This window comes from Miscanthus floridulus, chromosome 7 (assembly GCF_019320115.1).
Source record: "Miscanthus floridulus cultivar M001 chromosome 7, ASM1932011v1, whole genome shotgun sequence".
Lineage (NCBI taxonomy): Eukaryota > Viridiplantae > Streptophyta > Magnoliopsida > Poales > Poaceae > Miscanthus > Miscanthus floridulus.
The window spans coordinates 91,471,226-91,537,550 of record NC_089586.1 but is presented as its reverse complement, the minus strand read 5'-3'; the positions used below and the strand labels follow the sequence as shown (position 1 = coordinate 91,537,550).

At 46.3% G+C, this 66,325-nt stretch overlaps 2 protein-coding genes and 1 pseudogene across 3 annotated transcripts; all 3 read left to right on the top strand.

Moving 5' to 3' along the window:
* The first annotated feature begins 38,464 nt into the window (after window positions 1-38,464).
* Window positions 38,465-39,079, top strand: LOC136465847 (uncharacterized). The gene has a single exon (XM_066464425.1). It carries the CDS (start codon window positions 38,465-38,467, stop codon window positions 39,077-39,079), a length of 615 nt encoding a protein of 204 aa, XP_066320522.1.
* Window positions 39,080-43,290: 4,211 nt separating this feature from the next.
* On the top strand, window positions 43,291-56,783 carry LOC136465846 (CLIP-associated protein-like; annotated as a pseudogene).
* Window positions 56,784-62,028: 5,245 nt separating this feature from the next.
* On the top strand, window positions 62,029-66,002 carry LOC136467298 (uncharacterized). 2 transcript variants are annotated; one of them, XM_066465943.1, is made up of 8 exons: window positions 62,029-62,212; window positions 62,609-62,716; window positions 63,035-63,160; window positions 63,280-63,414; window positions 63,503-63,619; window positions 64,173-64,278; window positions 64,357-64,414; window positions 64,515-66,002. In XM_066465943.1, exons 1-8 carry the CDS (start codon window positions 62,068-62,070, stop codon window positions 65,817-65,819), a joined length of 2,100 nt encoding a protein of 699 aa, XP_066322040.1. In that variant the 5' UTR covers window positions 62,029-62,067; the 3' UTR covers window positions 65,820-66,002. The 2 variants fall into 2 exon arrangements, with proteins under 2 accessions (XP_066322040.1, XP_066322041.1); XM_066465944.1 differs by lacking the exon at window positions 62,609-62,716.
* The last annotated feature ends 323 nt before the right edge of the window (window positions 66,003-66,325 follow it).

Genomic DNA, 66,325 nt, shown 5'->3' with positions numbered 1-66,325 from the left:
TTTTCGCGTACGCCCGAGACGGACGCGCGCGTAGAGGTTAAGAAGCCGGTAGAAGCAAATGTTTTATGCCTCTTCTTACCTTTCCAAAGGGGTCAGCTGCTCATCTTCTTGCTTGAGCTCATGGCCATCCGTCCATGGCCGACCTGGCACCAAGCTGGTATGTGGGAGGGAGGGGGGCGCAGGTGTCTGGCATGCCAGCGGCAGTGCTGGGCGATGGCTGCGCGAGGGTCAGTGGCTACCGAAGGGGCGGCGGTGGCGGCGCGACAACCAAGAGAGAGAGACTACGAGACTTGGAAGAGAACCCGATGAAAACGAGAAGACAAACGAGTGGACGAGAATGGCTCTGAACTTGGGTCAAATAACCATAGATAGTAGGCCCCACATGTAAGTGAGAGCGCGAGGGGATAGAAGACCAATGTCATCACGGTGCTAGAGCCTAGAGGATTCCGTATGTACTTTCATTTAAATTAAACATGCACTTGTGGCATGTTAATCGACAAACATAGAATTCTAAAAAAATACCTGTCAAAATAGTAATCACACATCTTTATTTGTTAATCAAAGTTTTACGTTGTAATGACAAATATTTGAATAATAAAACAAGTGTTCATCTCTTTTAATCATATCTCATGTTTTGGGAATCCTGTGTTATAATTCCTATGTTCCAAATACCCCAACCTATATTTTCTCTGTTTTCCATAGCACCTACGTCCTATTCCAGCGTTTTTTTCTTCTTTCCTCTGTCTTCCATTTTTTTGGGTTTGATGATGCAGAAGCTAACAAGCAAATTCAGATATCAAGATGAATGAGCAAATATTTTGCCCTGATTTTTGGCCTACCAGAATGGACAGACGGAAATGCGAGCCCCAATATTCGAGGCAACATTTGCTACTTGTCAGTTAACTAGCAAGGGATTTATAAACAATTTCAATACTCCAAAACTATTGACCGTTGAAGAATAAATGCAGAATACAAGACATGTAAGCAATTCAAGAACCGTGATTCCGAAGGCAAACCATATGAAGAACCGACTGTTACTCGCAAAAAGACAGAAAGATGGAAGCAGAGCAACGATATGTCGGTCTGTGGCACCTGGCACGGTGACTACTGCACTCCTCGCTGCCGAGCTCCACGTGCCGGCGGTGTGGATGGAAGCAGGACAACTGGGATGGGATCGCGGAGCCACGTAGGAAAGGGCCACGGCTATTAAAAAAAAAAACTACCTGAACCTGATCGGATTTAGGTCCGGGCGTCCTTTTCCGATTCGAGTACATGGATTGCTATATACCAGCGCTTGCCCACGATTCAAATTTCTCAACATATCTCGCTTCTCGCCTCGTTACTTCGATTTCTGATCCGGTCGAGGTGTCGAGCGCTGTGATCTGGAGGCGTGGTGCCGATGAGAACCAACAAGAGGATGAAGACCGAGGCACTCATCAGCACATGGGCAGAGCTGCCGGATGAGATCATGATGGAGGTCTTGCTGCGGCTGCCGGTCAAGTCCACCCTCCGCTTCCGCGCCGTGTGCCGCGCCTGGGCCGCGACCCTTTCCTCCGACGAATTCCGCGCCCTCCACATGGCGAGGGCAGAGGCAGGCGCGGCTTCGGCTCAGCCCAGGCTGCTGGTCGTCGCGCCCACGTCCGCGGCGTGCGAGGCCACGGCGGTGTACTCCTGCTCGCCGCCAGAGCCCGGCGTGAGCCTCCTGCTCACGCTCGGCGACTTGAGGGGCGACTTCGTGGACGGCATAGCCGCCCCGTGCCGCGGCCTCGTCCTCCTGTACGACGCGGTGGCGCCGGCATACTACGTCGTCAACGCGGCCACCAGGGCGGTCACGCGGCTGCCCCCTGGTCAGGACGTGGTCAACTCCAGCGCTGGCCTTGGCTATGACGCCCAGACGAACAAGCACAAGGTGATGAGGCTACTCAGAATGGGCAAAGATATCACGTGTGAAGTGTACACGCTCGGCGGCGTGCATGGCGATCGCTGGATGCTGGCCGCAGGAAGAGTGCCTTCGAGCCTCTCCACCACTGCTCAATGTGCCATCTACGCCGCTGAGTCCGGTAATCTCCCGCCGGTGTTCGCGAATGGTTCGCTGCTCTGGCTGATCTACGGAAGGTTTTCGCTCCAAAATTCAGCAGTTGCCGCCATCACATTTTCAGTCACCGAGGAGACCTTTGGTTGGGTCCAGGCACCTCCATGCGGTACGTTATTAGGAGTGCAGTTGGTGGAGCTTGACGGCTGCTTGTGCATGGTTAGAGACCTTCGCCACGGCTCTCCTGACTGCAATAGCGCAGTGGAGATTTGGAAGCTGCAGGACTACACCAGTGGCATTTGGTCGTTGGATACTCGCGTTGATCTGTCACATGCCGGAGTAAGTTTGCTTACGCCGAAGGTTATCAGAGTCCTTGGTGCCACTGGTGATGGCAGATCAGTGAAGAAGATAGTCATTGCAACATCTAACCACACCGTTCACGCCTATGACACCATGTCAAAGAATGTAGAAACCATCCTCTCAGTGGCAGACGACACAGAAATAAGCTATCCAAGCGACCGCACTGCCATACGTATTTGTTTATTTAAAGAAACTTTTGCTCCTGTCCACAAAACACAAGAAGAGATATCTTTTTCATCTCCTTTGGCCAAGGCGACTAGGGAGATCCTGCTCCGTCTCCCTCCTAGATCCATTGTACAGTTCAAGCGTGTCTGCAGCCAGTGGCGCAGATTGATCGAGGATAAGGGTTTTATCCATTCCTACTTTGCACATAAGAGCTTGGAAAACAGAGCAAAGATCATGATTGTGGGTAAGGGCACCGGCAGAAGAAAGTTCTTCCGTTTTGCTCCCTTGGAAAACTGGCGTTCAGATGCTGCTGACGAAGACGCATGGCTCGACTCAAAGGTGGTTTGTTCCAAGCCTTGTCATGGCCTGAACTTGCTAATCACTGCAGAAATGGATTATCTCTACAACCCATGCACGGGTTACTGCAGGACCAATGCCTATCCAGGGTCACTTCCCTGTCCACCATGGGAGACACCTACTGATGGTGGGATATTACAGGACCACGCCTTTGCTATAGGCAATAAGAATGTTGGCTTGGGGTTCAACCCATTTAATCAGGAGCATGTTTCTGTGATAATGCTCTACCAATATAAGGACTTCAAATCCCGTGAATATCGCTTGACATGCTCAGTTTGGCATTGTAGGGCTGGGTTCTTTCAAGAGGGTTTGGTCCCATGGCTTCCTGTGAATAACATGCCACCAGCTTATGTGGATGGGATGTTGTTCTGGATGAGTGACCCTATGTTGGGCCCAATAAGTGAGTATGCCATTTTGTGTTTTGACATTGCCACGGAGAAATTTGATGTCGCTTCTTGCCCACCGGAAATTAATACTGCAAACTGGAGCATCCATAGCACATGGAATTTGTTTGTGGCAGAGCTCAGAGGAAAGCTATGTGTTGTTCTTGCAGACTTGAAGAGAGATGAATTAGTGATATGGGAGTTGGAAAATGGCGAGTGGGATGAAATATACACGGTACGGTTGGAAGCGTCGCCTAACTATTCCCTTCGTTCGAATGTTGTAGTGCCGTTGGCAGTTGATCCAATGGATGGCAGCATCTTGCTAAGCACCGGCAGGAAGATGGGATTCTATGATCCAGTGAACGAGACTGTTGAGGAATTGTATGACGTTGATGAGATTTTGCGTACATATAAAATGACAGGAGCCTATTCTCAAGGAGCTCCATGCCAGGAGCAAGCTATGCCTCTTGTTCCCATGCTTTACGAGGGAAGTATAGTTAGTTATCCCCGTATGCGCAAGGATAAAATTCTGCACTGATAACTAGGCGCTCTGTGGTCAGGACTATCAGCTGTTTATATTAGCTCATTACAGCCCTTCACATTGAAGGTGTGAAGTATAATAATGTACTACATAATAGCAGTTCTAGGTTTTATTATTAATTTGATGTATTATTTTTAGGCATTCTGATGTGCTAGTATTGTTTTTTTTTGGACCAGATTCCATTAGAGACAAACAAAAGCTCCAGTTAGCTGGAGTGAGTAGCAGAGTTACAAGCGAGAAGGTAGCCGCGCCAGTCGTTCAGACTGTTTACAAGGTTGCCGTGTTTAAGGCGTTTTCGCCAGATTACAAAATCATCACAGATACGATTAATGATCAGCCGGCTATCGGCCCTCTCACCCCTGAAGATTTCTCCATTCCTGGCATCCCATAGCCGCCAGAGTATAGTTAACAAGACAAAAGGCCAAAGCTTCACATCCAAACTTGGGTGTGTGTGTGTGTGTGTGGGGGGGGGGGGGGGGGGGGGGGGGGGGGTGTTGGGGGTTGACAAAGCTCCAGATATCTTCATCAGACAGGAACGAAGCGCCATCAAAACCAAGCTTCCGCCAGACCTCTGAGCTTGCTGTACACATGAAGAACGCGTGGTGCCTGTCCTCAACGGTGTTGGCGCATCTCTGGCACTGATCGCTGTCCAGGACATGTTTGGCATGTAGGTTTGATCTTGTGCTCAACCTGTCTTTGAATTGAAGTACTGCCAGGCAAACACCTTCACCTTATTTGGGACCCGAGTCGCCCAAATACGTCGACCATGCGTGTCTGGCGTGCCCTGCGTTCGGTCGAGACCAGCATAAGCATCTTTTGAGGTGTACGACTTCCCACTCAATTTCATCAGTCTGATGTCCGGACCTTCCCTGAGGCTGATTTCCTGCAAGCTAGACAAAAGGTTAGCTAGCTGGGCACTAGCAGCGTTGGTCAGCCTTGGCCTGAGGCACAATTCAAACCAGTTCTGGAAAACATTTTGCACCGAATCATTAGGCCGAATAGTGTGAGAGAAGAGGGCAGCATGGGAAGAACAGATGGGGCTGTCAGGAAGCCAATGATCAAACCAAAAAGAGGTGGATGAGCCGTCACGAATATTAACATAGGTAATGGACCGAAAGGTGTTGAGCTCATCGTTGATGATCCTCCAGAGATAACCGTGGGTACCGTCGAAGGCCGCTGCATCGCGAAGAATCCACTCTTTCCAGGCAACCGGCTCGCCAGAGAATAGTTTGTTGATGAACTTCATGAGCAAGCATCGGTTTTGAAGATGTAAGTCTTTTACTCCGAGGCCACCAGCCTCTTTGCTGGCCTGAACGTTCTCCCAGGCAACCAGGCATTTGGAGCCATGGCAGACATGAGGCATCATTACCCGTCCAGAAAAAAGCTCTGCGTCGTCGATCAATGGCCTTGATCACAGTTTTGGGGATGTTATTTGCAGACATGTAATGTAGAGGGACAGAGCTAAGGACATCAGTGGAGAGGGTAAGACGACCAGCTCTGTTGAGCAGTGAGGCACGCCAACCAGCGAGATGCTTATCACAAGAAGAATTTAAAGGCAGGCAATCAGCCACAGTGATTTTATGTGGGGATAAGGGGAGGCCAAGGTAAGTTTGAGGAAATGAGGAGACCGTAGTACCGAATATGTTGGCAAGAGATAGAGCCGTGTTAGGCTGGTACACCGATAGGGAGGAAGGTGGTCTTGTGTGGTAGTTGATAGAAAGGCCGGTTGCCTCCTCAAAGATCTCCAGGATTTGCTTGGTTTGAATGATGGCTTCAGGGGAGCATTTAAGAAAGATGAGAGTATCGTCAGCGTACTGAGCACGGTTCAGGGAGCATCACAGATGAGAGGGTGCCCGATGGCATTAGCAAGGAGGGGGTGATGGAGGAGCCGGCAAAGGACGTCAGCAACAATGATGAAGAGGTAAGGTATGGAGAAAGGGGGTCTCCCTGCCGAAGACCATTACGGCAATTAATCCATCTGCCCGGGATGCCGTTGAGGAGCACAGCAGTTTTACCAGTGCGTCACACTATGGATGCATTTAAATAATTTGAATCTTTGCCTGCTGTAGCATTGCTGTAATGAACAGGTACAGGCTAGATTCCACCTGAAATATCAACTTTGATTGGACATAAGTTCACTATGATTGTAACATACGGCTACTCTTCTCCTACATCAAGGAGAAACATGTTTACTAGCGCAGCAGATTGCGCGCAAGGAGCTTCTCAGTTTTGGACAGAGATATCACATCGTGTCCTTGCTGACAGAAGTCGTAGACACAAACCTCCACCGGATCAACCTTAGGGTCCATAATCTGGTGAATTGGTGCAAAGTAATACTGAAGGTGATTCTCTGTCCTCTTTGCCATCCATAACATTTGTCCATAAGGAAATGAACATGGCTGCCACAAGAAAAGATCTGAACCTTCGAGCTTCACTTCAGGCAATTTCTCTCTCCGATATTGCAACCTTTTGCCTTTCTCAGCTTCAGCAGAGTCACAAGCGCAGCTACAACACTCACATACCACGGATTGCAGCACTTGAGCCTATAGAAGGCCGTCTCCTCGCGGCAGACCTCACACCTGTAGAAGGGTGGAGGGTGAGGGTATCCGTAACCACCTCTGGGTCCTAGAGTGGCGAGATAGGTTTCGCCCTCCCATGTTGAGACAAGTTTGGGGCGTCCAATATGTGTCTGAAATGGAAACCAACAAATTATTCTCTAACTTCGACCAAGTTTTTAGAAAAAAATATATAAACATCTATGGTTTAAACAAATGCTTTAATAAAATTTATTTCATGAAGAAATGACTGGAACTAATTTAATGTTCTAGATGTTTGTGCATTTTTGTATAAACCTAGTCAAAGTTAAATAAGTTTGACATACGAAAAACTAAAAGTGAACTATGAATTGGAATGGAGGGAGTAGTAGAGAGAAAAAGAATTTAACAGAATGGTAATCAAGAGTTATAGACATTAGTACATTACATACATACATATATATATATCAAGTACACTTACTGGAAAGAAGATCAGATAATATACATGTATGCACAAGGAATGCATACAAATTTCCATTTCAATCAGAATAGATCTTAATAAACTACCTCATAATGCAAATATTTTAAGATTTAAAAACAATAATCTTCACTGACCTGGAGCAATCTTGACTCACTGGTAGCATCTAATGCACCTGCATGTTAAAGGTAAACTATCTGAAGAGCAAGCTCAGCACATAAAAGGTACTTGATTAATTCTGTCAACTACATAATTGATATTGGGTTTATGGAGCATGCATTTGCAAGAAAAAATAGCTACCTCTCCTATCCAGCACAGAAGGACGCCTGGGTAAATGAAATCTGACAGGTTCGCGTGGCGACATAGCAAGAGGCTTCTTGAATTGTGTACTACGATTGCCACCCTCAAATGCATCAACGAGCTCAAGTTTCGAATCACTAGCTGCAACATATATGATTCTCGCAATTTCAGATTTTACTGAAGATATGATGAATTTCATGAGATCCAGTCCGAGTCCAATACCTGAGGATATACGAGATGACACAGTGTCAGTCTGCCAATATCGATGATCAGAAACCTCATTCTTCTTTCCGCTGACCTGAGGATCTCTCCAATCAGTGTCAGCACCTATTGCACATATGTTGATGAGAAACATGTGATGAGAAACTCTGACACATCAATCTAGCTGGATTTGCAAGAACAATATATCGATGATCTGTGATTGGAGGAGACAAGTGAGAAGACTACCTCCCCTTTGCAGCTGGGAAGGTTGCCTGGTTTTCTGCAGTCTGATGTTTTCCAGTATAGCAGAACTCTTTGCAGAATCTATTCTGGCTGGCAACCTCCTCTGCTCTTTGTCCTGCGACAGTAGATTTGATCTAACTATTCACTTTGTGCTCCAACGGACAGAGAAAATAACAAAAGTGCATACAAAAAACGTGGGAGCTGCATGTAACAATTGAATGGAATCAGCTAAATAATCCAGTATTTGGTTTGATGACGCAGAAGTTAACAGACCGATTCAGATATCAAGATTGGTGACCAAATGTTGCACTGACTTTCTGGCCTTCTAGAATCGACAGACAGAGATGTGTGAACAAGCCCAAATCTTCGGGGCAACATTTCCTACTTGTTGTTGGCCCCTGGATCTCCGGCACGGGTGAACCGATCACTCACCGGCGTTGCCGACCATACACTATGGTTGGAGGTAGAAGAAGGGAGGGAGAACAGAGCACACACACAGCACAAACACCAGCGTTGACCGGAGCTCTGCAGAGGAGATGGCAAACCTGAACTCGCTCTCTTTACTGAGTTGCAGTAGAAAAACATATATACAACTCTACCCATCTAATCCTAGTACACAGACATATCAGGCTGTCATGCTGCTACAGTGACCAGATCTGACAGCAGGACTGACTTTGGCGTCTGCCCCTGCTGTGGCTACAGTGTGGCAGGTGAGCCTTTCGGCGCTTACCCCTGCAGCGGCTACAGTGCACAATAGGGAAGCCCTTTCGGCGCCTGCCCCTGCCGAGCCGTACAGAGTAGCGCAGCAGATTACTTAACAATTCTTCCCCTAATCCTGCTGATAACTCTAGAACCTCCTCCATGCCGATCATCTTCTTCAGCTCCGTGAACCGAAGACGGCCGAGCGGTTTGGTGAGGACGTCCGCGAGTTGCCGACAATTTTCGATGAACTCGATGACGATCTGTCCTCCATCGACACAGTCCCTGAGGAAGTGGAACTTGATGTCGATGTGCTTGCTCCGGTCGTGGAGAACTGGATTCTTCGCGAGGGCGATGGTAGGCTGGTTGTCCACCATCAGTGCTGGTGGGTGAGCTTCCACACCGGTCAGCTCGCCCAGCAGCCGGCGCAGCCACACAGCTTGGCACGCCGCTGTGGCCGTCACCACGTACTCTACCTCGCACGTGGACAACGCCACCACCTTCTGTTTCAGCGACAGTCATGAGATTAGAGCCGACCCGAGAAAGATGAGCACACCAGAGGTGCTCTGCCATCCGTCGATGTCCCCCGCCATGTCTGCATCGCTGAACATAGTGAGCTGCATCCTACTTCCGCCGGTCTTGGAGAAGACAATCATCTAATCCACCGTCCCCTTGACGTAGCGCAACAGCCGCTTCACCGCAGCCCAGTGATCCTCTTGGGGATCCTACATGAAGTGGCTGACGTAGCCCACGACAAACGCAATGTCCGGCCTCGTGTGGACTAGCTAGCGCAGACCGCCGACGATGCTCTGGTAGAGTGTTGCATCTACCTTCGCCGCGGTACTGGCTTTCGTCAGCTTCAGCCGCTCCTCCATCGGAGTCACGTACGACTTGCACTCAGCTATGCCGCTCCACTCCAACAGCTTCGAGGCGTACGCGCTCTGACCGAGCATGAGCGCCTCCTTCCCCTATCTCACCTCGATGCTGAGGTAGTAGGAGAGCGCGCCGAGATCGCTCATTCGAAAATAAATTGCCATCTCGCGTTTGAAGCTGTCGATGTCCTCCGCACGCGCGTCGGTGACGATCAAGTCATCCACATACACGTCGACGACGACCTCCTTCTTCCCTGTCGTCGCGTGTAGAGCGCGTGCTCGGTTGCGCACTGCGTGAACCCAAGCTCACCCAGCGTGGCGTCAAGCTTGGCGTTCCACGCTCGTGGGGCTTGTCGCAGCCCGTAGAGCGCCTTGCACAGTCGGAGCACCCTGTGCCCCGCTCCCTTGATGGCAAAACCCGGAGGTTGCCTGACGAAGACCGTCTCGGCTAGATCGCCGTTGAGAAAGGCCGATTTTACGTCCAGGTGATTGACGCGCCAGTCCTTCGATGTTGCCAGAGCCAGCAGCAGTCAGATAGACTCCATGCGCGCTACCGGTGCAAAGACTTCCTCGAAGTCGATGCCCTCGCGCTGGACAAAGCCTCGGACGACGAGGCGCGCCATGTGCTTGACAATGGCGCAGCGCTCGTCCCACTTGACCTTGTACATCCACTTCAGGCCGATCGAACGACATCCAGGAGGTGGATTGACGAGTTCTCAAGTCTTGTTTTCTTCGATCGCTTTCATCTCCTCCAGCATCGCCCGTCGTGAATTTGCATCGTGCTCGGCCAGCGTGAACGTGGGTGGTTCCTCTGCACTACAGAGAAGCAGCTCTGGGTCATTGAGCAGCCGACCCGCCAGGCCTGAGGACCCTGTGCCGCCAACGATGTCGTCCAGCCTGTGGAACTGCACCTTCTCACCATCGTGGAAGGCATCCGCGAACTCAATGATGTTGTTTGGAGGTGAGGTGAACTTGATCGGCGTCGATGGAGTCATCTATTCCACTGGAGTGGTCAGCACAACACCTAGATTGCTCGGAACCCCGGCTGCAGTGCTCGGTACTACTTCTGCACCGTTCGTCACCACTCTTGGAGTGGTTGGCACCACTGCAGGAGTGCTCGGCACTAGTCTAGGAGTGGTCGGCACCACTACAGGACCGCTCGGCACCACTCCTGGAGTGCTCGGCACCCCTCCCGGAGTGCTCGGCACCGCCCTAGGAGTGCTCGGCTCTGTCGTTGGAGTGGTCGGCACCACCGTAGAACCGCTCGGTACCACTCCTGGAGTGCTCGGCACCCCTCCCGGAGTGCTCGGCACCGCCCCAGGAGTGCTCGGCTCTGTCGCTGGAGTGGTCGGCACCTCCTCGCTAGTGTCTCCACCACCGTGGATAACCAAGTGCTCGACGACGAAGGTGCTGGTGAAGCCGCTAGCTTCCCTCGTGCCCGGACAGTCCCAGTCCCAGGCCGCCTTCTCGTCGAACACGACGTTGCGTGAGAAAACCACCTTACCTCCGCGTGGGTCATAGAGCTTGTACGCCTTGGTACCTTCCACATAGTCCTAGAGCACCATCGGTGTGCTCCTGTCCTCCAGCTTGGTGAGGACCGGTGATGAGGACATCAACACCGATGACGCATCCGCGCCGACACCAGTACCTATCGCTGGTCCTCTTACTCATGCTCGTGCTCGTAAAATTAATCATCAAGTGAGTTGCCTCTTGAGCTCCTGTCCATCTTGTTTAGATCTTGGAAACGCGTGCACTCTTGTTTTGATTAGGAATCAAGGAGAAGACCAAAAGGGAGAAGGATTCGCGATGGCTGGATTCGGACTACAGAAAGGCACCAACTTGTGACCATCACCACGGTTGCATACGGAGTCAGATTTGGGCGCTTAAGGACTTGTTGGAAAGCTTATCAAGTCTACTTTCATATGGAACCAGTTCCACGTCCATATCTATTCGGCAGCATCGGTAATTATTGAATTACCGTCGAGAGGTCTTTATGTCCAGGGTGCTGCGTCACCTTATTTTAGTCCGATGGGCTGTGTATCGTCTTAGGGTCCATTAGGGACGTGTCTTAGGGTTGGAGTATGACCTAAACACCTTGTTGGTCGTCCACCCCATGTTATATACCCTTTGGCCGCCGCCAAGACACTCGGGTTTTGTTTAGATCAAGTTTAGCCTTTGCTACTTGCTTGTAGGCGCGCATGCTGATCCAGCCACCCGTCTCCTTGTCTTCGGAACCCCACTCATAATAAGATTCAGTTTGAGGTTTTCAATTTCATCTTGCAAATTCAGTGCTTGTTTCCTTGTTCTTGCTAGTTCTTCGATTGCTTGCAGGACGGGAGCCCTAGTGGCTGGTTGACGCGCTCCACAAGATCGAGACGGCCTTTGGACGTGGTGTATCGGTTGCTAAGGTGCAGTCTTGGAAGGCTGTAGTCGGGTCGTGAACGTCATCTCCATCCACCAAATTGAGTTATCTCACGCCTCTCATCGAAAGATCGTCCACAAACCCTAGCGGGTTCTTATTAATTGGTAATCAGAGCAAGGTTTATCGGTGAGAGACTTGCAATTCTTCGCTGTTTTTATTTTTCCTACAGTCCAGAAAAGCCAAAAAAATAGTAGATTAGTTTCCTACAATCCTATAAACCTTTGGGCCATGGCTAGTGCTACCTAGTTAGGGCTTGTTGAGTCATCGGTTGCATCGGTTGTGTCAAGTTGCTGGTCTTAGTTTTAGTCCTTTAGAGTTTCGAGTTCTTGTCACGTTCTAGTCACAACCGTGCACGTTTGAGTGGCTGTCTGAACCACTTAAGTCATACCATATTCCAAATCTGAGCAGGTTTAGTGATCCATTGTTTCTGAATCTAAGTAGATTTCGGTGATTCATTGTTTCCGAATCTGAGTAGGTTTCGGTGATCTAGTTATTTCCGAATCTAAGTTGTTTGCTGTGTGCAAGTCCAAGTTTGAGTTGCTGACCAAATGACTCAAGTCATACCATACTTCGAGTGATCTTACTCTAGAGAGAGAGAGAGAGAGAAAGTGTGAGTGGTGAGTTGCTCATTTGTCATCTCTCTATTCATATAATCAGTTTTGAGTGTCCCCTGCAAAAAAAAGAAAGAAAAAGGAAAAAGAAAAAAAACCAAAAGAAAAAGAAAGAGAAAGAAAAAAAGGGGTTGTTTTGTGATTGTTTGTTCGCTTCAGGTGGTGCGTTGTGCCTTCGTTTGTGTCCAGGCTCGCGTCTCTAGCACGGTCTAGGCTAGGACCAGCACAGTACCACCGGTTGAATGATTATTCAGCTTGCTTTTTATAACTAACGTGGTGCTAGTTGTTCCTTTGTTTTCAGCCCACCTATAGCTCCACATATTTTACAGCTTGACAGATCTTGTGCTGCGGCACCGATACACTTCATCCATTGCTGCAGACTTGTTGGTAGACGACCCCTACTGTCGAGCAAAGTAAGAATTGGTAAGAACTTGTGTAACAAGTTGAGAGCGAGCGACTTGCTGTCGCTACTTCCTAGTAGTTGTAGGGCTTTTATCTCTTCACTTGTTTTCGTGTTGTCTTTGCCTTTGAACCATGACAGGGTCAGGTGATGATAAAACTATTCCACATTCACCTCGCACTAAGGGCATCATCCAACATTTTGAAAGGAAAGTGAAGCTGCACACCGAGGGCCTTGATAGCGACTTGCAGGTGACAAATGAAAAGCTTGGGCAGTTGGAGGCAACGCAAATTGCCACCAATAACAAGCTCACAAGTTTGGAGGAATCTGTTGCTAGTGTGGACAAAAGCCTTGTCGCTCTTCTAAGGCGTTTTGATGCCTTGCACAATGATGATAAAGAGAAGTATAAAGAAGAAAAGGAGGCAGGTCATGAGGATGGGGGTGATGACATTGACTACACTGGTGATACTGAACATGATGATCGAGACACTCGTGAACGCCGTCGTCTACGTCACAACCGTAGAGGTATGGGTGGCAACCGCCGATGCGAGGTACACAATAATGACGATGCCTTCAGTAAGATTAAATTTAAGATACCTCCTTTTGATGGTAAATATGACCCTGATGCATATATTACTTGGAAGATTGTTGTTGATCAAAAGTTTGCATGCCATGACTTTCCTAAGACTACACGTGTTAGGGCTGCTACTAGTGAGTTTACAGATTTTGCTTCTGTTTGGTGGATAGAATATGGCAAGAAAAATCCTAATAAACTACCTAAAACTTGGGATGCGCTGAAACGAGCCATGAGAGCTAGATTTGTTCCATCTTATTATGCTCGTGATATGATAAATAAGTTGCAGCAATTGAGACAAGGTGCTAAAAGTGTAGAAGAATATTATCAGGAATTATAAACGGGTATGTTGCGTTGTAATTTAGAGGAGGATGAGGAACCTGTTATGGCTAGATTTTTGGGCGGGTTAAATCGGGAAATTCAGGACATCCTCGCTTACAAAGAATACAATAGCGTAAACCATTTGTTTCATCTTGCTTGTAAAGCTGAAAGGGAAGTGCAGGGACGACATGCTAGCGCAAGGACTAATGCTTCTGCAGGGAAAGCTAGTTCATGGCAGCAACGCACGGCTACAACTCCATCTCCATGTACTCCTACGCCATCATCCAGTGACAAGACTCGAGTTGCTCCCATAAATTCAGTTGCGAAGACAATACAAAAGCCTGCTGCAAGTACTTCATCCGTGGCATCGACGGGTAGAACAAGCAACATACAATGTCACCGGTGCTAGGGATATAGGCATGTGATGCGTGACTGTCCAAACAAGCGTGTCATGATTGTCAAAGATGATGGTGAGTGTTTATCTGCTAGTGATTTTGATGAAGATACACTTGCATTGCTTGCGGCTGGCCATGCAGGTAGTGAAGAACAAATAGAAGAACATGTTAATGCAGATGACGCGAACCACTATGAGAGCTTGATCGTACAGCGAGTGCTTAGTGCACAAATGGAGAAGGCGGAGCAAAATCAGCGACACACCTTATTTCAAACAAAGTGTGTCATCAAAGACCGTTCGTGCCGCATGATCATTGATGGGGTAGCTGCAACAACTTGGCAAGCAACGACATGGTACAGAAGCTTGCACTCACCACCAAACCACACCCGCATCCCTACTACATCCAATGGCTGAACAATAGTGGTAAGGCCAAGGTAACTAGACTTGTGCGAATTAATTTTGCCATCGGGACATATAAAGATATTGTTGAATGTGATGTTGTGCCTATGCAAGCTTGCAATATTCTGCTAGGTAGACCTTGGCAATTTGATAGGGATTCTATGCATCACGGTAGATCAAATCAATATTCTTTTCTATACCATGATCGAAAAATTGTGTTGCATCCTATGTCTCCTGAAGCTATTATGCAAACTGATGTTGCTAGGGCTGCTAAATCGAAGAGCGAGAGCAATAAAAATGACAAATCTGTAATTGAAGACAAAGATGAGACAAAACTGAAAGGACGATGTATGCTTGCCATAAAATCTGATATTAATGAGTTCAATGCATCCACCTCTGTTGCTTATGCTTTGGTATGCAAGGATGCTTTGATTTCAAATGAGGATATGCAACGTTCTTTGCCTCCTGCTGTTGCTAACGTTTTGCAGGAGTATTCTGATGTGTTCCCAAGTGAGATACCAGCGGGGCTGCCACCAATACAAGGGATTGAGCACCAAATTGATCTTATTCCTGGTGCATCTTTGCCAAACCGTGCGCCATACAGGACAAATCCAGAAGAAACAAAGGAAATTCAGCGACAAGTGCAAGAACTACTAGACAAAGGTTATGTGCGTGAATCTCTTAGTCCTTGTGCTGTTCCAGTAATTTTAGTGCCTAAGAAAGATGGAACCTGGCGTATGTGTATTGATTGTAGGGCTATTAATAATATCACCATTCGATATCGACACCCTATTCCATGATTAGATGATATGCTTGATGAATTGAGTGGTGCTGTTCTGTTTTCAAAAGTTGATTTGCGTAGTGGGTACCACCAGATTCGTATGAAATTGGGAGATGAATGGAAAACGGCTTTCAAAACTAAGTTCGGTTTGTATGAGTGGTTAGTAATGCCTTTTGGGTTAACTAATGCACCTAGTTCTTTCATGAGATTAATGAATGAGGTTTTGCGAGCTTTCATTGGAAAATTAGTTATCGTCTACTTTGATGATATACTGATTTACAGCAAATCCATGGATGAACACCTTGATCACTTGCGTGCTGTTTTTAATGCTCTACGTGATGCACGTTTATTTGGTAACCTTGAGAAGTGCACTTTTTGCACCGATCGAGTAGCGTTTCTTGTCTATGTTGTTACTCCATAGAGAATTGAGGTTGATAAATCCAAGATTGAAGCTATACAAGGATGGCATGTACCCATGACGATCACACAAGTGCGGAGTTTTCTAGGACTTGCTGGTTTCTATCGCCGATTTGTGAAAGATTTCAGCACCATTGCTGCACCGTTACATGAACTTACAAAGAAGGGAGTGTCCTTTTCTTGGGGCAAAGCACAAGAGCATTCTTTCCACATGCTAAAAGATAAGTTAACACATGCACCTCTGCTCCAACTTCCTAATTTTAATAAGACTTTTGAACTTGAATGTGATGCTAGTGGAATTGGAATGGGTGGTGTTTTATTGCAAGAAGGAAAACCCGTTGCATATTTTAGTGAGAAACTAAGTGGACCTATGCTGAATTATTCTACTTATGACAAAGAATTGTATACACTTGTGCGAACGTTGGAAACATGGCAACATTATTTGTGGCTTAAAGAATTTGTTATACATTCTGATCATGAATTGTTGAAGCATATTCGTAGTCAAGGAAAACTGAATCGTAGACATGCTAAGTGGGTTGAATTTATTGAATCTTTCCCTTATGTAATTAAACACAAGAAAGGAAAAGAGAATGTCATTGCTAATGCTTTGTCTAGGAGATATACTTTGTTGACACAACTTGACTATAAGATCTTTGGTTTGGAAACAATTAAAGAACAATATGTGCATGATGATGATTTTAAGGATGTCTTACTGCAATGTAAAGATGGAAAAGCGTGGAATAAATTTGTTGTGAATGATGGCTTTGTGTTTAGAGCTAACAAGCTATGCATTCCAGCTAGCTCCGTTCGTTTGTTGTTGTTACAGGAAGCGCACGGAGGTGGTTTGATGGGATATTTTGGAGCAAAGAAGACGGAGGACATCCTTGCTGATCATTTCTTTTGGCCAAAGATGCGGAGAGATGTGGAGAGATTTGTCTCTCGCTGCACGACATGTCAAAAGGCTAAGTCACGCTTAAATGCACATGGTTTGTATATGCCTCTACCTGTTCCTAATGCTCCTTGGGAAGATATTTCTATGGATTTTGTGTTGGGATTACCAAAGACTAGGAAGGGCCGTGACAGTGTTTTTGTGGTTGTGGATAGATTTTCGAAAATGGCACACTTTATACCTTGTCATAAAACTGATGATGCCACACATATTGCTGATTTGTTCTTTCGCGAAGTTGTTCGTTTGCATGGTGTGCCAAACACAATTGTTTCTGATCGAGATGTTAAATTTCTTAGCCATTTTTGGAGAACTTTATGGGCTAAATTGGGGACTAAACTTTTATTTTCTACCACTTGTCATCCCCAAACTGATGGTCAAACTGAAGTTGTGAATAGAACTTTATCAACTATGTTAAGGGCTGTTTTAAAGAAAAATATTAAGATGTGGGAAGATTGTTTGCCTCATATTGAGTTTGCTTATAATCGTTCAATGCATTCTACAACAAAGATGTGTCCATTTGAGATTGTTTATGGCTTGTTACCACGTGCTCCTATTGATTTAATGCCTTTGCCAACTTCAGAAAAATTAAATTTTGATGCTAAACAACGAGCTGAATTAATGTTGAAACTACATGAAACAACTAAACAAAACATAGAGCGTATGAATGCTAAATATAAGTTGCTGGTGATAAAGGTCGAAAAGCAATAAATTTTGAACCTGGAGATTTGGTTTGGTTGCATTTGAGAAAGAAGAGGTTTCCTGCATTGAGAAAGTCTAAATTGATGCCTAGAGCTGATGGACCATTTAGGGTATTACAACAGATTAATGAGAATGCATATAAACTTGATCTTCCAGCAGATTTTGGGGTTAGTCCCACATTTAACATTGCAGATTTAAAGCCATATTTGGGTGAGGAAGATGAGCTTGAGTCGAGGACGACTCAAATGCAAGAAGGGGAGGATGATGAGGACATCAACACCGACGACGCATCCACGCCGACACCAGTACCTATCGCTGGTCCTCTTACTCGTGCTCGTGCTCGTAAAATTAATCATCAAGTGAGTTGCCTCTTGAGCTCCTGTCCATCTTGTTTAGATCTTGGAAACGCGTGCACTCTTGTTTTGATTAGGAACCAAGGAGAAGACCGAAAGGGAGAAGGATTCACGATGGCTGGATATGGACTGCAGAAAGGCACCAACTTGTGACCATCACCACGGTTGCATACGGAGTCGGATTCGGGCGCTTTAGGACTTGTTGGAAAGCTTATCAAGTCTACTTTCATATGGAACCAGTTCCACGTCCATATCTGTTCGGCAGCATCGGCAATTATTCAATTACCGTCGAGAGGTCTTTATGTCCAGGGTGCTACGTCACCTTATTTTAGTCCGATGGGCTGTGTATCGTCTTAGGGTCCATTAGGGACGTGTCTTAGGGTTGGAGTATGACCCAAACACCTTGTTGGTCGTCCACCCCATGTTATATACCCTTTGGCCGCCGCCAAGACACTCGGGTTTTGTTTAGATCAAGTTTAGCCTTTGCTACTTGCTTGTAGGCGCGCGTGTTGATCCAGCCGCCCGTCTCCTTGTCTTCGGAACCCCACTCATAATAAGATTCAATTTGAGGTTTTCAATTTCATCTTGCAAATTCAGTGCTTGTTTCCTTGTTCTTGCTAGTTCTTCGATTGCTTGCAGGACGGGAGCCCTAGTGGCTGGTTGACGTGCTCCACAAGATCATGACGGCCTTTGGAGGTGGTGTATCGGTTGCTAAGGCGCAGTCTTGGAAGGCTGTAGTCGGGTCGTGAACGTCATCTCCATCCACCAAATCGAGCTATCTCACGCCTCTCATCGAAAGATCGTTCACAAACCCTAGCGGGTTCTTATTAACCGGCTTCGTGTTCCTGACGTGGCTGATGCAGCCGAATGTCCGGAGGAATGACAGACTCGGCTTGTGCCCATACCAAGCTTCACACGACGTCTTGCCCTTCAGGGCCTTGGTGGCCACACGGTTGAGGATGAACACCGCTGTGGTCACCGCCTCACCCCAGAACCTTGTCGGCATGCCTTTGGCCTTCATCATGGAACGAGCCATGCTGACCACCATCTGGTTCTGGTGCTCCACGACGCCATTCTGCTGTGGTGAGTATGGCGTGGTGTGGTGTCGCACCACACCCTGACCCACGCAGTACGCGGTGAACTCCACCGAAGTGAATTTGCTGCCGCGATCAGTCCGTCGCACGCACAACTTCTTGCCGCTCTCCGCCTCCGCGCGCACCTGGAACTTCTTGATCGCCTTCGCTGCCTCGTCCTTGCCCGTCAGGAGTAGCAGCCACATATAGTGATTGCAATCATCCACGAGCAGGAGGAAGTACCGCCGATCACCGTTTGTGGCTTGCGTGATTGGCCTGCAGAGATCGTCGTGGACGAGCTTGAAAGCATCCGCCGCACAATACTTGGCCGCCTTTAGGATCGGTAGCCTCCTCTGCTTCCTGGCTAGGCAGCTGTCACACAGCTCGCCTGTGTGCGACGTCGTCATCTGGAGAGTGGCCTCATCATCCTCATCAGCCTACGCTAAATGAGCCTTAGCCTTCCTCTCCTGCTTGTGATTTGGGCACTCCTTTGTCCAATGGCCTGTCTTCCCACAGCGCCGGCAGGCGTTGGGGTCGACCTTCTTCTTCTCTGAAAAAGCCTTGTCGCGGCGCTTGCCATCGCCACCACGACTGGAGGAGGCTTCCCCGGAGTTCCTACGGGCAGCCCACTCCTCTGTCAGCAGCAGCTTACCGCTCGTTGCTGTGGTCTGCTCCATGCGCTTGTCCACCACCCACAGATGGTTTGTCACATCCTTAATGGTGAGTGTGGACAAGTCCAACATCGTCTCTATGGATAGAGCAATCTGGATGTACTTCGCCGGCACGGATTGGAGGTACTTGGAGACCGCTTCTTCTTTGTCGATGGTGACACCGTGGCTCCTCAGGTTGCTGATGAGCGTTTGCAGGCGGAGAGAGAAGTCCTCCACCGACTCACCATCCTTGAACTTAAGGTTGACGTACTCCTACTTTAGCAGCTGGGTCGTCGCCTTCTTTGCGCGGTCAAAACCGACGCGCATTGCCGCAATGGCCTTCCACGCCTCCTTAGCAGAGCTCTTCGCCCCAATGGCTCCCTATACTCTGCTAGCACAACAACGAGGATGGTTTCCAACGCTAACATGTCGTCTTTTTTGTTGTCAGTGTCCTTGTCAATGGCATTCCAGAGCCGTCGGACTCTGAGCTTGATCTTCATGGTCACCATCCACTCGCCATAGTTGGTGCAAGTCAGCGTCGGCCAACTGGTGCCGCTGACCTCCCGCACCATGCGCACGACAACCTCCTGTCATGGCTAGGCAGCCACAGTAGCGCCGCTGCTGTCGTCTATTTCCAAACCGTCCATCATCGCCAGTGGTTAATCCAGCGACGGCGCTTGTACGGCTTTGATACCACTTGTTGGCCCCTGGATCTCCGACACGGGTGAGCCGACCATTCACCGGCGTTGCCGATCAAACACTATGGCTAGATATAGAAAAAGTGAGGAAGAACAGAGCACATATACAGCACAAACACCGGTGTTGGCCAAAGCTATGCAGAGGAGATATCAAAACTGAACTTGCTCTATTTACCGAGTTGCAGTGGAAAAATATATATGCAACTCTACCCATCTAATCCTAGTACACAGACATGTCAGGCTGCCATGCTGCTACAATGACTATATGTGACAGCAGGGCTGACTTTGACGCCTGCCCCTGCTGTGACTACAGTGCGGCAGGTGAGCCTTTCGGCGCTTGCCCCTGCAACGGCTACCTTGCATAGCAGGGGAGCTCTTTCGGCGTCTACCCCTGCCGCGCCGTGCAGAGGAGAGTAACAGATTAACACTTGTCAGTTAACTACAACGGGATTTACAAACAGTTTCAAACTCCAAAATTATTAACCGATGAAGAATTTATGCAGAACATGACAAATGTAAGCAATTCAAGAACCGTAATTCCGTAAAGGCAAACCATATCAAGAACGAGCTCCACTCGCAAAAGGGGAGCAAAGAAGATGGGGCGAAGGACGAGGAGACAATTGCAACCTCGCTGCCATGAGGCTTGTGGTTTCTGTAGCGCCCTTGGCGTCCACCCATGGCGGAGACTTTGTGCAGCATCTCCGTGTTCCTCCCCGCGGAACCCTCCACATCGGGATCCGGCTTGGGATCGATGGCGTCGCACGCGGCGCCCCGCGAGCTCGAGACCTGTGAGGCGCGGGAGGAGGCGGTGAGCTCGCCGATGCAGGGTGTTCACAAAAAAAGTTCAATACTCCAAAATTCTTGACCGATGAAGAATCAATTCAGAACACAAGACAAGACAAACAATTCAGGAACTATGATTCTGTGAAGGCAAACCATATCAAGAACCAACTCGACCCGCCAAGGACAGCAAAGAAGAAGGAAGCAAACCAGTAAATGGGCGACGGATGAGGAGGCACCCTCGCCGCCGTGCGGTTTGCGGTATTCGTCGCCGCGGCGAATGCACGGGGACGGCGAGGCAGACTGGTGGAGGGTAAGCGACGCTGCGCCGTAGGAGGAGGTCGGGCGGCTTCCGTAGCGCCCTCGGCGTCCACCAGTAGTGGACATCTCGTGCAGAGTCTTCGTGTTCCTCCTTGCGGAGCCCTCGACGTTAGGCTCCGTCTTGGGGTTGGTGGCGTCGAATGCGGTGGTCCGTGAGGGCGACACCTTGGAGCGGCCTGGGGATGAGGCCTCCCTGGCTGCTGTGGGCTCGCCGGTGCAGGGGATCGGGAGGAGGTGGCTAGCGCTGGGCATGCTCGTGCTGCCGCAGGACGAGACGCCTAGCCGGATGGTGACCATCTTCTTGGCTTCTTGTTCTGCTCCTGCCATTTCCGACTTCGAGTCTTTGCCGTTGTCATTGCGTTCAAAAAAAAGTCTTTGCCATTGTCTTGGTTAGTTGCAGAGCATAGGCGAGGAGGGGAAGATTGGCAGGATGTGTCCGGGCTTTATATGTTGTGAATATAGGATTGCTGGACTGGGCCTCGCAGCTGTTGGGCCACGGTATGGCCTTGCTGCACTCTTTACAGATCAGGCCAGGTCAGTACTTAGTATTTCTCAAAAAAAACTTAGTAGTACTTTTTGTAAAAAAAAACAACAACTCAGGTCAGGGACACAGACACCTGACCATGGTTCTCTTGTCTCTTCAGGGTGCCGGCAAAATGCATTCTGGTCAGATTCATAAGGAAAATCTCAGTTTTTTTCTTGGGTAAACTTAGGGTCCTCAATTCTGCTTCAAATCACCACATATTCTGACCACTGAAGAAATTATGCTGTGCCCCCTGCCCTCGCTCAAATGTGAAATTATTCTGAGCATTTCAATACACCAGATTTTGAGTAAATTTGAGTATCAAGAGATATGGCTACTTTCGGGTCGAAATAGAAGCTTCTGAGCACCATGGACTTTGCTTGTTGCATAATAGTTGAGCTTGAGCACCTTTCCATTGGTCTGTTGATGCCTCAAATGTTAGAATTGATCTCATCCGTCTTGACCCAACGGTCGAGACGAACCCCTTGACCGCGTCCTGATCGGGGACGTCCAGCCATCTAGTGGTTGGTGGGCCCCCGTCGCACAGTGCATATAAAGAGGAGGTGGGGCAAACGGCTCTTGACACGAGGTTCACCACCGCCACAGCCCCACTGTGCTAACCCTAATCCGATCTAGAGGGTGGCACTGCCAGCGGCGGGAAGCACCACCGGACCACCGTAGCTCCACCGCGCCGGGACTCCGCCACCTCTACACCGTCACTGCCACACCGCCACTGACACCGACGCCATGGACTCCTCGAGCTCGTCCACCAAGCCCGACGGTCTGTACCTCTCCCTTTTCTCCTCTCTCTCTCTGGATCTATGTGTTCGAATAGAAGTCAAAATACCCACTGATCTACTCCTAGTCGATCCAAAAGAGTTAACAATGGTATCAGAGCTAGTTGCAAGGTGTAGATCACGGCACTGGGCAAAGAAAAGAAAAGAACGGAGCTAGATCCGATTCGAATCGAAAGAAAAGAAATACAAAGGGTTCATAGAACCCTAAACCCTAATCGGGTGAAGAAACGGGGAAAGAAGGGGTTTTGATTTCGAAAAGTATCCGAACCCTAACCCTAACCCGCGTGGGGAAGAAGAACAGTCTCTAACCCTAACTGGGTGAAGACGGAAGGGGCTCGGCTTCAAGACCGCTTGATCCGAACCCTAAACCCGTGACCAGATCTCGGGGCAAAGAAAAGAAGAAAGAAAAGAAAGAGAAACGAACTTCGGTTCAGAGAAAATGAAACCCTAACCCTAAATGAACATAGAGAGATGGACGGAGGGTAGGGACCTACCTGGTTCTCTCATCGCCGTCACAACCGCCATCGTGCGGGGAGAAAGAGGCCCGACGGCGCTGCCGATCTCCTGTGCGAGCTCACCGCCGGTCCAAATCAGGGAGCCGCACCGCTGCTGTCTTGTGCTCGCGCGCGCGCGAACTCGAACCAAAGGGCGTCGGTCGCAAGGCCATTCGACGGGGCCGCGCGCAGCCGCACGCGTGCACCGGTGAAGGGCCTCACGGCGGCGCCATCCTCTCCCGCCGAACGCTTCTTTCCTGGCACCGGTACGTCGAGCTCCCTTACGGCGCCTTACCGGTGGCGTGAGAAGAGCGGAGGGAGAGAAAGGAAGAGAAAGGATAGAGAAGGGGAGCCGATCGGATCTTGCACCGGCGGCGCAGCCGGCGGTGGCGAGAGGATGGCGCAGTGCGAGAAAGACGGGGAAAAGACCTGAATGAGGACTAGGGTTTGGGGAGGCGTCGGCTGCTCTGAGTTTTGTTCGCCCGATCTGTAAGCAGAGCCGTCGGATCGCTATCAATGGCCAGAGATGAATGGGTTGTCTTTTGGCCTAGGTGGGAAGACGAATTCCCGGCCTAGGCCTAGGTTGCGGCCTGGGCACGGGGGAGAGCAGCGCACGCGGCTGGGCTGCTGGGCCGCACGCGCGGGTAGGCCTTCGGGCCGAGCAGGCTTCAGGCCGGCCGAATTACTGCTGCTGCAGGCTGGGCCAGAATAAATAGTAAATGATGTTTTGAAGTCTATTTATTTTCAGAAGCATATTTGAATGAATTTTGATCAATTTGAAGGTTTAAATTTCTGGTAAAATTGCACCAACGTGTTAGATTTTCCAGAGAGTAGAAAAGTACAGTAAAATGCTTCTGAAAAGTATATAAAGATATTTTGTCAAGTTTTCGCTGCAAAGTTAAAGATGTTGTCTTCTTATTAAATTCGAACCAACGGGAGAATTTAATTTGAAGAGCAGTTATAGTTATTCGGTAAATGATGAAAAGTTTATCCTCCAGTTAAAATTGGAACCAACTAAAAAAAATTAATTGGAGGAATAGTCGGTTGATAGTTAAGATAAATTATAATATTGTTATTTTCTGACCAACGTTGATGATAACAATATTATAAGTTTATTTATGAGTTCAAGTTTAAAGTTAAATTATGGTATTGTTATTTTCTGACCAACGTTGATGATAACAATATTATAATTTTATGAGTTTTATGATTAAAGTTTAAATCTCTGATGAATTTTGCATCAAAGTGACCAATTTTCAGAGAATAGATAAAGATCAAGGAATGCTCTTAAACTAGAGAAATGTATTTTCATGTTTCCGCTGCAATGAAGTTGATTGTCTTCTAATTAAATTTGAACCAACGGGATAATTTAATTTTAAGGAGCAGTTCTATGTTTTCAAGATTATTGAATTTCTATACGTTAATTCCATTTCTGCCCAACGGTGATGTAGAATTAATGTAGAAGAATGATGTTTTATTCTATTTCTGCCCAACGGTGATATAGAATAGAACATAAAGTTTTCAAAGTTTAATGAGCATTATTGTTGAATATTTTTCAGACAAAAGACCTCCAAGCTTTCATTCTTGAAGGCAGAAAGAGAAATGAGCTGGGTACTTGTGACTCAGATGATGAAATGCCTAAGGGCAAGTTATGTATGAAAGAATGTCATTGGTTAAGGGACTGTGTTCTCTTTAAAGAATGGCTTCAAAAGAAAAGAATTCTAGGATATTGATCCAAGAAAAGAGATAGATCAATAAGAGTCTTCATTGAGAAATGTCTTTTATGTACTCTCTGTGGAGAAGAATTTATTTTCAGTTTCACTTATGAGAGTTGTAAAAGTCATATACATGTTTAATTTGACTAACATTGGATTAAACATGTGTGTTAAAAGAATATTCGGATTTATTTCTGAATTTGATGATTGAACACGAGCCAATCCTGGCAATTATGTTCGTTCAAAGGAATATCTCGCATGGCGGGAAAAAGTTTATGATAGTACCCGCATGGCGGGAAAAGTTTGAGAAAATACCCGCATGGCGGGGTAAAGTTGGCATAGTACATATGTTAACCAATCCTGCATGGTGGGAGAGTTTGGCATAGTACTTATCCCGCATGGCGGGAGAAGGATGTGATGACTCATGTGCTCAAAGTGTATCCCGCACATGGAGAGAAGTTTGAGGTAGCTTTTATGCTATCCTAGTGTTGACCGTACACTCTGATTGTGTCATGGTCATTAAGTACTCAATGAGTTTAAGACCAAAAGAAAGTTGCATGTGAACCAAAAGATAAGAATGATATGCAACCATGACTTGCAGAAGTATTGATAATAATAGACTATGTTGAGTTTTGAAGTGTAATGAGAAAAATGTACTCCCATACGAATTTTGTTTGCGTGATGTAATCATGTGGATGAAGTAAGTAATCAAAGTTTCCTCATTCACAAGAGTTCTGAATGTTTCGAAATTGTGGTAAAAAAGTTCATACCACATTTCGAGGGGGAGAAATGTAAGATTAATTAAGAAAGACAATTAAGAAAGATACTTCCCCATACTTTAGATAATGCAATGCATACTATGCATTGAAGGTAAAAGTGATCTATAAAAGATGATTGCGATCGTTGAGGGAGTAAGACGGTCATAATAACGATACCCCTAAAGTAAAGAAATAGCTAAATTTCTGGACCTTTTTATAGTTCCAATAGGAAGATAGCATAGTCGGCTAGTATTTATACTTGACGAGTTCAGAGTTATCAAGGCGGTGCTAAACGCACCATATGAGTTTTTTAGCAGATTAAACCCAAAATAAGAAATTTGAAGATACACCATCTTTACAAAAGATGGAGTAATCTGGGGGAACATGGTATGTAGATACCTAAGGCTTGAATAGAAGTGGGATTACATATCCACTACAGTGTTTTTTTAGAGCAACAAATTGCTTAATACATGTTGATGTTGTATGGGTATACAACACCTGATGTTAGCTCTTAAAGAAGATGAATAAGTAAATAAGAATCTTATAATATAGGAGGCTATAGAACAATTGCCTTTTGGCAATGAAGAGTAACAATAGCCCCATATGAAAAAAGTGCCACGAGGCCCTAGAAGGTGTCAAAGAATAAGAAAATCAGATATTTCTGGTGACTAAGAAGTCAATGTTAAGAAAGAAATTCAAATAGAGGATAATTTCACCTCATTTGAAAAAGCCATGAGAGGCGTTCACTCGTCTAAATGGCAAGAAGCAAAGGAAGATGAAATGAAATCGATAAATACCAACGATGTTTGGGACTTAGAAGTAATTCCCAATGGAACCAACACAGTAGGCTATAATGGGTCTACAAGACAAATGTGACTCCAAAGGAAATATAAAAAGCTATAAAGTGCCACTTGTGGCGAAATGATTTACACAAAGAGAAGGAATATAGTATAATAAGCTTGCAAGGATTCTTTTATAATCATAATGGTATTAGTGGCACATTACAATTTACAGTTACATCAGAAGGATGTAAAGACACATTCCTCAACGAGGATTTGTATGGAAACGTTTACATGGCATAACTCAAAAGGTTTTGTCGTGGAAGAAAAAGAACGTAAAGGGATGTTGCCTAAAGAAATCCATTTATGGATTAAAGCAAGCTTCAAGATAGTGGTTCTTGAAGTTTGACAGTACAATAAGAAAGTTTGGGTTTTAAAGAGAATGTAGAGGACAATTGTATTTATGCAAAGTTTAAACATAGGAAATTTATTTTCCTAATCCTACATGTGGGTAGCGCCTTACTCGCTAGTAGTGGTGTTAATCTACTGTTGGAGAAGAAGCAGTTCTTGTCCTCAAGTTTCAATGAGAATGGTCTTGGTAAAGCATCATTCATTCCAGGAATTGGAACTTACCGAGATAAAAGGAAAAGGGGTATTAGAACTATCTCAAGTGTATACTTAGAGAAGATTCTAAAGAAATAAAGTATATATGTGAATAAACCTGCGCCTGTTCCTATAGTCAAGGGTAATAGTTTTTGGAACTTTCAGTGTTCCAAGAATAAATGTGAGATCGATCAAATGGACGTCCTATATGCTTTAGCTGTTGGAAGCTTACTGAATGCTTATAAGCAAGAACTTACCCTTACACAGTTTATGTATTCGGGATGTTTTTGGCAGAAGTCCAGTCCAGATATAGATCACTGGAATGGAGTTGAGAATGTTTTGCAATTGTGCAAAGATTTATAGGCCTCATGGTGAGTAAGAAAGAATAAGTACTCTCAAATAGTTGTGGATACAAAAGTTAAATTTTGGCGAGATGTTTAGTGAAACCCACATAGTAGCTAACACTCGCGGTTGGAGTTTTATTGTGGAAAAGCTCCAAAGAAACAGTTGTGGTGTCATCAAAGATGCATACCCATGGTATAGCTTGTTATGAGGCTTAAGGACAGGCGAAATAGTTAAAGGAACTTACACTCGGAATTGATAATGGTATACGACAGCAATAACCATTTAAGAAGTTCGCTCCAATAACAATGGGTCAAGTGTGCTGCCAAACACATTGACGTTAAAGTTATATGTTGTGAAGGAGAGTCTGGAATCATACTAAAAGTATTGAGCATATAAGTAACAAGCAAGTGCTTGCGGATCCGCGTACAAAAGGCTTACCACCCAGTGTGTTTGGAGAACACACAGTCGACATGGGTTTATGGTATAGCCTATGATTTTCGGACAATAAAGGGCCCAAAAGTTAAAGAATCTGTTTCAGAACAGACACGTGTATTGTAGCTGTTAAGTCTATCGACGATTGACCGTGACGATGAAGCATGCTCTATGCACTAATCCGTGATGGAACAAATAAAAGTGAAAGGGATTAAAGTCAAAGTTTAAAGTTAAAGTATGAGTTGAGATCAAAGGGGAGAATGTTAGAATTGATCTCATCCGTCTTGACCCAACGGTCGAGACGGACCCCTTGACCGCGTCCTGATCGGGAACGTCCAGCCATCTAGTGGTTGGTGGGCCCCCATCGCACAGTGCATATAAAGAGGAGGTGGGGCAAACGGCTCTTGACATGAGGTTCACCGCCGCCACAGCCCCACTGTCCTAACCCTAATCCGATCCAGAGGGTGGCACTGCCAGCGGCGGGAAGCACCACCGGACCACCGTAGCTCCACCGCGCCGGGACTCCGCCACCTCTACACCGTCACTGCCACACCGCCACTGACACCGACGCCATGGACTCCTCGAGCTCGTCCACCAAGCCCGATGGTCTGTACCTCTCCCTTTTCTCCTCTCTCTCTCTGGATCTATGTGTTCGAATGGAAGTCAAAATACCCACTGATCTACTCCTAGTCGATCCAAAAGAGTTAACATCAAGCAGTCAAGCATCGCACACCTTGCACCAGCACTCGGCCCCGATGCCATCAGAACTTCCCTCGCAATCCAGAAGCTCCAGTCTGACCAATCGCTTGTAGCCTGGGCTAGGATGGCGAGTCCAGTGTCGGTGACACCGCCGTCCTGGCAGTTGCCGTCGAGCGAGGAGACACAGCAACAATGCGGATGATCTGGATGTGCGTGAAGCAGGACTGCAGGAGGCTGTTTGGAGGACTGGAGGCTTGGAGGGCGAGGTCGGTGTAGCGTGGAGCTAAAGCTCCTCGACGTCAGGCCATAAGCCCGCTGGATTCCGCGGCGGTGGGGCCGATAGGCGACGAAGGTAGGGGAAGCTGGCAGCAACAGCAGGAGGAGGCGATGCTGCGGCCGTGAGGCGGGGCATCGGGAGGCAAGCGAGGTCGGGGAATGCTAGGGTTTGGTCGGGCAGCGGCGGCACGGGCGCCATGCCGCGTGGAGACTAGCGGCGCTGGTAGTGGTTGGTAGTGAGACCATCTACAGCAACATCACCCAAAATACAACACTCATTCGATATTTGGGTAGCGCTACAGGGAAATGATTAATACCCATTCGGCATCTTCTCCAACAACACAACCTAAAAGAGAATCTTTTCTGTAAATGGGTTTTGAGGAGAGAGAATGCTCATATTTGGGTTGTGCCTCTCAGACAACCCAAAATGAGTCACCCGTATAGGTACTCTGTTGGAGGCTGACTTTGGGTCTCTGGCTACCCATTTTGGGTTTGGGTGCCCATATGGATCACTTGTTGGAGACAGTCTGTTGATGGGTTTGGTAGCCGAGGCCGCTGTCGCCCAGGCAGTACAGGTCGGGCCCGACGAGTCTTCATTGTGTGGTTGCTCTGGACTTGGACTCGTGTGGATGCACTTCGTTCCACAAATCTCCCTAATTTATATACCACCAGTAAATTAATTGCAGTGAGAGTAAATTAATTTAGTTTAACTTTCATCCTTATTCACTTCATTATGGTGAATTTGAGTGCATCAAAAAGAAAATCTTATAGTATAACAATGTTTGGTTTCGAGATAAACAAAGACAAACCGTCTCTATGAACAACTATGCTTCAAAAATAGCCCATAAAGTCTAAAATATTATCTACTGTCCAGATAAACTATTGTGTGAACAATCCATAAAAGCCTATAGCAAAGTCATCTATAGCACTCTGGACTAGAATTACACACTAAGCTATTCTTCTACTCATCCCTTTAGGATGAGCATGTTTGTTACCTACAACAAGTTGCTAGATCTGCATGCTCGCTACTGCGGAAGGTGAGGCTTGCTAGAGCAGGGAAGACATCGCGTGTTTCATTTTCTCAAGCCATGCCATGGTGGCTTGCAGTGCTGCCTCAACACATGGGCAAGTAAGTTATTTGCAACGAGGTATTTGGTGGCATCCTCCGGCAAGTGGGTGCTCTAGTCTCTCACCCTCCCCAAGGAGGTTCCCTCACTATCCCCCGTCGCCAGGTGCAAGGTGATCGTCGCCCATCAGGAGGACCGAGTGTCCGAGCGCTTGGGGCGACAAAGGATCGATTTGGGCGTAGTGGTGGTTAGCAACAAGCGGTGGTGCATTAGCAAAGAGGAGGCAAGTAGTAGTCGATGCAAGTGACTTTACTGCTCACGTGGATGACCATGTTGGCTCCTGTGCATCCCTATGTCTAGTGTAGTTGGACTTCTAGATTGCATTTAGAGGCATAATCTTGAATCCTATGTTAGAGTTTGCTAGACTTGATATATATTATCCTTGAAACCTTAGTTGTTCTAGGTAGTTTCATGCTTAGCTTTGCAATCTTGGGCAGGAAGGTTTTATATTAATTTTGACTAATGATCTATGCAAATGTGGGTTGGTAATGGTTTTAGAAACATGGTGAATAGGAATATGAGCAGGACAGACATTCAGGTATGATGGTTATGATGGTTTTGTTATATGTAGTGTTTCATGGGCTTGTGCTAGTACATGCTATAGATTCTAAGGATTAGTTCATGTACAAGTAACCCAACTTAACAGTGCTACTATGAGGTTTACATGGCTCTAGAACTGGACAATTAATCAGTTTACAACTATGTACATTGTTTGTGGTTTGTGTGTCACAAGAGGCCAAGAGGGGAACTAAATCAGTGAAACTTTAGTGGGTGTACAGATTGGGAACCATGGCTTTGTACAAGGCCTTGTAGCGTGACTTCCCCGAACACATAGGTAGTGTTTAGCATGGTAGAAAGAACACAACCGGTGGGTAAATATATTCAACCTCTGTAGAGTGTAAACTGATATATCAATCACGCTAACGGTCAAGAGCGGCTTAGTCTTCTTTGTGATTAGTGGGGTCTGGTTTGGTTAGTTTTGGGAATCGGATGGTATCCGATGGTTTGGTTTGGGTGCTCGGATGGCATGTGATTCTTTGGTTCTCATGTAGTTGGTTTGGTTCTAAAGGTGTTGGAGGTGATCACATTTGGTAAATAGGTTGCCAATGTGTTTAAGAAAATATAATGAGTTGCTTAGGTGCTTGAGTAAACTAGAGTGAAATTTTCCTTATTTTAAGGCTCATCCCTCATGTCATACTTTCCTACACTTGTGGAGTACATTCTATCCTTCCTCTTTGTCACCTTGCTATCTTACCCAGCTGTTAGGATTAGAAGATGGAGTTTGCTGAAGACTGTGTTGAGGCTAGATTGGTGTACCCCAGTCCACTGCCTATGGAGATGGAGACCCTACTTCAATGGAACCCTATGTAATTTTCTCTTATATATCCTCTCTGGTCCATTATGTAATGAAATTACCACATCAGCTAGGAAAGGGCTGGAGCACATCTGAAAGGTCCAGTTCTTCACGTCTGTATGTCACTTGTGGGTCTGCACGTTGAAATGGTAATGGAGGAGATGGTGACATCTGATAAGGTGAAGTCTTCTGACACCGCGAAGAGGACACCTCCTCTAGTCTGGACTGCTGGAAGAGCAACAAAGTTGCTTGTGAAGTTTGGTGCCAAGGTACGTACGCAGCACTGTACCATAGCCTAATGGACGACCGCCACGCCCCATCGTTTAACTCACGCACGTTCCAATTTCCAATTGAACACAAAACAATTATGTTGGGCTATCAAAGAGTAGTTAGGGGACCTAGAAGAGGGAGCAGCACATAGTAGACATGTCATTGGGAGGGACAAGCGGGGCTAATGGATGTGTTACATTAAAACTCAACTGGAAAATACTTGCATGAAGTACTGACTTGCAAGCTGAAGGTCAATGGCTCCAGCCAGTGACCGAGGAAGCCAGGACAGACGCTGAAAACGGGGGCTGCAGAATCATGCTGCTCTTGTGAGAGGCAGCTGCAGCAACAGCCACAACAACAGCCGCTTATAAGGGCTTCCGAACAGGCCGGCTGAAGGCCTCTCGCTGTCACTGCCGCCGTACCGTTGCACAGCACTAGCAGGATCAGAACTTCAGAAGAACAAGTACAACAATGGAGTGTACCCTCAGGACGAACATGCGACGTTTGACATGGCAAACTAGAGAGCCCAAAGGAGCACGACCTACGCCTTATGCTTTTACGCGTCGGACTGCCATGGTGCCATCAAGGCCGCAGAGGGCAACAAGGATCTTGACCTTGATCACCATGTATGTAACGGTCCCTGAAGATGTTGAAGTAACGCAGCAAAGTCTCTCATCCGCAGATCCCAAGATGCTTGACGAGCTTGGTTTACTTTTTTTTCTCGACCGTGCCACGAGGCACGTTTTAATTTTCATTAAGAAGTAGACAACGAGTACAACAGCTTACAAACCTGGCAATAGGAAATTATCGGCAAAGAGGAACGTAAACCAGGAAACGAAAAACAGAACTGAACAAATATTACATCAGGCTACCTGCTCTTGCCAAACCTTTAACGCCATGCTGGTGGAAGCGTCTTGAAGCTTTTGTAACCCGATTGATCCCACTGGAACGCCTCCTCTTTGATCGCAAGGGCCAACTCGATGGCTGAAAGGGTCTCACCTCTGAAAGTCCTTGCGTTTCGCTCCTTCCAAACCATCCATCCCACCAAGAGTGTTAAGGCGTCGAAGCCTCGCCTGTGCTGTTTTGGTACCCTCTTCCTTCATCGCAGCCACCACTCGTAGAAGTCAGAGATGATGTTGGGGTTCGGCGCTAGTTGCTGCAGCCCAAAGGCATGAAGCACAAGGAACCAGACCTCCTTGGTAAAGACGCAAGTGACCAACAGATGATTGATTGTTTCTTAAGCCTGTGAGCATAGAGCGCAGTCATCAGAGTCCTGCAAGCCCCGACGCTTCCTTCGCTCAGCTGTCCAGCAACGGTCATGAAGCACCAACCAGTAGAAGTAGCGGACCTTCGGTGGCACAGGTGTATTCCAAATTTCCTTAGCCCCCCTGACCATGCAAGACCCCAGGAACAGGGCCCTGTAAGCCGATGTCGCCGAGTAAACACCATCCGACGACCATCTCCAGATTAGCTTGTCTGCTGATCCAGGCTGCAGAACGACAGATTCCACCAAATCCCAGACCTTCAGGTATTCTACGAGCACTTGCAAGGTTGGGGCTCCAGTGATGTCCCGAGCCCAAGCATGTGGTAGAGCACTCGCCACTGTTTTGGATCGCTTCAACCGCGGCACCGCTCGGAACAGCGCCGGCGCAATTTGCCTGATGCACTGGCCACTCAGCCAGAGATCGACCCAGAACAAGGTGGACTCCCCATCCCCTATAGCCGATTCCGTGGCTGATTTAAAGGCGGCGGCGATCGATTTCTCATGCTTTGCGGGAAGACCCACCCATGTTCTATCAGGGTCTGAGGCCTCAAGCCACAACCATCGCAGTCTAAGTGCGACACCGAACCAACGAAGATCAACAATGCCTAGTCCGCCCAACTCACGCGGCCGAGAAACAGCTTCCCAGGCTGCCCGACATTTTCCTCCAGCCACCGTTTCTTGTCCACACCAGAGGAACGCTCTTCTCCATTTGTCGATGGCCTCGATCCCCTATGGGGTGAGGCACACCGCAATGGACAGGTGGACAGGGATCGCCGCAATGTTGCTGTAGTTAGCATGGCTCTGCTGGCCAAGTTCAGCAGGCTTCCTTTCCAGTTTGGGATACGGTTTGCCACCACATCGATCAAAGGCCTTTGGTCAGATTTTCTCAACTTGTACACTAATAGCGGGATCCACGTTTCCTTCAAACGTCTGGGCAAGAAAGACTGAGAGAGATTCAAAAAAAAAAAAGACAGCAACCTAGGGGGGGTGGACGACCCTGACACCCCCCCCCCCCCCCCCCCCCCCCGACCCGTCCCTCTCCTCCGTCCTCCTCGAGCCGCCACAACCCAATCCGCCCAGATCCGCTCCTTCCCCAGCCGCTACTCCCCATCAGCACCCAGATTCGTCACCACCATCGCCCGATCTATCCTTTGGTAGGTCACTCTCCACCCCTCTCCCAGGTTTCGGCGAGTTCGGAGCCTCCGATGCTCCTACCCGTTCTCCGCTCGGGTCACCAGCGCCTCCGTCCGAGCATGGCTCGCACGTGGGCGGCAGCCGCGCCGGCGCCTGCTCCGGGTTTGGCGTCCACCGCCCTGCGCCGGTGCCCGCTCCGGGTCTGGCGCCCACCCTCTCCCAGCCTGCCCCAGGTCAGAAGGACGTCCAACTTTGCCAGCCGGTGCCCTCCTCATCGTCCCCACGCGCGGCTAGCGGCCTTTCCCCCTCGGCCCTTCCTTTCCACCCGGAACGCGGCTCGATGGGGAGGTCAAAGCTCCGTCGGTGGGCCGACGAGGATGAAGATCTACTCTCCGACGTCTTGATAGGCGATTGCTCTCCTTCGTCGTACCTGGAGGCCGCTCGCCGGGCGCTAACTGCTACCCCAACTGCTCCGGCATGTCCGCTGGATGTTGCGGCACCAGGCGCGATCGACGCTGCCGCTGCTGCTGTGGACCCAACGGACGGCGACGGTGGAGCGATGAGGGTACGCCGCCCGTGGCGTCATCGCCGACGCCGTCAGCGCCAGCGCCGCCGTCGGATGCGGCGCAAGGCCCATAATCGATCGGGTGGCCGAGGAGCCCAGGCGACATCGGATCAGTCGGACCCAGCGACCCTGCGCGTGCCTGCGCACCAACGGCTGGGGACGCGTCGCCGCGTCTCAGCTCCAGACGCTGAGGGGTGGCAGCTGCAGTGCCGGGGTGTCGTACGTGAGGGGTGGCAGCGGCAGCTCCGGGGCCGGTGTCTCAATTGCCTGTCCTGGAAACACCGCGTGGCGACATGCCGCCTCCCATGCCGGTGCCTACGCTGCAATGGTTTGGGCCACCTGGCCCGTGCCTGTAAGCGTCCGCGAACAGTTCCTGCTCCGGAGGTCGCCGGTGGGAGCCGACAGCGTCGTCGCTTGGGCCCGTAGGCTGGTCGTCGACTGCAGCCACCTGCTCTCGTCGGTCCGGCGGAGTCGGGTGGGGCTGTGCTTGTGCCGTCTGCCGGTACGCCTGTTGGCCGAGGCCGTCGGCGCCGACGCGAGAGGCGCCGAAGACGGCCACAGGAAGGCACCAACGCCCCCTCCACCGACGCTACGGCCGACCTCGTCGTGCCGGCCAGCGGGACGTGCCTTCCTTGGGTTGACCCGTTGACACTGTTGGTTTGGCATCACGACGTGCTCCCTGTTCGCGACGCCACGGATGACCCGATGCTCGAGGAGTTTGTAGCCTCCATCGCCCCCAGCAGGTTCGACCCGCAGTTGGCCGTCTTGGAGGAGCCCTCGGGGGTGGGGGTCCCAGCTGGAGGGTCGCTCCTTCCGGCGCAGCTTTGTGCTGGCCCATCTCGCTCGGCCGCTTCTTCAGACGAGGAGCACTCGGACCATGCGAGGACGCCGTCCAGAGTTACTTCCCCGCCTATGGTCTTGTCGCCCATGGGCGCGGCGGCGGCTGTGGCGCCAGCTCCGGTGTCACCGAGTGACATCTCGCAGTATCTACGGTCGCAGCTTTCCTCTACCATCATGGAGCCGATCTTGGTCGAACCTCCACGTCTCCGTGTTCCTAGGAGGCGTCGTGCGGTTGAATGCACATCCTCACCGCCACGTCGTAGCGGGAGGCTTGCGGCCAAGAGCAGATGCAGAGCCTCCAACCCGACCGTGCAAGCCCAGAACGTGCTGATGGCAAAATGGGGACTCCACCAGCAGGATCAGGCATCGCAGGCCGATGCGGAGGGCGATTTCGATAAGTACATGGCCGTTTTCGACGAGCCTCTCTCGGAGTCCAAGCGCGAGGCAATTAGGATGCTCTTCCCAGCTGGCTGCGCGATTGACGGCATCCAGCTGGTGGAGGGGGTTGAACTCGAGGTTTAGCCTACCTCTGGGTACCCGCTCTAGGTCGTCCAATCGTTGCCCATGGCCTAGTTTACTAGCTCGCTGTAGCTTAGCCCGTTGTTGCTTTTAGTCCCTCTTGTGGTACTAGCCGGGCTTCGTCGTAGTTTTCTTTAGTTTTTTCGCTTCTGTTTTTCTTCTTTCTCCTCGCCTGGGAAACCTTTAGTTACCTAGTGTTGAGCCATTTGTTGTTTGGTTCGGTGTTGTCAACTTCCTCTTAATGAAATACGTGCTACACGGCACGTTCGAGAAAAAAAATAGCGGGATCCCCAGGTACTCGAAGGGGAACGATCCAATCTGGCATTGAAGTAGGGACTGCATGAGAGTGGTCTGCTCCATGGAGCAATGAATTGGGGTGGCGATGCACTTGTCAAGGTTTGTGAAGAGCCTGGTTTTTTGAAACCCGTGGGGCGTGGCCAAGTGGCCTTAGGGGGTGTTTGGTTGAGCTTTTGGCTTTGGCTTTTGGCCCCAAAAGCCAAAAGCTCAACCAAAGGGGTTGCTTTTGGATGCTGCTTTTTCAGAAGCAGCTGCTTTTCCGTAGTTCATTTTTGAAAGCTGGTTTGACCCTGCTTTTGACTTTTGGCTTTCTGCTTTTCGAAATTGGTGGAATAAAAAGCTCTTCCATAGTTGTTTCAAGAGAGATAAAGATAGCAGATATATTTTATACTTGTTTAACCAAACAGCTTTCAGCTTTTCTACAGCTCACAGCCCACAGCAGCTTTCTCACAGCTCACAGCCCATAGCAGCTTTTTTCCACAGCCACAGCTCAACCAAACACCCCCTTAGCTAGTCTGACGGCTTGGTATAGCATGCTGCCGTTGCTACTGTTGAGGTTGAGTTGAGGCAAACCTTGTGTTATTGGCGAATTGAGTAGCATTTATGTCATGGTGCCACACCTAGGCCAGCCCAAGGATGTCCAGCTGAGGAGAAGCACTAGAGCCTGCCGCAAGAGCGTAAAGACCCATGGCCCGCAGTGGGCTTGTAACCAATGCGAGGCCCAGCGAGAGGAGTAGAAAAGGGAGTCGGTGAGCACCTGAGAGGGTAACCAAAAACTTGTATCCACTTTCTAAACATAAGGCACTTATCCGGGACCTCGCCGGCCCGTGGCTCTACCTTGCGTCGTGCTCGAGTTGTGCTCCGCCGGTGATCGCCGGCTGCTAACATACCTGGTATCAGAGACTTCGATCCTCGACGCCGGCGTGCTCTGGAGCCCGCACCACCTCCCCATGACCATTTCACTTGGCTATAGTGAGCAAGGGGCACGATGGACCCTGTCGTCTCCAAGGCGTTCGATGAAATGCTCAAGAGGATGGAGGGCCTCGAGAGGCGCTCGCCCGAGCGCTAGGAGCACTTGGAGAAGCGCTTCGAGGATGCCTCGGCTGCCATGTAGGAGCGCGAGGACGCCGTCGATAGCCGCATCGCCTCCTTGGAGGGTTTCGCCTCCTCCCAGTACACCGCAGCCATCGTCGCCGACAATTGGGGCTCCCACTTCGACTCGCGTGTCACTGATCTGGAGCAGCACATGGCCGACCTCGAGCTGATCCGGTTGGTTGAGTGTCGTGACAAACGCGATGACCGGGTGACGGCCCTGGAGGAGGCTGTCAGTGATCTGCAAGCGTGGCGCCTGGAGGTCGACGGCAACCTCGACGACGTCTGCTTCGATCTTCGCCGCCTCTCCAAGTGTTGAGTGACATAGCCTCAACAACCCCTGTTATGGCGCGTCCAGAGTTGGCCGCCGCCGCGAAGCACCCTCGCGGATCCACGGTCGACTAGCCCGACGGGCACCGTGTCGCCACGACTACACGGGTGCCGGACTATGGCTCGGTCACGACCATAGTGCCGTCCCCGGCCAATGGTACGTGTCCCCCTCCCACCTCTGGTACCTTCGTTTTTGTTGCTCAATTCCTTCCTCATCCGCCACCCCGCCCACCAAATCATCCCCAACCCAATCACCCCCCACCCAATCCCACACCCCCACATCTAGCACCACCATATCCCCTTCCCCCTACCCACCCACCTTCCCTGGGCCACCTTACTAAGATGCATTTCCCCAAATTTGATGGCGAAGATCCTCAATATTGGATGACTTGTGCCCACAATTACTTTGATCTCTATGCTGTGGATCCATCCATGTGGGTCAAGTGCTCAACAATGCAGTTCACCGGTGCTGCCCGCCGTTGGCTACAGTCTATGGAACGCCAACTGGTTGGTCTGTACTGGCCCTCCTTCTACCGTTTGATCCGCGAGCGGTTCTACCGTGATCAGCACAGAGATGCTCATTCGGCAACTCTTCCACATCAAACAAACCTCCACTGTCCAAGAATATGTTGATCGCTTTGTCGACCTCATTGAGCAGCTTTCAGCCTACACACCCAATCCAGACCACCTTTCTTACACCACCAGATTCGTTGATGGACTTCGCGATGGCATCAGAGCAATTATTCTCGTTCAGTGTCCCAAGGACTTGGACTCTGCGTGTACCGTGGCTCTTTTGCAGGAGGAAGCCGTCAAGCCAACCCGCCGCCGTGAAGTACGCAAATCAGACGGGTTGACTAAGGGGCCGTTTCCTCTGCCTCCTCCTCCTGTTCGTGCTGGGGCGCCGCCGGTGATCGATGACAAGAAGCCGCAAGATGAGCGCCGCTTTCAGCCTAGGACTTCACCATTGGAAGACAAGTTTCAGTCTCTACGCTCCTACCGCAAGGCCCGCGGGCTGTGCATCCGTTGCGGCGAGCGTTGGCAGTAGGGATGAAAACGGTCGAAAAACCTCTCAACCGTTTTCTACTTCTACATTTTGAATACGAAAATGAAAACGAAAGCGGTAAAGCCGGACACGAAAACGAACACGAACTTACGGAATATCAAAAATTTCGAAAACGAACTAATTCGAGCGGAATTATGTCGAACACGGTCGGTATACGAAAAACCTTCTCCGAGCTCAACACCGCATGAAGACTCAAGCTGACAAACGCCGGTCGGAACGTACCTTCGCCGTCGGTGACTCTGTCTACCTCAAGCTTCAGCCGTACGTGCAGTCCTCGCTGGCACCACGGGCTCACCAGAAGCTGTCCTTTCGCTACTTCGGCCCCTTCAAGGTGATCGAGCGGATCGGCTCCGTCGCCTACAAGCTGGAGCTTCCTCCATCTTCAACAATCCATCTGGTGTTCCACGTGTCGCTGCTCAAGCCGGCTACCTCATCCAAGTACGTCGTCTCGCCGCCGTCCCTCCCAGATGTTGACCACGACCTCCCGATACCAGAAGCTGTGCTCCAGCGACGCCTCCATCCTAGGCATGATGGTGCAGTCCCCCAAGTGCTGGTCAAGTGGTCCGGCCTCGACGCGTCGCTGGCCACCTGGGAAGACGAAGAAGCTCTCCGTCAACAGTTTCCACAAGCTCCGGCATGGGGACACGCCGGTTCCCAAGGAGAGGGGGATGTCACGGTGCCACACCTGGGCCAGCCCAAGGATGTCCAGCTGAGGAGAAGCACTAGAGCCCGTCGCAAGAGCGTAAAGACCCATGGCCCGCAGTGGACTTGTAACCGATGCGAGGCCCAGCGAGAGTAGTAGAAAAGGGAGTCGGTGAGCACCTGAGAGAGTAACCAAAAACTTGTATCCACTTTCTAAACCTAAGGCACTTATCCTGGATCTCTTCGGCCCGTGGCTCGACCTTGCGTCGTGCTCGAGTTGTGCGCCGCCGGTGATAGCCGGCTGCTAACAATTTACTATCTGTCAGCCAGGTCAGGGCAATCAGGCAGGCACACACGTGTGGCGATGCAGAATTCCTTGTGTCCGGATCAGATAGAGATCGTCCAGCACGTCGTACCACACAAAGGTCGTGTTGTGCATGCACTTGTGGCAACGGCAGTTTGAAGCTATACTACTACTAGTAATCTTGCACGATGCAACTTCAAATGGTACTGTGTCGCTTTCGCGTTTTGGGCGTTATTTATCATCATTTTCCATTCTGCCTAGGCAAAAAGAAAACATTATTGCGCGTCCTTTTTTTTTGCTAATATAAGCATTGAGCTCGATAAGGTGGAGGATAACTCAGCCGTCAACACGTGACGACGAACCATTTCCTCTCTCTGATGCTGATTTATCAACTCCCATTAAACTACACCATGCTCCCTACTTCTTTGATGAACATACACGTATGTGCAATGTGCTGGTAGCTGGCGAAGGCACACGTGTGCACCTCTGCGCTCATCATCATGCCGATGAGGCCGGTGATTGATCTGGTCATCCCCGAGTAGGGGTTGGCCCCTGGCCCAGCTGCTAGCGTCATTTGTATTCATCGCAATCGCAAGCAAAGCAACGAAGCTGCAACTTACAAGGAGTTCTCCGACAGTTTTACAACCTTTTCTTTTTCCATCTCTTCTACTCCTTGGTTTACCCAGTTATCAATTCATCGTCGATCTCTGGTCTCTTCCTCCCCGTACGTCTGGTCCAGAATGAACACCCTAAAGCTAGGAGCCTAGGACTGCAAATATCCCAGTAATCTGCCACTCATACTCGCAAGACGCGGAAAGCTTTTTCGAGAGCCATATCGATCTGAGCTAAAGAAGCGCCCCAGCGCGGCCCAAACCGTTAGGCGGTCGCCGGCACCGACATCCTCCACTCCCAGAGGCCACATCGCGACACCTCCATGGATCACGCGAGGACAAATTAATCTTTCTGTGGTTTGAGAATAATCATAATAACGATCACTAATATAGTAATATAGTACCAAGCTTTATCCAAGGGAGCAGAGTCGAATCAATGTCTACTAGGTACGTACGCTAGCTCGCGTATCGTTCTCATGGGTTGCCTGCTCTGCTCTGCTCTCAAGCTGATTTTCCAATTGGGACGATCCTATATCACGTCACTCATACGGTAGCGCACCTGCACCAACTATGTGACGACGCTACACCCCAACTAATCCCCTACGTTCTACCCGCCACGTCTTCCTATGAACATCCCTCTGTTTTCTCCATATTTTAGATACCACGTCCCGCACTATGTGTTCTTTTTTCAGGGGCCTTTGAGGTGCAGACACTGCAATTTACACTGGCTCGGTTGCTTGCAAACTCTGCAGCACGGAAGCAGTTCAGAGTGGCCACATATAGCAAGCTGTTTCAACATGGCATAAAAAAAACAGGCAAGCTGTTTCAACATAAAATATCATCTGTCGAGCTAACTCTGGTAACCATAGCGCGCACTCAAATGACAAACAACTTGTGAACATATAGTTTTGATGGTTTTTTTTTGCCTATGGATGCTAAGATGGCTAAACTACCATGAACGAACTGTGTATAGGCTTGACCATACCATTGCCATACTGAAAATAAATTGTAAGGTTATCCAGCCAGGTATACAAAGGCCCAATAATGACATTATAAGTGAGTTCATACATAATCTGGGAAGCTCCTTATTTAGGATATAATGGTGCATATTTCTTTGAAAAGTGAGATGCAAACATTTATATATGAAAAGTGTTTTCTTTATCATTTATTGTTCTCAAGTTATCTTTTTATTTACTAATTAACTTTCTGTCCTTGGATTTGGTTTTATATTTTTACAACAAAAAGTACAATGATAAAAATACCTGTGTTGTGAACTTTCACCATACCCCATGTATGTATACTTTTCTCTTAATCAATATAGTAGATCTTGCAACTAAAAAAGGTCTATTGTTGCGTACACAAACTTCATGGTTTTTTCTCGACTTAATTAGAACTTGTTTGACGGGGTGTTTGGCTCCCTCTCCTAAAGTTTAGTCTATGTCATATTAGATGTTTGACACTAATTTGCAATATCAAACATAGACTAATTACAAAACTAATTGCATAGATTGAGACTAATTTGCGAGACGAATCTATTAAGCCTAATTAGTCCATGATTTGATAATGTGGTGCTACAGTAAACATGTGCTAATGATGGATTAATTATGCTTAATAGATTCGTCTCGCAAATTATTCTCCATCTGTGTAATTAGTTTTATAGTAGCTCATGTTTAGTCCTCCTAATTAACATCCGAACGTCCGATGTGACAGGGACTAAACTTTAGTCACGGGATGCAGTTAGACTAAAAATTAGTCCAATTAGCTGTGATTGGCTAGCTAGTTGGCTAACAACTAATTCAAGACTTATTAAAATCTTAGCCTACCTATTAGCCTTCTTGTTTGGATGTAATAGAATTAATTTGAGCTAAAATTAGCTAGCTAACAATTAGTCCATGTTATACAAACGTGTAATCTCATACAATAATATAGGGGCAGTCTTCGGTGGATTTGAACAACAAAATGACAATATGATACACAATGTCATTTTTATGAAAATCCATGATTAATATTTTTTCTTCTCTCCGCTAATTCATCGAAGCCCCGCTATTATTCCCGCCACTAATAAACATTATCGAAAGGACAGGGACCTAAACGCACAACTGCACGAACTCTCTGAAGTCTGAAGACTCTGAACTGTTGCACAATTCCCTTCCATTCTCTGAACTTTCTGATCCCACCGCCACTCCTCCCTTTCGCCTTCCCCTACCAGTACCGAAAAAATTGGCTATTTGCCATTGCAAACAATGGGCTTCACAAAATTGCCATCCGAAAGATTGACTTCGTAAAATTGCCAATCTAAACATGTGTATCTTGATTTTGTTGCCATACTCCCTATTTAGTTGCTTTGTTAATATTTTTTGGGAATCCCTTTCACGCGAAAAGACATTGTTGCCCTTCTGCTTAATTCACGTGAAGAGATGAGATCGAGACTATTCGCATCGTACGAAACCACTCGCAAACGAAGAACCACCGCTTGCGTGCCCTAGACGTCCACGATGCAGGGCGGCCGCGACGCGGCACCGCCGGCGGACGCGCTCGCCGCCGCCACACAACCACCTGTGCTCAGCGCCACCACGCCGTCCACCCGCGCTTGCCGCGACCATGGTGGCTGTTGGCACGACCATGGAGGAACTTGGAGCGACCTCGGCGGCCGTTGGCACGACCACGGTGGAACTCGGAGCGACCTCGCCGCCCCTCATTGCGGCTCCGACAGCAAGCGCGCTCATCTTGCTGCAAGCGGCCGACATGCTCGGCAGGCTAGATGCAGCCCCAACGTCCCGCGCCCCACCGGGTCCGAGTCCGTCCCTCGTGGTGGACGCACCGGTGTCGACCGTAAACTGCAAATGATATTTGGTTTAGGTTTGATATGGAGGTTGATGATCCTATACCACAAGTTGACTGGGACAACTCGTAGATAGTAGAGTCACACGACGAGGAAGGAAGAATTGAACTTTTGAGTGAAAATCAAATATTTGTGTTTTTAGGCTCAGTTTATGCATGTGTGAGATGAACTCATTTATGCTCAGCTTATGGATACGGATGTGAACTCATTTTATTCTCAATTTATGAATTTGTGTGACAGACATATGCGTGCATGTATTCTAATTATATTGTCCACCTGATTGTTTTTTTTCAAAAACCGGCCAAATGCATGCACAGTAGCTCGTACAGAAGTATGCAGGCCATTAGATTCGGATATCAGCTGATCTGCCTGACGTCTGGCGCAGCCAAGGTGCGAAGGGTGATCCGCCCGACGTCTCCCGGCAGCCAAGGGCAGAAATGTCTTTTCGTGTGGAGGACAATCCAAAAAAATAGAAACAAAGGAGCTAAATATGGATTATGACAATAAAAACAAAGTATACATGTTTAAGTTGGCAATTTTACGAAGTCGATCTTTTGGACGGCAATTTTGCGAAGCCCCGTTGTATAGAATGACAAATAGCCAATTTTCTCTGCCAGTACCACTCCCCCGAACTCACCGGGGGAGCCCTCAGGTCCTCAACCCAGCCATCGGCATTGCCCCTCGTCGTAGGGTAAAGCGGAGATGGAGGCCACGCTGGAGGCGGCGCGCGCCAAGGACACGAAGGAGCGGCTGGCTGGCGTGGAGCGTCTGCACGAGGCGCTGGAGGCCGCCGCGCGGCGCGGCCTGAGTGCCGGGGAGGTGGCGTCGGTGGTGGATACCTGCATGGGTCTCGCCAGGGACGGCAACTTCCGCATTGCCCAGGGAGGGCTCCAGGCGCTCTCCGCCGCCGCGGTGCTCGCCGGCGACCGCTTCAAGATCCACCTCAACGCGCTCGTGCCCGCCGCCGTCGAGCGCCTCGGCGACGGCAAGCAGCCCGTCCGCGAAGCCGCGCGGCAGCTCCTCGTCACCCTCATGGAGGTCGGTCGCTTCTCCGCTGTTGCCTTTTCCGAAGAGAGATCGTTTGCTTTGCTCGCTCCAGGTTGGCGTTTCGTGGAAAACATCAGTAAGGTGTTGGCTGAAGGTCTGCAATTTCGCGTGCTTTGATATTTGTGAATTGTAGTCTTGAATGCTTCCGATGGAATGGAACGGGGCGGTCTTTTGTTGCCTGGGGTGCTGCTGGCTGCTGCTATGCATTTCGAGCTAGAACAGAAGTTGTATGGGAAAGTTGTATTGGTAGCGTTCTGGTGACTGTGGAATGTGGATTGAATTTTGCTGCGTCCTGCATTCTGATTTCTGGGCTTGAATACGGTTAAGAATTTGAGTTCCGAGGACAACTAGAGCTTTCCCTTGGGTCCAAATTGGTCAATTTTGCTTACTTGAGTGTCAGATGGAGATTTGGAAAATAGGTGTGTACCTGAATGGTTACTGCATTTTGCATTTCAGTGGTACTTTGTTGTCCATCTTGTCGTGTAGGGTAATCTTAATTCATGAAATTTATTTTAGGGGGGCAAGAATCAATTTTTGGCATGCTGAGCTTATGAAACGAACAAGTATTTCCCTTTTTTTTGAGCACCATCTCCATTTTGTCATAGATGGATGCAGCTTTTTGATAAGTGAACATCTCGAAGTTTCAAACCAACTTTTACTGTTCATTTTACTTGAGAAACAGAGGGCAAAACCCCTGGTCCTATTTTTTATAAATGAAGTCAACACATAGTCTCAGACTAAGGCAACAAGATGTCGCACATAACTTTTTAATTAATTTGAATTCTTCTAATAAATGAAGTTCCTCGGTGTTCTGGTTTTGCTTTGTTTCCTCCATGGTGCATATCCCTGATATGGTGTTCTGGTATGCTAGTCCCTATTGATTGTACCATGTGTCCATGTTAAAAATCAGTACGTGACACCTTTTTTGTGTGTACCATATGGCTATCACTCAGAGCAAATTGAACTAATTTCGTTTTCCACGTTGCAATTAGAGAACGATATTCCAACCTTGTCTGTATCTCAGGTTTCTTCACCAACAATCATTGTTGAAAGAGCTGGAAGTTATGCATGGACGCATAAGAACTGGAGGGTGCGGGAAGAGTTTGTACACACAGTTGCAGCTGCAGTAGGGCTTTTTGCTTCTACAGAGCTCCCACTACAGCGAGTGTTGCTTTCACCTGTATGCAAGGATGATTTCATTTTTGTTATCAAAAGTTTTTCCCTTTAGTTTGTTCCATAGTTGTTAAAGGTAACCTTCTTTGGCTTCACAGGTTCTACAATTGATGAGTGATTTGAACCAAAGTGTTAGAGACGCTGCAATCTCATGTATTGAGGTGTGTCACTACAGATATGCCATATGGTTCCTTTCCAATTCATAAGAAATATGTTGTACAAATCACACTTCTTGTTTTGTTTATTGATTTCATGTGTTTTTCCACTTGTGTCTAAACTCTCGCTATAGTTCCATTGTTCTTACACTTAGTGTCTTGTATGTTAGGTTTACTTCCATCTCACATAAGTCTAATATACCAAAAAAAAGGGCAGACCCAGTGCCGGAGGCTCCCACATGAGTGGGGTCTGGGGAAGGGAAAAACCGAAGCAAGCCTTCCCCCCGCAAAATCTACGGAGAGGCTGTTTCGAACCCACGACCTGGTGACTCGGTGAGACAGCTCTCACCACTGCACCAGGCCTACCCTTCAAGTCTAATATACCAAAAAGGTGAAAAATCTGTACTTCTGTAGCTTGCACCCTTTTTTTCTGGTTGCTTTCTATTACTCAGAACATCATTCACTCATACTTAGTGCCTGTTCTCTGATATTTCATAACCACTTTATTTAATAATTTAGTATTAATTCCTTGTTGTGTGTTGCTTGTTTTATACATTTACTTCTGCTGTATATGTTGTTGCTATATTGCTTTAAAAAACGCATCAATGGCAACTGTTGATGTCCTGCACTTTACCCACACCCAAATATGCAATCTATTTGGCTTTTCTCAAAGGCCTTAGAGTGGAAAAGGGTTCCTTTGGTCTACATATAAGTTTTGTTTTTCTGTCATGTGTCACTGGATTTTGTGCTATTTATAGGTGATGCGGATATTAACGAGAAACCAGTGGAGCCCAAACGAGTTCACTCAGAGGAAGAACTAATTAGAGATTTCGAAAAGATTGCATCTGCCCTTAATCCAGAGAAGGACTGGTCTATACGTATTGCTGCTATGCAAAGGATCGAAGCCTTGGTATTTGGAGGTCGGTATTTATCAGTTATCACTTATCGCCTGTGTCCTATATTAGTAATATCTAGTATCTACATTTGGTTTGTCAATGAGTAGCTTTGGTTAGAACATATACATTCCATGGAGGACTTGAAGTTCTTGAAAAATGTACCAAGGCACTAGCTGACAAGTTGTTAGCACCTAAGTTCAGTAATGTTTTATAACAACAACAACAACAAAGCCTTTAAGTCACAAACAAGTTGGGGTAGGCTAGAGTTGAAACCCAGCAGAAGCAATCAAGGTTCAGGCACGTGAATAGCTGTCTTCCAAGCACTCCTATCTAAGGCTAAGTCTTTGGGTATATTCCATCCTTTCAAGTCTCCTTTTATTGCCTCTAACCAAGTCAACTTTGGTCTTCCTCTGCCTCTCTTCACGTTACTATTCTGGCTTAGGATTCCACTACACACCGGTGCCTCTGAAGGTCTCCATTGGACATGTTCAAACCATCTCAACCGGTGTTGGACAAGCTTTTCTTCAATTGGTGGCTTGGTGCTACCCCTAATCTATCACATATATCATCATTCCGAACTCGATCCCTTCTTGTATGACCGCAAATCCAACGCAACATACGCATTTCCGCGACACTTATCTGTTGAACATGTCGTCTTTTCGTAGGCCAACATTCTGCACCATACAACATAGCAGGTCTAATTGTCGTCCTATAAAACTTGCCTTTTAACTTCTGTGGTACCCTTTTGTCACATAGGACACCAGATGCTTGCCGTCACTTCATCCACTCTGCTTTGATTCTATGTCTAACATCTTCATCAATATTCCCGTCTCTCTGTAGCATTGATCCTAAATATCGAAAGGTATCCTTCCTAGGCACTACTTGACCTTCCAAACTAATATCTTCCTCCTCCCGAGTAGTAGTGCCGAAGTCACATCTCATATACTCAGTTTTTGTTCAGTAATGTTTTAAAATTTAAATTTTTTGAGTCAACCATCATGAGCAGGATTCATTTTTTTTATTTGTATACTATAAAAGTACAAGGTTTGACATTTGAAATGAGATGATATGAAGCATGATAAAATTGTTTGATATTAGAAATGGCTGTGGCCGTCTTCTATGCAGTGCGGTAGGTGTGATTTGGACACCTTATATGGAGAGTAAAAATTTTCAAGAGAAATCCAAGAACAATACCATCAATATCGACAAATCGACTTGAGTCATCATATGTATGAATGCAATATCAGCAAATTTTTCATGTGAGCCAGATACGCTAACACCATGAAACTGAATTGGACATTAAGTGGAACTGCCTCACATTTACTAACATAATTTTAGAAGATATAGTTTCTAATGTTGATTGTTCGAATGTAACATTACATACTAATTCTTACTAAACCCTTCTTGTTAACATGATTTGCTTACCCTGTTTGAAACACTCCTCTGTTTATCAGGTGCTGTTGATTATCCATCATTTCTTATGCTCTTAAAACAGTTAGTTCCTCCATTGTCCTCTCAGCTATCTGACCGAAGATCCATCATAGTTAAACAGGTAATCCTTTCTTGCCTTCTTGCTATTGGAGTATGAGCCCATTAAGGAAAAAGGTAATAACTCCAAACATGGAAGCTCCACAGTGTAAGTCTAATGGAGCCTAGACATTAGGGAAACTTGATGTGTGAGTAAATTGTCCACCATTCCTCGACACGCTTGAGTAGATTTTATGGTGCATGATAGCAAAACACTTGCAACAAACACAGGTATTTAATTACAATATCAAAGATCCACGGAGTGGCTGCTATGTTAGAAAGGGCCGAGGGTAAAATTGACTGTAAGAGTAGATGGCCCCGCGTGATGAATGCCTCCGCTCCAATTGAACGCCGTGTTCGCTTGAGCTCAGGCCTGGTGTAGTTGGCAAATTTTTTTTGGAAACGGTACTGTAGCACTTTTGTTGTTATTTGGCAATTAGTGTCCAATCATAGTCTAATTAGGCTTAAAAGATTCGTCTCGTGAATTTCGTCTAAACTGTGTAATTAGTTTTATTTTTTATTTATATTTAATGCTTCATGCATGTGTCCAAAGATTCGATGTGACGGGAAATCTTGAAAAATTTTGCAAATTTTTGGAAACTAAACAGACACTCATTCAGAACTACTTTTCAGCCATGAACAGTATTTTCTTCTCACAACATTTCAGTATAAGCATCTGCATAAGCTAAATTTTAGCATCAGCGAACAGGGTGTTCTTTGGTGACCAACAAAAGAAAATCCATTACGTGTTATGTGATGTCATACACTCATACGTCACTTGGCTATGGCCTTATTAAGTTGTGCGCTCAAATTATGTCATATTTACCATGGCTGTGGTTTTTATTGAGTTGTTAAACACTACTTATTTACTATTACTATGTTATTTCATATTAAAGTATATGTAGTTATTATTATTGAAAAATATTTTAGCCGCATCCCCGTGTCACTGTTTTGTTTTTGAAGAATAGCGTATCCGTGTATTGATACGTATCCGATACCGATACTCGTATCCGAGTGGGGTGCGGGCGTGAAGAGGAGATCGGGGAGGGCCCACATGTCGGCGCCTGTTGACATGTTGTCGAGATGGGGAGCGGGGGAGGCGCTCCACGCTGATTTGCTGAAGCCTCGCCTCGGTGTGGACGATATACTATAAATTATCGGGTGACATCCCTTTATTACTAGATCCGCCTTTGGCCGTCGGAGAAGCAAATCGCATCCATGTCGGCGGCGGCGCAGATCCCATCCCCACCCACCTACATCCCATCCATGGCGTCGTCGTCGGCGGCGGAGCAGATCCCATCCCCACCCACCTACATCCCATCCATGTCGTCGTCGGCGGCGGCGGAGCAGATCCCATCCCCACCCACCTACAGGTTCCGGCCTAAGAAGCGCGAGCTCGTCGAGTTCTACCTTCTCCCGCGCGCCCGTGGCCAGGACCCATTCCCCGGCGTCATCTTCGAGGACGACGCGGCCGGGAGCTCGCTGCCCTGGGATCTCTTCGAGCGCCACGGCGTGGGGAGCGAGGATGAGGCATACTTCATCGTGCGCACCAGCGAAGCCAAGAAACCCGGCGCCCGCCAGGACCGCGCCTGCGATGGCGGCGTCGGGACGTGGAAGATGCAGAGCAGCGTCGAGAAGTCCCTGCGCGTCCGCGGCGAGAGGATCAGGGTCCACGTCAGCAACCTCAACCTGCACATTGGCAAAGGCAAGAACAGCGGCAGCGTGGGGTGGGTGATGCACGAGTACACCATCGCCGCGCCGCCCTGCCCGTCGCTCGTCAAGATCTGCCACATCGCCTTCAGCGGCCACGGCCGGATGCGCATGCGCGTGCCGGATGGCCAACAAGTTCGTCAGAGTAGTGGTCATGCGCGCGTCGGCGCCACCGTGGCCAGCGGATCATCAGCGCTTCCTTGTTCTGGGGCGATGCTCGATCACGGCTCCTCAGGCGTGGCATATGCTTCATCAGCGCTTCCTTGTTCTGGGGCGATGCTCGATCATGGCTCCTCGGGCGTGGTGTATGCTTCTGGAGACGAAGAACCCTCACACCTCGTTCTGATCGACGATGACAACTTCTGGCAGAGCCCTCTTCTTGGCAGCAGTGACTTTCAGGGCTTCTCGTCCGCAGCGTCAGAGCAGTACACGGAGTTGGAGGCGCAGGTGCCGACCACAGAGCAGCAGGACATTGTGGTGCCGCAGTTGATGGGCCAACAATCTACCATGCCGGTGGCGCGGCAGTTGTCTGTGGGAGAACTGGAGTTCTGGAGCTCGATTGGGGTTGATGTGCAGAGCAATAACAGTTTTGATCAGGAGCAGTCCACAGGGGTCCAGAGCAGCTGGGTGGTGCCCAACAACAGCGCCATGGCAACAGGGGCCCAGAGCAGCTGGGTGGCACCCAACACCGGCGCCATGGCAACAGGGGTCCAGAGCAGCTGGGTGGTGCCCAACAATGGCGCCATGGCAACAGGGGCCCAGAGCAGCTGGGTGGTGCCCAACACCGGTGCCATGGCAACAGGGCTCCAGAGTAGATGGGTGGCAGGAGACCTTGATGACTTCTGCAGGTCAATACTGACTAATGTGCAGACCAACTGTGCGGCACCGGACTTCGGCAACATGGCCACCGGAACGCTGGGTGGTGGCTGCTCATTGCTATGTAAGTAGAAGAGTACTTTCTGGTCAAGAACTAACTCAGGAATCATTCGGAGCCAAGGAGCATGGAGCAACAGTTTTCAGTATCTGGTCAAGAAGCTGTTCGGAGATATGCTCGGGGGCAGCTTGTCAGTATTGATTTGCCATTTCATTTCAGAACATGGCCAGAAGACTGCACCACCAATTTTTTGTAGCTAGGACTAGGATGTAAGCAGCTTGCACTCTGCAGTGACTTAGGAAGTTTATTATTCAGTGGTGGAAAGCCACCCACTAATGTAACCATTACTCACTTTGTAGTCTATCATTTTGTAGCCAAGGAGCATAGGCCAACAGTTTCTATCATTTTGTAGCCACGCATTAATGTAACCATTACAGTACCTAAATCTATGGGTTTATATATGTAATGTTAAATTCTTCCCTATAATATTCAGTTCGGATTGTCTTGAATTACAAATGGAACAGTAGGATTTTCGACAATATCCACTCCACACCGCTTCAAGTAGCTGGACAAATCACGTTTCACTTAATTGTTTCTGGTGCGGGTCGTTGGACCCAAGCGGCCTTTTCTAGGGGTGGCTTACGGTTTTGCTTGCACCCAGCTTTGTATATAAAACTCTTCTACCTTAATTACAGAAATTCTGTCAGAAAAGTTTTTCTGACAAGATAAGTGACTAATGATGACCTTGCTGACTTCATCTTCTCTACAGGCATGCCATCTACTTAATGTACTATCAAAGGAACTTCTTGGTGATTTTGAACCATGTGCTGAAATATTTATTCCGGTAATCCTTGAAACCAGTTCAGTACTCCACAAATGTGGCTTGATACTTCATTAAGGTTAATACACAATGAAATTGTCAGATACTTTTTAAGCTTGTTATCATAACTGTGCTTATGATTGCCGAATCTGTGGACAACTGCATAAAATCTGTAATACATCTACATAGCTGATGCAGCGAAGAATGACCGCAGTGCAGTCCTTCGTGCTAGGTATTTGTATTTTAGCATCATATTTATCTGGACATCCATTGTTTTGCAAGCAATTCATGCCTATTTGCTACTATGGCAGGTGCTGCGAATATGCACTCTTAACATTGGAGTATTGGGTAGATGCTCCAGAAATACACTGCTCAGCTGATTTGTATGAAGACCTAATAAAGTCCTGTGTTGCGGATGCAATGAGTGAGGTATTGAGGTTGGAATAAGACCATCCAAATTTCCTGACTTAGTTCATATTAATGTTCAGTCTTGGGATCCTGAATAATTTTTCTGTACATGTTCTATATTTAATGCCATATTTGCATATACAGGTCCGCGCAACGGCAAGGACTTGCTATAGGATGTTCACAAAAACATGGCCTGAGCGTTCACACCGGCTTTTCATGTCATTTGATCCTGCCATACAGAGGGTATACTTTTTTACTTCTCTGCATGTTCTTCCATTTATTTTTCTTGAATACACAAGAGAGCTGTGTATCATTGCATTAAAAAGATGCTCTTCCATTTAGATTCTGTACAATGTGTACATATAAAGGTAATACTGAAGGATCAAAGTGCTCTTGAACCTGATTTATATTTATTTCCTTTTAAAAATGTCTTTGCTTATGTTGGTGGTTCAAGCAAATCTGAGAAATAGCTCTTTACTGAGAGAGCCATGTACTTTTATCTTCCACGAAAAAAACATCATACTTGATCTTTTTGTGGGTCACTTGATTTCATGGAATCATAATTGTAGCTGGTTATCTTGGTTACAGCAATGAAGAAAATCACAAGTATTTTCCCATGACAATCCTCTGTTTCATTTTATCACCATGGCTCATAATAGTCTGTATGTACTCTGTAAATTGGCAGCTTTGTAGATGTACTTCTAGAGATCTGTATGAGTAATTCATATGTTTTACCCAGATTAGTTCAAGGTCTGCAGATAGGTTAGTGCTGCTAGTTAGTTTATGAACATTGTATATTTTTTTTGAAGCTTAAGTACCTAACCATACAGTTTAAGTATTCCTGGAAAAGCAGATTAGCACTGCTACTAGTTGGTTTATGAACATTGTTGTGATTTTAGCAATCCTAATTGCCTAATGCCCTAAACATACGCCATAAGTGTTCCTGCAAAAGCAGCCTTTTTGTATACATGTATGGTAGCTTGTCGTTTTGTTGTAAAAAATATATGTTATATCATGCTTTTTTTTCGTTAAAAAAATTCATGGATGTTTGACAGTTTTATTTACAGAATTTCTTTTAGTTTGATCTAAAGATGGACTTGTCTCCAGATAATAAACGATGAAGATGGGGGCAAGCACAAGAGGTATCCTTTTCCATCATTGTACGAGAGGGGTGGTCAACTTTCTCGTGCTTCATCTCATGCAGATGGTACCCATTATGGATATGGTACTTCAGCCATTGTTGCAATGGACAAGAGTGGAGCTATTTCTTCTGAATCATCTCCCTCGTCTGGCCATCTTCTGTTGTCACAATCACAGAAAGTCAGTAGAGCTGAAAGAAGTATAGAGAGTGTGCTGAGTCCAAGCAAACAAAAAGTTTCGGCCATTGAAAGTTTATTGAAAGGTGTAAGCATGTCAGACTGGCACAAGTTCTCAGCTGTTCACTCAACAAGCTTGGACCTTGGTATTCTCTAAGCTATATTTGGAATTTTCCTATAAAAAAATGAATCTCATCTGTTGTGCAGTGCCATCTCCATTATGGCTTTTATAATATATTAGTCTAATACTAAAAAGTTCTTACTTTCCTTTTCATTTCTTCCTAGTGCAGGAGTTGATTACCCATCCTCTCGTGATCCTCCTGTCCCATCTGCTTTACCTTCCCTGGATTCATCCCTGGCTGGCATGACTAGCTCAAGAAATGGTGGTTCTTGTTTGGTGGACACCAAAAAACGACCAAGCTCACCTTATTTGCGTAATTTATCTTCTGAATCAGTATCAGGCTTGTCACTTCCATCTTTAAGAAGATCTTCAGGGAGATCTCAAGATGGTAGCATTATGGATGAGAATCATGATACATGGCCAACCATGAGATCACCAAAAATGCAGATGGACAAACACTATGTGGATATGCCCTATAGGGATGCTGGTTACAGAAATCCACCTAACAATCATGTTCAACACTTCCAGAGGCCTCTTAGGAAGCAAGTAGCATCAAGGGTTTCTGTAAGTGGCAGGTGCAGTTTTGATGATGGTCATGTCCTATCTAATGACATATGTGGATATACAGATGGTCTGGCGTCTCTAAATGATGCACTCTCTGAGGGCCTTAGTCCAAGTTCAGACTGGACAGCTAGAGTTGCAGCATTCAACTGCATTCAGATATTGCTGCAACATGGAAAGAAAGGCATTCAAGGTATTACTCAGAACTTTGAAAAGGTTATGAAACTATTTTTTCGTTATTTGGATGATCCTCATCACAAAGTTGCACAGGCAGCTTTCTCCACACTTGCAGATCTTATTCCAGCATTCAAAAAGCCTTTTGAGAGCTATGTTGAAAGAAGTTTACCATGCATCTTTTCAAGACTCGTCGATTCAAAAGAGTTGGTTCAGCAACCATGTTCCTCAACCTTAGAAATTGTTGGCAGAACATATTCTATTGACATGTTGCTACCTGCACTAGTACGTTCACTGGATGAACAAAGGTCTCCAAAGGCAAAACTGGTTGTTCTTGAGTTTGCAATTAAATCATTCGAGAATTACAGAATAGATTCTGGAGGTTACAGTAACAGTGGTTTTCTTAAGTTGTGGCTTACAAAGCTAGCACCTTTAATACATGAAAAGAATGCTAAGTTGAAAGAAGCATCTATTTATGGAATCATATCAGTTTATTCTCATTTTGATTCAGCCGCAGTCCTAAATTTCATCCTTGGTTTGTCAATTGATGAACAAAACATTGTGAGGCGAGCTTTGAAGCAATATACTCCTCGTATTGAGGTCGATTTGGTCAACTACCTTCAGAGCAGGAAAGAGCGTGCACGTCCCAAATCTTATGACCGAGTTGATTCTTGCGCTTCTTCTGAAGATGGTTATGCTGTGACATTGAAGAAAAGCTTTCCATTTGGGCGCTTTTCTGATAGTTTGCTTGATGCTGAACGAGGGAAAAAAATGAATACAGTGCAAGAATCAGCATTACTTAATGTTCCAATTGGTCGAACTACCTCTGATGTGCCTATTGATCACGCTAAGCAATGTTTTGAACGCACCTCTGAAGCTGAAGTTCTTATGCAGAGCAGGGAACTAAACAGCTCAGTTGTAGAAACTGTGCATTCATGGGCAGATTTTCCTGAAAAATCAGATGCCACCATGGATGATGAAAATTTTACTGGAACTCCTTGCTTGGATTTGGGCCATATTCCATCTGATGGACATAATTCTGTTCTAGCATTTTCTAGGGAGCACACTCAAGAGGTAGATCAGTTTGTTGATCCTAGCTATGTGAATATTATCCCACACGTCAGTAATGGGCCTAGCATACCATAACTTCATCGGGTACTTCTGGATTATGCCCATTTTCCTTTTCAGCTTTGTTGATTCTGCCTGTATTGCTGCATATGTATTTCTTTTATTTTATATTTTTTATTTTGTGCTCAGTACAGAACGATTATATATTTTTTATTTTGTGCTCAGTACAGAACGATTATTATTTTTTAGATTGGCAATGATGGTGACGTTTCAATCCTAGAAAAGCAGGAGGCGTTACAACAGTTGGTTAAAGCTTCCTCCAATAAAGATAACTTTATATGGACTAAGGTTTGCTTCCGTACCTTTTCAATTTCTTTTTCATTTTCTTTGGAAGAACAACTCCGGTGTTATTGTTTTCTTTTATCTGTTGGGTCTTTTTTTTGTGAATTTTTCTCTTGACAATTGTACTAAACTTTACTCAATATCATACCTCTTTGCATCTGGTGCTACAATCCTTTTGTGGCTTGTAAGAGAATAAATGAGCGTTCCTTAGTCTGTTCAGGTTGGATGAAGTGAAAAACAATAGACACGTATTTCATGCAAATTGCATCATATTTCTTTTTGTCTTGTTGAGTTGCATTTATTTTCACTTCTTTGTTTACATATGAAATAATTCGCTGTGTTTAACATACCTGCTTTCTAGTATAATTCAAATGTTGACTTATTAAAAAAATCGATACTGGTTTCTTTGAAAGATGATGATTCACTGTTAGGATCCTTACAAGCATACTCGTGCTATCAAAGAGTACTTTACAGCATACTCGTGCTATCAAATATTACTATTATTCTCTTAGGCCCTGTTTGGATCCAGTTTTAGAACAAGAGAGGTGGAAAAACATGGTTTAGAAAAAAGAGAACTAGAGTGGAGTTTGTAAAACTCCAAAAAAATTATAGTTTTAGCAATAGTATGGTTTTCAAAACTACATAGATCTTTACATCCAAACACCTTATTGTTTTTAAAATAAAATTATTTCATAAAACCATGGTGTTTTACTAAAAAAATACTTTGCATCCAAACAGGGCCTTAGTAATCTAATTGGTAACCTGTTGGATTAATAATGGCAAATTAATTTTTCTCAGAAAGATTCTATGGAAGAATCCATTGAGATTGTTCTTGTTAATGAAAAGTATGTTCCTACATCACTACCTGTTACAACAAGCAACTTACACTTTCCTGGATTTTCTTTGCTTGCGCTGCAGATTATTGTGCCTTTGCTGGCTATTGATGATGAAAAGACATGATTATCAACTGTTTGACAAAGGTATCTAGGTTTCGCACTGTAATTATGAATGCTAAAATTTAAACTCCATTTGCCATTGTAATTTTGTATGAGCAGTCAGAAAACAAAAATAATGAACTTTTACTTAGTTTGGCACATTTTTATGTGGCATATTTCCCTATTATTGAGCAATAAACAAGCATCCTACATTTAATACATGTAACTTGTCTCCTTCAGAAGTCCTGATCTTGTTGACCATTGTTAGGGGCCGTAGCTGTAGTGAGGCAGTTTGGCATTATATTATATCAACAGAAACCTACAATGGTTTGAATTATTGTCCTGCGTAGCATTGCAATGCAATTCAACTATTTATTTGAGTGTGTACTGCTCGTAGAATCATACTCATTCAGATTCATTGCGGAGTATGTTCTGAGCAACGATGGTTTACTGTTTTGGTCTTCTGGTAATCTTGCAGCATGTGGGGCGCCTCTCACAGGTGGAATTGATTACTCAACTGCCTTCATTTTTACCAGCACTGTTTGATGCTTTCAGTAATCAGAGTCCAGATGTTCGCAAGGTGCTTACCTATTCTTCTGAAACGTCTTTCTTACAGATTTGTTACTATGTTAGTTCTTCAGTCAGGGAACTTTGAAGATTATGCAAAAAAAAAAAAGAATCTTTTTCTTGTACTTAAACACAGAGAGATAAGGGTGCTAAGCTTATTTACAGCATTGAGACCTGACATTCATTTATATGCCAACAGTGATGTCTCTTTCTGGTTGTGAGCTGAATAGAGAACAGGAATGTGTATGGTTCTATAACCTGATGAGCAGGATTGTTCTAGGATTTTTCCTTTAAAGTTAAGATTTGTTACCAAATTCTAAGAACTACTCCCTCCGTTCCAAATTATTGGTCGTTTTGGCTTTTTTCTAGATACATAGTTAGGCATAGCGTATATTTCGGTGCATAACAAAGCTGTGGACCTAGAAAAGCCAAAATGACCTATGATTTGAGGGAGTAGAACTCTTGTTAGTTTGGTTGCTGTATAATCTGATCTCACAAAAGTAGCCTTGTGAGGGCCTTTCAGCAATTGTGTTGTGGAATTTTTATTTCTCCTCCTTAATGCAAAGTGTGCGGTCCTCTAGTGTATTCTTGAAAAAAAAAGAATCTGTATCCCAACCCCACCTATCCAAACAGGTTCTATATAAGAAAAGTATTACTAAACCTATTTATTGTCAATCATTAACTCAATAGTTATGTTGCAACTAGCATACCTTCCAGATATGCTGCAGATCCGATATAACACCACTGAAGTGCTCTTGTTCACTTAAGCTTCATTGCACTGTCCTGACTTCTGAATATATCATCTGTCCATATTTGGTCATTATTAGCTCACAGTCCTCACACTGTTCATCCTTTAGCATGTACTTAGTGACTGCCGATGTTATCTGGGTTATGTAAGACATATCTACTGTTATAATTTTGTTGCATGTGTTCCGGTGTATATCTGATATCATTTACTGCACACAGCTGCGCCTAGTAACTATCTATGCAAATCGGATATCACAGGCAAGGTCTGGTGCACCAGTGCATGCCAACCAAGGAGTCATGTTTCGTGTACCATATTAACATTTCTTTGTATTAGCTGGGTTATGGATTTCATTCATTTGTACATAGAGCAGATGAGATGCCATCATGTACGATTTGCATTGGGATCGTGTTTTGTGTTACTATGCACCCAGCGGCGGATTCAGAAAATATTTTAGGGGGGACTGAACAACACTGCTGCTCGATCTTAAGTCTCAGCCCCCCTATACTATAGAACTTTGCCTAAAAATTCATAAAGGCTCTACAGTAATTTGCACTGATTCGGTTTGGGTAGGGGGGGCTTGAGCCCCCCCCCCCCCCCCCCCCGCCCCACCGCTGGATCCGCCCCTGTATGCACCATCCACATTGTGCAGAGAACAAAAGTGTAACATCATGGAGCTTGCTTCCCTTCACTTTTTCTGTGGGGGTTGGTGTACAGATCGATTGCTGAAAAACACAAATGCTTGTGAATATTTAGCAGTTCTACTTTGTGCAAACAGTTGCTGGCTCAATACTTGAATGATTAGTTTTCTTGATGTGATGTTGGTTATTAGGTTCATTATATCTCCTCTCTCTCTACCTATTTTACTTATATATTATACTCACAGTTCCAAATATTAAGTTATTTTAGCTTTTCTGGATACTTCCTTTGGCCCGTAGTAAATCAATTCTTAGAGTTGTCTTAAGTTAACTTTTTCAAATTTAATTGAATTTATAGAAAAAATGCTAATACTTATAACACCAAATTAGTATCATTCAATGCACCATAAAATATATTTTTATAATATGCTGATTTAGTGTTATATATATTTGTATTTCTTTTAATAAATTTAGTCAAACATAAAATGTTTGACTTAAGATAAATCTAAAAATTAATTTATTCGGGGATAGAGGGAATATGTAAATTTTGTTATACAACTGGATATATGCTATGGATCTGATTGTTTGCTTGTATTAGTCTTAGCCTACATTAGATCTTATGCAACATAATCTAAGCTAACGTAAACTTATGCAGTATCTTGGTTCTGCTTAAATAAGACGCATTTTATAAAATTATGTTGGTTGTTTATATTTTGTTACATGTAGGGGCTGATTGGTTGTCCGAACCGGGCCGTTCTCGCACTGTTTAGTTGTCTAACCTTATTCATGTGGCGTGTTTGGTTGGCCTCCTCGCACCTTTCGCCTGTATCTTTTCATTCATCTTTCCTCCTTCATCCCGCACGACTTCGTCTTCTCAATTTCTACTTCCCTCTCCATGCAGGATGGCTTGATTTAGGTATGGCGCAGGGACCCATGTGTCATACACTCAAAAATCATAGGGAAAATTGGTTTTGTAGCATCGAAAGGTTGCGATCTCTGTAAAATGCCATTGAAAGATTTCAGCTCTGTAAAATACCACTGAAAGTTGGCACCGTGAACTGAAACTACCACTCCGTCACTTTTTAGCAGCTGAGCCGTTAAATGAGACCAAAATACCCCTCAAACCAGCAGAACGTGAACGCATGACCCTAGAACATCAGAAGACATCACTCTGGTCTTATAAGACCCATATTAATAGGTCCATCTAGCCACCAAAACAAAGAAATAAGCACATATTAATAGGTTCATCCAGCACCATTTTAACCATTTAACACATACACAAGCACAACCATTCCAGCACATTAGAACTGCCATTGCAGCACATTACTGTCATGGAAACACATCCATAGTTTAACACATGCACCCAACACTTAAAACAAATCTGCTAGCACACAAAGGTGTAAGAACACGAACACTAACTAGAAAATAACAGTGGCACCACACATGGCCTTTACTCTTACAAATGCAATGCCTAGCTTATGATAAGTCGCCTCGCAATACCACCTGGTGAAATTTCTGCTGCTGCCCTAGTCCTTGTTTTTGGCCCTAGACTGAGAGGACTAGAAGTACCACCTGCAACATGTAGCTTCTAACTCAGCTTTGAAACTCCACAACATTTTGAAACTTTCCTCCCAAGTGCCATGTAGTCCTTTTAGTGCAAGTTGTCTTCCTTCCCACACCTTATTATATGACATTTTGATTTGAAACTGTCTTTCAAGCTGACCTTGCAACTTCTTTGCTCCCAACTCTAGGGTGGCCTTAAGTACCTCCTTTGCCCTGTCAGCAACCCAAGCTTTGCTGGCCTCCTTTCCCCTCACTTGGCTGGTGCTAGCACAAGTATGGCTAGAACCAATTGACACAACCTGAAAATAACATAAGACATGAGAACTGAATTTAGTGTTCAAATATAGCGAGAACGTGAAAAATAATACATGGTGTACTATCTGAAATTATGGACAGAACATGGAAAAAACAATTAGTATACCATGAAAGTGGGGCAACCAAGAAGTTTCTTTGTCACTAAATGTTGAACCTTCCTTTATGTCCGGGTTGTCTCTGTCATATGTAGTGAGTGCAACATATGGAGCATCTCGTAACATGGTGGCTTCATCACTTGGCACAGCCTCAGGATCTATAGCTTCAGTTACATTCTTTCTGCTCTCCATTTTCTTCTTTTCTTACTGCACTTTCTCATTACTTCCTACTTCAGGTACCTTCCTAAAATACCTCCATTCTTCATCAGCTCCAACTAGATCATCTCCCTCATGGTCAACACCCGACTCCATATATTGGTCACCTTCCTCCTCCTCTACTCTAGAAAGACCAGCAGCTGTAGCACCAAGTTGAGGTTCCATGGCCCATTCTAGACCATTTAGTTCTGCACTCACATGCATACCCTGAAACATTTCTGTGACTTGAAGCTGTAGGTTATTCTCTTCATCTATCACTTGTCTTTCATTCTCAATTGAAGCCATATCAACATGCTCACATCTATCTACGGTCATGATAAACTCTACCATTTAAGGGTCGCAGCAAAGTTAGAAGCTCTTGATTTGTACCAAGGCGAATTATTAGATTATTCTAACCCACAAACCAGAAGTTTGCCTCCTGATAACTAGCCCAACTAAAGTGCTTGAACACATCTTTCTCCATGTCAATGATGGAGTAATCTTCTGCATCTACCCACCAATCCAAGTGTCTACCCTTTTTTATACACAGATCGATCATCCCCAACAGTTGAGTAGGACGAAACATCAATCACTACTCTACATGCATTGTTCGAATCGATCCTGAAATAGTAGCAGTGCAAAAAAATAGCACTGCTTCCAAATGCCCTTTCTCATCAGCGACCATCCTCATACCAGGTAAAATCGCACACATACATGAACCGCATAACACAGAAACAATTGCATTTTGCAACTAATTTCAATTGTACTATGAACCATGAAGAAGTAGATAGCTAGGGTTTCATTCTTACCCATCGGGGATCTCAGATCGATGCATTCTTCCACCACATGCGCAGTGGAGGAGGAGTCACAGCCAGCGCAGCACTTAGTCGACGAGGAGACGCGGTGCGTGTCGAGCAGCTCGCGACAGTCGATGGAGACGGCGCGGCCTACGCGCGGGGTGCAGCCCCCGACGGCTGGCGGAGGAGGAGGCGCGGCCTCCGCGAGAGGAGCAGCCTACGGCGGATGGCGTAGACGGCGTGGGATCCGCACGGGGAGCGCCCCGTGGTGGACGGCGTAGGCGGTAAGGGCTCCGCGCGGGGAACGGACGGCGGTGGCCGGCGGAGGCGGCGCTCGGAGCCTGTGAAGAGTCCGGCAGAGGCGGCGCTCCGAGGCACAAATCGGCTGCATGAGCGAGGCTCTCCCTCCCGTGCGTGCGTCCCTATCCAGTATGAGAGAAGGAAAGGGCAGATAGGTCATTTGCCTTTTGGAGTTTAGGTCGAACTAGCGCTTCTGTATGTAAAAACTGACGGAGTGCTAGTTTCAGTTCACGGTGCCAACTTTCAGTGGTATTTTATGGGGCTAAAACCTTTCAATGGCATTTTACGGAGGACGCAACCTTTTGATGCTACACAACCAATTATCCCAAAATCATATCTGTGCATGCAACCAAACAAGATGTCATCTCATACTGGACCAACAATAAAAACAACCAAACACGACTGAGTGCACGGTTTGAACATACATCTCACCATCCTGGACCGGCTCTCCATCCCGACTTCCTCTCATCAAAGCAACCAATCATGCCCGTAGTTAACCTCCATTTTCTAGTTGTGACCTTACATTCTAGTAGAGGTACGTGGGACAAGAAATATTTTATTTTTATGTGAGCATTGGATCGTCCCAATCGGCATTATTTAATACAATCAAATATGTCGTACTGAGCACTATGCAAACCTAGTGCATAACCTTAGATTTTTTTTTGAGGGGAGTACTGCATAACCTTAGATAAGCTAATATACATGCAACCAAGAATATTGGTCAGCCTGTTCGCTTGCTCGTAAATGATCGTAAATTTCTAGCCGAGAACAGTGTTTTTCTCTCACACCAAACCAGTCAGCAGTAAATAATCCACGATACGATACGGTCTCCCGAACAGGCTGCTTGTTTCCGCGAATTACTGCCGTTGTCAGTGTGCTTAAGGCCGGGCTAAAATTGCGGGCCTCGTGCCAGCCCATCTAGCCCGGCTCATCTGGCCATCTGTAGCCGCAAGCCCGCAACTGCAACTGGCAACCCGCAACGCGTGAAGGTGAAGTCCCCCCAAGTTTTGGCGCGCGCCGACCCAAACGACGGCGCGGCGGCGTCGATGGACCGACTTCAGCGCCGGAACCCTAGCAGCCGGACCCATTCCACTTCACTGAAGCCCCCGCGGCCTCCGCGAGGGCCAACCTTCCAGCCCCCGCCGGCGTCGAGGCCCCTACGGGAGCCTGAGCCGGAGCCCTCGTCCCCAGGTCTTGCCTAACTCCCTCCATTTCTTGTTTCTTGTTTCGTCTTCAGGAATCTCCCTAGCTTTCTTTTGACGTATGTAATCGGAGATGTGTTCTTGAATCCCGAAATCGCTGGCTTGTGCTTGAGCTGGGATTAGTGAGGTTGGGTTGGATTAGAGATAACTCAGAAGTTTGATTGCAACTGAATTGGAACGCAAGGCATGAGTTCTTGCGGTTTGCTCATGAGGGGAAAGAAGACCGATTGTAGAGTGTGCGCGTAGATAGATTTGTTTTGCTTGGTTTAGTTGATTTTGGTGTTGTTTAAGTCCGTATGCTTCTCATCCCTACATCCATGGCATCCCTCCCTCCTAGCAATCGTTCTGCGTTTTTTGGTCTGATGCAATGATTACCTGATAGCAGATGGAAGGCAAAGGAAAAGGGTTCGATTTGCAAATGAAGCTGGTAGTCATTGCATAGGCGGCAAACAAGTTGTGAACACACGCGAAGATGCAAAAAACAAACCTCAAGGTGCACCACCCCTAGTGTCAGCGTAACTCGTCTCTTTTCTATAGTACTGCATGCAAATATCCCTCCCTTTTGGAATTTCGTATTAGATCAATGTCGTTTTAATTAGCAATCTGTTTCTTCATCTTCACTTCTTGACATTTCGGTACTTCCTGGAGTATTACTGTAATAACATAAATTCTACATTGTATATGATCTACATAGTCAACATTTTCAGTTGTAAATTGTAATAATCAGAAGTATTTTTCTGCCTGTAGCTATTAGATGCTTGAGCATTTAAACATTTTCATTTTATATGCTAACCCATCATTTTCTATGCAGTTTGTGATGCGAAAACTGCAGAATATAAATTCTTTAAGAAATTGTGTGAACAGTCAGGCCATAGCTCTCGTTCATACAAACATTCTCATCAAAGCTTTGAATCAAAGGATTCCAAGCAAAAACAAGGTATGGGATTGAGTTTATATACTCTTTCATTGCTGTTCTGTTCTGTCTTCTTACTGTAAACATTATAATGACCTGCAGTGGGCGAGTAGAATGAACTCCTGTGTTATGCTGTCTTGTAGGATCGTGCAATGTGACTGCCCCGAAAAAGTTCTATGTCCACGAGAATACTGTGTACTGTGATGACCCCCCTGCTACACCAGCTAAGAATGAAGAAATTCCTGGCGAGAAAATTAGCGTGCAATCCTCCCATTCTGGTCTGATATCTTTATCAGGCCCCTCTGTTTATGAATAATGAATAATGCATATCTAGACTCTTATAACTGTGGATCCTCTTCTACACAGAATATGGCGATAAAGATACACCTCAAGTCAGCCCACATGATTGCCTGCTGGGTATTCATGTTCTCACACCTATAGCTCAGACATCATTTGATGTTACAGGGATTTCAGGAAATGTTGGTGAGCACGTGCTAATCTCTCAGATCTCAGAATACATGCATAATTTAGTTGCTGCTGCTGAAGTTTTACCATATCCAGTATTTACATTTCTGGAAACTTTTCAGCCACATCGCTTGCATGAAAAAAGTTACGAGACAAGACAATCATAAAGATCACCCTGATTCTTTATTTAGAAGTTTATAGGAGAGAATAAAAATATATATCTTGATAAATGAGAATAAAATTAAACTATGCCCACAATCATGGGCTGTTTCTTAAAATGTACTTTTTGCCTTGCTGCCTTTGACTCATGCACGAATTAGTATTGATTCAGCACAGGGCTGATACCAGCACAGGTTACTGACAAGTCTCTCGTCATCGGACATGACGATTCCTTATGTATTGATTCAGGAACATTTCTTAATTTGCAATAGGTCTTTTAAAATTGGTACTTTTGACTAATGTTTTGTTGCATATCTCGGAATATGTGCGCGCATTATTATTCTCTACAAACTAACATTTCTTGCACTAAGCTGGGATGTTAAGCACATGACACTTACACTTATGTTTATAGACAGAGAGCCTGTCAGTGGACAGATCTTTTCAGAAAAGAGAAGCAAATTATTGAAGATAGCAGCAAAAGCAGTGTCAATGGGAAGTGCTGAGTTGTTTCAAAGAAGGTTGTGGTTCTTATATTGCAGAAATCCATTGGCTTATTTTTTTCTTATACGGTTACATAATTATAGCAACTTTCTCAGGTCAGAATTTGTACGTGACATCCTGCAGAGACTAGGCACCGACAACATCATGAGAAAGGTATGCTTTGTGCTCTGTAATTCAACACTTGGTGCAACATACTGCTACATTTATTGTTATAGTTACACCATTGATTATTATTATTAATGTAATGCTGCAGCAAGAAGGGTCCATGAGGCACAGGAAAATGGACTGCAGACAAGCTCTTGCTATTCCCAAAGGCCATTTTGATAACTTGCTAGATTACAAACGAAGTGAGTTTAATTCATTAGCTAAGCTGAGAAGAACTGGTAAAATGTCATCCTCTTATGCTAGCGATGAAGAATGTGAGTTCATGGCTTTACCATGGGGATACAATCAGGGTCCTGTTGATCGGAAAAATGACTTATCTCATGGGGGTAGTGAAGCACGTGAGTGCGTGGCATTGCCATGGGTGTGTGTTAATAATACTCTGAGTTCTAATCGGAAGGGAGACATTGATCACAACCAGGTTTCAAACTCATTACTAGAGGATGTCAATCCATACGTCCATGGAAGATGCGCTTTTGCTAATGAATTGAGTTTGAATGTTCAAACTGATTCCTATGATCAACATGGATGGGACCCTATGTTGTCAGTAACACTCTCCAAGCCATTTCGTGACAGATTGTACTTCCCCTGTCAGAATGAGGAGCAGCATGCAGTACCATTTGGAATTTTAAATACTTCTGGGCAACCTGACCTTTGCAGCTCCATAGAACAATATACTTCTAGTTCAGTTGGATTGTGTGGTAATTCTGGTGCTGGATTTTCAACCAGGCTTGCTCAGTTAGTTGTGAAACCAACTATTTCAAGCATTTTGGAATGTGGGAGTGACATTCTGGATCACAATGATTTCAGATGCATCTCCAACTTCCATGTCAGTCAAAGCAATAACATGCTCAGTTCAAACTCAAGTTGTCTGAATTCCATGTCAACTCCAGAGCAGTCATACAGGGTTGGCGCAAAGAGCCTGCTTGATTCTTCATTTGGTCTATCTTGTTTGGCTGGACTGGAGCAGTACTCCACGGAGGTAGAACTGCCTGATAATTCTGATAGGCTTCTTCAGGTGTTGGATCAGTTACCTGTGAAATTCATCCCTTCAAGTTTTTCAAACGACAATTCCAGAATTTGGGACCATCAGTCTTCATACGCAGAGCCTGCTTGTAAGCAAGATTGGGGTAGCTTACATGATTCTTCTACAGAATTGTGGTCATCAGGGCATCAACTCCAATCCCATGCTGATTCGGGAGCTGTGCTTGGTTTCATGCCAAATGGAAGTGCTTACAGTAATTTGGTGGAACGTCATCACAGCCTCATGCTAGCCCAAGGAAACCTGAACAATGACATTCTTGGTACTACTGATGTATCATTCTTTGGTTCTTGCTTAGCTTTGGATAACATCACAGAGGCTCCTATGTTATCTTCCAATGGCATAACGTGGTAGTTGTGTTGGTCCACTCTGAAATTTCCATACAGATGAACCTTTTCAATTTAATAGTATTAACGGAGACCAGTTTTGCTGTATGAAATTTTAAATTTGAAGTTGAACGTATAGGTTAAGTTATTAGCTTTAATTTAAGTTGGAAACAATGACCAGAAAGATGTGTGATATTTGCAATCATTACTAGACAAAGGACACTTTAACATGAAGAGATACCATGAGTTCCAAAATTATGACTTGAATTTTGGTACTTAATTACTGAAGAATAGCAGCTCCTAATCGACACCTCTTGGACGCGTTTGGTAAATTTGGCAATCCAGCTTGCCTTGTCTCACTTGGCAAGCTCAGCCTTGCCGGGGCCCGAGAGTTTTTTTTTTTTTTTTTTTTTTGGCTCGCTCTTGTTGGCGAGAGGAATCCAAGAAAGTGTGCAAAACAAACTAGCAAGCAAGACAAGTAGACAACCAAACATCGATTTTCTGTCCAGTCTGACGAAGCAAACCACGGCAAGG

Coding starts and splice junctions, on each gene's coding strand:
- LOC136465847 (XM_066464425.1), top strand. CDS start 38,465: ATGAAGACTCAAGCTGACAAACGCCGGTCGGAACGTACCTTCGCCGTC.
- LOC136467298 (XM_066465943.1), top strand. CDS start 62,068: ATGGACCGACTTCAGCGCCGGAACCCTAGCAGCCGGACCCATTCCACT. Junction 62,213..62,608: donor GCCGGAGCCCTCGTCCCCAG/GTCTTGCCTAAC, acceptor ACCTGATAGCAG/ATGGAAGGCAAAGGAAAAGG. Junction 62,717..63,034: donor TGCAAAAAACAAACCTCAAG/GTGCACCACCCC, acceptor TTTTCTATGCAG/TTTGTGATGCGAAAACTGCA.